Raw genomic sequence first — 72,089 nt, 5'->3', positions numbered from 1 at the left:
TGTCCCCTTCAAAATCCACGTGGGGAACCTTAGGGACCAGTGTACTGGTATTAAGAGGTGGCCTGTTAATAAGTAAATAATGAAGTCATAAGGGACTCATCCTCGTGACCTTATAAAAAGCTGGATGGAGCCTTCCATTCTTTCCACCTAGGAAGGATGCCAGGTCTGTCCCCCTGCAGGACCTAGCAACACAGTGCCTTCTTAGAAGGAGACACCAGACCCCTCACCAGACCCGGAAACTGAAGGCACCTTGATCTTGGATTTCTATCCTCTATAATTGTGAGCCAGAAATTTCTGTTGTTATATACACCCAGTGGGAGGCTTTCTGATCAGCCTCAGTAATGGACCAAGACAATTGTCTAACAGTGTCCTTCTCTGTTTGATAGTGTTCAGTTATTTATGTGAACTGTGTAGAAAGTACACTATGTGTCTAGCTATGGAAAATAGTATGGTAAAAATCCCTCCTTGGGCAGGCTGCACAAAAATAAGTCAACGACCTTCTTTTGAAAAGTATGATACGCTATTGATTGTCTTCTTTCATCTTTATGTCAAGTGAAAAACCTACCTTTTAAAAGTGAATTTGTATTGTAGTTTGATTTCACTCTGTTTGAAACTAAGGATGAGAATATATACTCTTTCATATTAAAAAGTCTTCATTTTCAGTGTGTCTAGTAAATTTTGAATAGGATCCTATTGGTGTAGTTACTGCTGGTGATGTCATCCTTTGAGTCACTGTACATTGTTGGATAAGAACACTCCAGTCACTGAGGAACATGGGAAGATTATCATTTTTCCTTGTAGTCTTCTCCAAAACAATAGTTGCTTATTACATTTTGCATATAATGACTAATTTAGAAGTTGTACAAACAGAAACTAGCAAAAAATGTACTAGAGAAGTATGAGATATTTACTGAGTGTACAAAATTTATAAAATATTTTAGCAGAAGAGGCAAAACATACAGTTTTACCTATCTCATTTTCCAAATAAAAACTCCAACCATTCCCGTGAGCTTTTATTCTTAGAATATAAAAATAATCATATAGGGGAATCCAAATAATATAAAATGGGAAGTTTCACTGCAATGAGAATCTTGGAAGCAGTTTTCAGAACTATTCATTTTTACCTGAACTGTATGTAATTTCCTTAAATACACACATAAAATGATTTATTTCTATTTGTTTTCAATATATCAACCAAAAAAAATAAGATAACAAATTTTTAAAACAAAAATTTACATGGCTTCCATGCATATCTACTTTTATAAATGATAGATATATCTATAGCTAATCAATTAGAAAATGATTATTTCTGGGTTGTAAAGTAAAACATTTTTTATAATTTCATTTGAATAATATACATTTTTATCTGTTTTCTATAATGATAATGGATTGCTTGGGTTTTAAGGTAATTCTCAAGATATTTCAAATAAATATTCCAATCTGAACTTTTCAGCTATTTGTTTTTTCCTTTATTAATATTATTGAAACTGAACTTTAAAAAACCAAGAATAGTAATTTAGGATTTTTTTCCTCAATGGAACTACTTATAGATTAAAAAAGAAATGTGAGATAATAAGTGTTTTAATAATTCAATACATTACAAATAATAAATGCAGGCTAATTATTTTGTTGTAATAATTGATTTTATTTTTCATTGTTTATTTAGTTTGATATCCTTACACCTATGAAATGAAATCTGTGTTTATTTTTTCCCATAAGGGGTAGAAATAGTCTAACATTTAGAATAAGTTACCATGAATTTGCTATAAAAAGAATGAATGGCATCTATGACTGTTAGTCATTTCCAAAAGTTTTGCAATCTTTTATTTCTCTATTTTATACATCGTTCTATTCTAGTGATCCATAGCTACAAGTGGTTTGAAAAAGAAAACGTGGCATATTTACACAATGAAGTTTTACTCAGCCATAAGGAAGAATAAAATTATAGCATTTGCTGGTAAATGAATGGAAGTGGAGAATATCATGCTACTGAAATAAGCCAGACCCAGAAAGTCACGGGTCAAATGCTTTCTCCCATATGTGGAAGCTAGACCAAAATAATGGGGGGGGGAAATGAGGGGTCGGAGAACCCATAAAAATAAAAGGGAGATCAGAAGAGTAGAGAAAGGGAAACAGGGGAGGGAGAACAGGAGGGAGAGAGAAGTACCTGACACTGAAGTCAAGCTAAGAATATTTTCTGTGTGTACAATTATGTCAAAATGAACCCCACGATTAAGTACAACTAGAACACACTAAGGAAAACATTTTACAAAAGAAACCCAGTAATCACCTGAGAGTACATGCAAAACAAAGAGAAAAGATCTCAAAACCAGGTGCTTTCTTTGCTAGGCCAACAGAGGAAATCTATAAAATTCTACTGAGTAAGATAAGGTTTAACACGTAAGTAGAGGGTAGTCTTACCAAGTTCCTTTCAGACACATTACAGTGGTCAAGCTACATTATCTCTATGACATAACAGGCAGGGAAAGGAACAGGTCTTCATTCCTAGGAGTTACCGTATGCCATTTTTTTCTTGGTCAAATCCTTGGATATATAAATCAAGATGAAATTCTAATTCATATAAACAAAAATCAAACACCAAATAATATTTTATGTAGTCATAACATGTATTAGGTAAAACCTGTGCTACTTTTTAAAACAATTTTAGGCAATGTTGTACTGTGCTTGAGACTGAAGAAAAAAATCTATATTTTGAATCATGAACCAACTTCATGCTATTAGAAATAAAAGTGTACTCCAAAACCAATGGAACCTGGCATTCTTGTCTGAACAGAAACAGTCTGGAAAAAAAATTCTCATTTTTAAATCATTTCCCTACATGCCTGATGACATTTGGAAACATCTGGTTTTAATGATGTCCAGAGGACATTCCAGAATGGTGGGGTCTAGATGTACAGATATGTAAAAAGGCACTTCTTGTTAATTTTCATAAATGGAATGCAGAAAGTGGATAAATTCATGCTAAAGAAAGATGGGAACTGCTATTTTGGGGGATTCTTTGAAAAACAATCACAAAGTGAATTAAAATACCTGGATTACACACTGTCTGTTGAGTAATTGCTCGACTTGTTGATCTGAAATCAAAGTCACAATTGATTTTCATCCAAGATTCTTGACAGGATGAAATCAATGGCACCCATTCAAGCCACTCTGGCGCAGCCTAATTGAGAATCTGTCTCCAGAACAACAGCAAGCTAATCTACTATCAAATGGGGGGAAAAGTAAACTTGGCTTTGACTCCATGACTTTAGGATTTTTATACTTCAAATTTTAATTTAAATTAGCACAGCATCCAAAACTTTTAGTGGTTTGCATAGAAGAATGTTTAAGTGATATAACAATTACTATGTAGGAATTGTGAAGTGAATTCATAGCTAACTTATACTAGATTATCAGCCAAGGAATGGAATTGATTTTGTCTAGGTTGGTAATGAATGTTCATGTGTGAAAGTAAGTTATGAGCAAGAATTGTTTCAGAATGTAGAACCTGTGGAAAGATTTACCCTCAAGCATATGCAATTCTATCTTAGCTTTTCACTTTCCAAAAAAAGAAAATAAATCTAAAGTTGATTTTATGGGTAATTAAAAATGGTTCATATCCTCAAAGTTGCTTTGCTTTTCAAGATTTTTATTTAAGACCCACATAATCTTAGCTATAGAAGGTGTCATCATCTTTTTTTTGCCTTACTTTGGAAAATTTTTTGTCTCCTTTAAAAATTATCTACTTAAGTAAGTGAACAAAAATTGGAACAAATATTGGAAGTTCTTTTCCTGAAAACAAAACAAAACCTTTATTATGTATATTTCTTAAGTAATTTAATATACACTTCTTGTCTCCATTGGGTTAATACAGATTAAATTGTTTCTTGAAAAAGAAAATAGATCTCTTTTTAATGCGATGGGTTTTAGTGGAGTTGTTGGTTGAACTGGTTCAGGAAAAACTTTTGAAGAATCAGATTCCTCAGATGTTGAATGAAGCAGTTTTTTGAATAGAAGTCATAAAACAACAAAAAGTATTTTGGAGGAAATTTCCCAAAGATTAGCATATATATATAAAATTTATTATGTACCAAGTGCTATTCTACATGATTTGAAAACACTGACTTTCCTTATTTTTGGAACAACTCTGAGGCAAGTGTTATTATTCCACTTTAAAGGGAAGGAATTGAGGCAAAAGCATTTAGATAAATTGTATAAGTTTACAAAGCTAATAAACAGGAGAGTGAAAGTACTGCTTTTCATTTGATATTAATGAATACTTTGAAAACTAAAATGTATTCAACTTTTTCAAAGACACATTGAGAAAGTCCAGGATTTATGACATAGTTACTTTGGTCACCACCAAATTGTTAGAATGAATTTAGTAACTAATTCTAAAATTTATTCTAGAGAGTTACGGGAAGTGTGATTGTGCTAGAAGACTAAGATAAAAATTGACTGTTTTAATTATTATTGGATCTCGATAGAAGAGTGACAGTAGAAAAATAGAAATGGTGTTTATGAACCTTTTTTAGAGAGAAAGAGAGAGAGAGAGATTTTGAATATTTATTTTTTAGTTTTCGGTGGACACAACATCTTTTTTTTTTATTTTTTATTCTTATGTGGTGCTGAGAATCGAACCTAGCGCCCTGCGCATGCCAGGAGAGTGCGCTACCGCTTGAGCCACATCCCCAGCCCTATGAACCTTTTCAATAATTCATAATTGAATACGGAAATTTTAAGATGTTTCTTAGCTTGAATAAATGCAAATACACTTTTCAATTCCTAATCCTGTATAATATTCTGAGCCTCTAAAACACAATAACATCTCAAAGTAGATTCTAAAAGAGCACACCTCGATTTTTTTCAACTATGTTAGAAGTTCCAAGCTCATATCTAGTGTACAGTGGTACACACCTGTAATCCCAGCTACTTGGGAGGCTAAGGTAGGAGGATCACATGTTCAAGGCCAGCTTGAGCAAGTTAAGGAGACTCCGTCTCACAATAAAAACATAAAAAGTGTGAAGATTCAGCTCAGTTGTAGAGCACCCCTCGGTTCAATCCCCAGCACAGCAAGTACAAAACCAACCAGACATGGAGTTGTTGAAAGTCTGACTATAATGAGACGATTAGGTTGACCATATAATTTATCACCAAGTTAGGATACCATTGAAAGTGAAATGTGATATTCAAAAGAAATAGCAGCATTTAATTGATCCATTTGGAACATTAGCCAGCGGTTTGCCAGGTAGATGCATGTTCATTCGACTTCAGAGTTGTACTAATCAGAGCAGGCTGTCCAGTGAGGACCATGGGCATTGTTAGAGCCTTCTTCCATGGAGAGAGGAGGATGATTAATGCTAGAGATAACTACTTCAACCAAGACCTCTCTCTTATCAGCCTTCCTTTTTCCAGTACCACCTATTTTGATGAAGGTGTTGGGACCTGTATAGGTCAGCCTTCTAGTGTGCACTTAGAGAAGGGCAAAGAATAGATCCCATGGGTAGGAGAGGTCTTGGAGAATCAACTAACACATATTTTCTCCTATTAGAAAACTGTCAGTACTTTGTCAATACTCACACATCGTCCACTTTCTACTTATTCAACAGGTACAGCAGCTATCCAGTGGCACCAATTTTTTTTTCCCCAGAAACTTTTAGTGCATAATACTCATACAGAACAGTAGCTTAAATTGCGTCAGATTTATACATGAAAAATAACAAGGTTTGGTCAACTTCATTCCCCGTAGCTCCCCACACCTTCCTCTCCTCTCTTTCTCTGATTCCTTTTCTCTACCTTACTGGTCCACTTGTGAATCCCTATTTTTCCTTTTTTCTCTAGCTTTCACATATGAGAGAAAATATTCCACCTGTTTGGTTTGGATCTGGAATGTCCCTGAAAGCATGGTCCCAAAGCAGCAAGACTCAGGGCAGGGACTCCTAGACAATGACTGTAACATGAAGGTGCATGAACTACTGGGAGGTGGGACCTGGTTGGAGGAAGGAGGTCCCTGAGCACGTGCCCAGGAAGGAACTTGTCCCTGGCTCCTTCCTCTGTCTCTCCCCATGTGCTCATGTTCACTGTCTCTTCTCTCTGCCTTCCTCATTACCATGATCCGAGGTTTCCTCTGCCTCCCCGTTCCTCCATGACATTCTGCTCCGCCACAGGGACACAGCATGGAGTTTCACCAGGCCCCAAACAGACATCTGAAACCTCGAGTCAAAATAAACTTTTCCTTCTCTAAGATGTTCCTGTCACGTATCTTGGTCACAGTAACACAAAGTTGATTTACACAAGACCCTTAACTGTCTAAATTTGATATTTTTCACTCAACATGATGTTCTCCAGTTCTAGAAGGTTTTTTTTCCCTGCAAATAACATATTTTGTTCTTCTTTATGACTGAGTAAAACTGCATTGTGTATATATAGTTTATTTTCTTTATCCATTCATCTGTTGGAAGCTGGTTCCAGTTGGCTAACGTGAAGTGTGCCGCTATCCACATGGGTGGTGTGTGTGTGTGTGTTACCATAGGATGATGACTTTAATTCTTTCAGTTATGTATCCAAGAGTGATAAGCCTGGATCAAATGGTGGTTCCATCCCTAGTCTTTTAAGGAATGTCCAAACTGTTTTCCACAGTGACTGTCCTAATTCCATTCCCACCAACAATGTGTAAGAGTTCCTTTTCCCCACATCCTCACCAGCATTTACTGTTTTTGTATTCTTGGTGGTTGCCATTCTAATCCTAGTGCTACAAACACTCTAGTTATGGTGGTCTCCAGACAGGCCTCTTCCTTTCTTTAGTTACCTGCCTGAAAGTCACTATCTGTACCCATGGGCACCAGATACAGTGACACAGATATTGAAGGAAAGAAAGAATCAGCAGAAGAAAGTGATGGACCCAGAAGCAGAGAGAGCATGGTTATTGGGATAAAATCTGGCAGTGTATATTCAGCATTCCTAGAAAGAGTCACCTAACCAGCAAGCTTACACCCTTGGTCAATATGTCAAGCATGTCCCTAGTACAGGAAGAGACACATTCAATTAACCTGAACCTAGTTAATATTTGAATTATGTAACTCTCATTTGCCAAGAAAAACCATTAAAAATCTTAGCTTCTATAAGAAGGATCTCTACCAGTCACATAAAGAATTGTCTAGTACAGCACTGTTAATAGAAATATTAGGTAAATTAAATGTGTGATTTAAAATTCTCTAGACACCATATGGAATAGAAGGGAAAAGAGAAAAATTAATCATAATTACTTCATCTTAATTTGTGTAATTCAATATAAAATCAATTGCAAATAATTGAAAACATTTTCATTCTTTGAAATTCAGTGTAAAATTTTCACAGTAGCACATCTCAATTTGTACTAGCCACATTCCAAAAGCTTGGTAGGCACATGTAGCTAATGACTACAACTGGACAGGGTAGTTTCCTATCTACATAAACTTGAGTTTTTCAGTGTAAGTTCTTTGTTTGCTACTGGGGATTGAACCACGGCACTGTGCTTTACCACTGCACTATGTTCCTTGCCCTTTTTTAAATTTTGAGACAGGGTCTTGCTAAGATGCTAAGGGCCCTGCTAAATTGCTAAGGTTGGCCTCAAACTGGCAATTCTCCTGCCCTAGCTTCCCTGTTTGCTGGAACCATAGGATTTTGGCACCCTGCTCAGTTGTCATTGTAAGTTTGAACCTTGGTCCTCATCAGGGTCTTGGATATTAAGTCATTGATGGTGTCTCTGAGTTTAATGTAACATGGATTACAGATAATATGGCAGTTTTGGTTTTGCAAATTTAACAAGCAAATTGTATTACTCGCTACTTCTGTAGATCTGCCTGAACTGCCAGCTCCTTATCTCCTCTGAGCAATTGCTATCTCGTCAGCTCAATTATGAGGATGATTGTGGCACATTTTTCTTTAAATTTCCTCAGATCTTTTATTTGTCCTTTATTTTGTTTATTTGAGATTATTAATTCAAATAATATAAAAATGCTGGCCATTTTCTCTAAATTCTATGAAAAATAGCCTGGCTTCTTCTTTAAACAGTCTTTCTTTGCCACAATTCTTACAAGGGTTGTGGAGCTCTTCCAGCTGTGTCTTGGACCATCACAGTTGGTTGGAATACTTCAAGGCAGATGTCTAACTCTGTCGGTCATTGGCGAAAAGGACTGCCCACAGGTATTCTCACACTTTTCTTATTTAGCATTGCCGTGAAAGGGAAGAGGTGCCTCCCCCCGCCAGCCTCCTGCTCCCTGTCTCCAGTATTTGCTTTATGTCAGGGATCCTCAACAAAATCCAGCCTGTTTAAATTAGAGCACATGGCGTTGTCTAAATTCTTCTGCTGCATAGCTGCGTTTTGCATGCTGAAATGTCATTCATCTTGCATTATTTACTGCTTGTTTAAATGGACTATTTTCCAAGATGCTCTTGAAATGAAAATAGTAACAGAAAAGTCCTATTAGGAAAAAGAGACCACTAGCAATTCTTGCTTCACAGTCCACTGCATCCCATCATCAGCTGTGGATCTCGCGGAAGGTAATTTACACTAATGGTCTTTTAAAAGGCAATCCAAATGAGGTGCCATTATGAAATAACGCAAACTGCTTATTTCCTGATCAGTCAGTCACTGGAAGAAATCTTGCAGAGACCTTGGAAAAAAAGAAAAAGAAAAAGAAAACAAACCACCACCACCCTGTGAGCACTTCTCCTAGGCCTTCCTCCAACGGGCGCCCATTGTGCAGTCTGAGGAGACTGGGCTTCTGCACCACCAGAGATGCCTGTGACATCCAGAAGATTGGCCACCTCTGGAGATGCAAAGGCTGTTAGGGATTCTACCATGGGATTTGGTAAGCAATTCAAGATAATCAATTAATCTAGCATGTAAATATATAGAAACCTAGACCAAATCCATGAGAGGGAGCATTGTACTAAATATGAGTCGTCTATACCTGAAATTATAAAAATTAATAAATGCAGATATCATGATATAAACAAGATATATCCAAAGTATTCTGGATAGATGTGAAATTCCCGAGGAGATAGAGGCTATAAACAATAAATCATACAAGTAGGATTATTTACTGCATGCTAAGGAATTTAGCCAGGCAGAGTAAAGTTTTACCCTACAGTGGAAGGCCAGCTGCCTTCTAGACAGCAAATGATCAGCTGTTCATGAAAACACCAAACCCTTCAATAAAACCTGTGCCTCTTAACAGAGACATTGCTCAGAGTGGTCCCATCCACCCCCCACAAAATGTCCTGAATTAAATTCAGTGTCAGAAATGATATACACTTTATTAGAGGATATTCCATTATTTCTTGCATAAAAATACAGGTAATATTTTGCTATCATGCCAATATCATGCCAACATGTTATTCTAAGAATTAAACCTGATTCCCTACTATCCATCCTCCTTGGCCTAATAATTAATTGGTTTACCTCTCAGGTGTATATGCATTCTTTTTTTGATTTTTAGCCTTATTGAAGTACACTTGGCAAACAAAAATTATATACAAAGTATAAAACGAAATGCATTAATCTACATATACACTGAGAACGATTGTCGCAGTCAAGCTAAGTTACATATAGCAAGTTGTATTTTTGTGTGTGCAATATGTATACTTAATACTTTCTCTCAGCAAATTTCAAGAATACATTATAATTAACTATGTAGTAGTCACTATGCTGCATGAAAAGTCTATTGCAGTCACTATGCTGCACAGAAGGTCTCCACACTTATTCACACTGCACGTGTAAGTTTGTACTCTGATCACCATATCCCCTTTTCCCCTGATCCTCCTGACCAGACCCTGGTAAGGACCCTTCTACTCTTTTTTAAGTTAAACTTTTTAAAATTTCCCATATAAGTCAGATCATTGCCTAGGAGCCCCTCCCCCGAGTCTTGCTACTTTGGGACTGTGCCTTCAGTTCATGAGCCTTCCAGGACCTTCCAGATCCAGATCATAACTGACTGTACAATTTCTCTCACATGTGGAAGCTCACACCAGGTGCCACAGCACACGTCTGTGATCTCAGAGACTTGAAAGACTGATGCAAGAGAATCACAAGTTCAAGGCCAGCCTTAGCAATGTAACAACCTCCTGTCTCAAAAAATAAAAGGGACTAGGGATGTAATTTAATGATAGAGGGTCCATGGATGGAATGGGTGGAAGGATGAATGCATGAATGAATAAGACTTAACAATATACTTTTCACACTTATTCTCAACACTTATTAGACTTGTCAGATGGTCATATTTACCATGGTGGGTATGGGTAAGTCACTGAGCCAATGAGAAGACCTTAGTTGGGAGCAACATGACCCTTACAATAAAATTAGGTAAATGATTAACTGCTTTCAGAGTTGGAATGAACAATATGCCATGGAGGGTTTCATATTAGCCAGCATATCAGGTGGGAAGACTTTGGGCTAAAAATGATTGATCTCTATAATCAAATACTCATAATCAGACCACACTGTGCCTGCCTCAGATATGATTAAAATTGACTATCTGAAAATACACCCATTGCAAGAGAATCACAAATTAAGACAGTTGCCTTACTGTCTGCACCAGCAAGAGCATCATATTACTTGCATCGGCACCATATTGACATCCTCACACAACCTTGTCTTGGTTGTCTTTTTTTGAAACCCGGTTTCGTTTCTGCATTCCCACTTCCAGAACTGCTGCTGATTCCTACAAACTCTCTCATCCTCTGGCACAATTATCATCATTTTAATGATTTCAAAACCCTCTGTGCACAAATCATTTAATATTGACAAATGCTACTGACCATAATCAACTGTTTAACAAAAGTATCTGAGCTCTATAAAATTACATTATCCAACTCAAGTGCACATAGTAAAAAAATCAAGTAAAATTTCATGCCTCTCATATGCCTAAAACATTCATAATGTTACTTTTGCATTTCCCCAAGAATATTTTATGAATATTCTAGAATATAACTGCTTCCATTTCCCAAAAATAGAGTCATAATTTTTTCATTATCATTGTTCTGTTCAGTGCTTTATTTTTCCTTTATAATATCACTTACAGATATTACCACATTAGGCTTGGGTCATTTTCTAACTGTAATGTGTTTAGATATAAGATATTTAACATATTTCCTATTGATGGAAAATTAAGTTATTCTAAGACTGGGCTATTGTAAACAGTGCTATGATAGATGTCTTTGCCTATCTTTAGAAATCTGTGTAATATTTTTCTAGTGTCAACTTCTAAAAGTGGGATTTCTGGGTGAAAGAGCTTATAGAAGTTTATGTTTAACACATCCTGACAAATTTCCTGCCAAAGTCTACGCAACCATTCACACTCTGTCAACCAGTGACGGTGTCTGTGGCTCCTGCTGTGGTCCAAAAGAGGCAGCAGCACACTTTCTATCTTTACTCAACAGGGAGGGAAAATACAGCCTCCAATTGGATTTAATTTGTGATTCTCTACTTTTAAGTGAGATTGAGCATTTCTCTGTTTCTATACATTTTAGGTACTCCTAAATGAATTGTTTGTAACTTTTGACGATGTGACTGAGTTGTTAGTCTTTTTCCTCATTGATTAATAAGATAAAATTATATAATTATAGTATTAGTAGTTTGTCATGTTTTGATAGTTCACTTTTGAAAAATTAGACAGATAATATATAAGATAATTTTTTCTTAATTGAAGTAGCAATTCTTCAAGCCATGCATGACAAATCTTATTATTTAATAATCCTTCATTGTTTCCTCTAGACATCTATATTTTCCTCCAACATCTACACACTTCATCCGACTACATTTTATTTCTGGTTAATTGGTGAAGTAGAGTTTTTTAGCATTCTACCTTGAAAACTTTCAAATATACAAAAAGTTGTAAAACTTTTACATTCAATTCCCACTATACACCAACCTGATACAATTAGCATTTTAACTATTTCACATTTATCACACATCTTTCCACCTATAAATTTTGAGAAATGTAAAGTTTTCTTTTAAAAAGTAATATTATATATAGCATTATTTCTAATTTATGTTGCATTTCATGTTTTATTATTGATAGTTATTTGCTTTCTGTCTACAAGGGCTGTTTATCTAAATTTTTTAGCATTTGGCTTTAGAAGGCATACAGAATACATTTCCTATTCTTCAAAATTATAAATAACATGCTTAAAATTTATATTTCCAAATTTATTCATGTTAGGTAATAAATAATAACTTTTCACTGTGCAAAAGAAGGAAATCTGAAGGCTATACTTCAACCTACTTCAATTCTTGGTCTGTCTTCTAAATTTACCTTGTTGGGTTTGTAACATGTCCAGGTTCTTTTTATAATTCCTCCATTGTTTATTCTTGGTTTAATTAGTGGGATTCAGTGCTCACCACTTTATTTTAAAATCCACTTCTCCATTCCTGAGGTCTTCCCTTTAATTCATCTCTCCATTGGCTGAGTATTTCTGCCTAAAACTTTGCTTATTTAATAGTTTTTTCAAGACTAACTTGTCTCTGGGTTTGTTTCATGAGAACTTGGGATCCTTAGATCACCTTTCTTTTCCTGTAACTTTACGAGCATAGTCCCACTGTTTTCTGTCTGGGAAAGATGCTGGGGGCAGTGTGAAGTCAGCCCATTTCCCGCTCTAGACTCCTCTTTGGATTGCCTGGAGGTCTTGCTGTTGTCCTGAGGTTCACAGTGTCTACCAGCTGCAGGAGTGGCCCCGAAACAACAGTGAGTTTTCCGAGTCCATTGTACACTGTCCCCCATTCTTTAAGGAAATCATGCTTTCAAGAATTTTCCTTAACTCTGATCTTTGATGAAGAAATTCCAATTATGTAGACTGAAACTCCCCTGACACTTACTTCCCTCATCTTGGGCATTTCTTTTTATTTCCTATTATATTTAACGTGGTTTCTCTCCCCCAAGTACCTGGTTCACATTTCAGCAGAATCTACTCTATTTTTCTCCTCTATTGTGGCATTAATTTCTGAAATGATTTAATTTTACCACACATTGTCCCCAACCTCTGTTCACTCACTTTCTATTCCCCTTTGGTAAGAGTAATTATCCCTTCTTTTATTAATCATGTGTCATTTTTGAATTCTTTTTTTAAATGATGCATGTACACCTCTGTCATTATGCTTCTACTGAAAACTTCCAAGCACAATTTTTCCAGTTGCAATGTGTCACCTGCTGTGTTGCTTTTGTTTGTTGTGTTTTATCCCACCTCCTTTTGCTCTTCACACCTCATGAAATCTTTATTTTTTTTTTCATTTTTGGTTATTACTCTTCTCTGAATGGAGGTGATTTTAATAGAGCTACAAATGCTGAAGAGGAGAGTGGGAATGAGCAATGAGTTGGGGAGGAAAGTTGAGGCAGCAAAGTGCACGTTTTGTCCTCCCCTCGTCCTAGGGACCTGCTCCGCATCGCCTTTGAAAGTCCAGCTCACCCTAGTGCATGATGGGAAGGCAGCGTCCATTCCCTTTGGCTTCTGCATTCCCAAGATGTGACTACTCGAAATAAAGGTTCAGATGGATAACCTGGTTCCCAAATCCCCTTTCTGATTCCAAATACACTTACCCATGGGTTCCCAGCCTGCTTTCCTTCCAACCTGGCCCCCATCCATCTGTGTGGTTCACTTGTCCTTTCTATCTCATGGTGACCAAGTCAAGAAAGAGTGAGATCATTATAAATGTCCCTAAGTGAACACGGATTAAAAAGACTCAGGTGTAGAATAATGAATTTATTAAAAGGAAAAAGCTTGGCAAAAAATATATCAATATGATACCAAGAGACATCTCTAATTTTAGGGATTATTGACAAATATTAAATTTTCTTATTTCATTTTATAATTTTCTACATATTATAATTTTACTACTTTATCAGCAAAAATTAAAAAATTAATTTAAAAAGTACCTTTCTATTAACTGTTTTCACCTTCTTGTTTATGTGTCCGAAAATTATTCCATATGGAGTTCTATATCAGAGTTATGGGAATTATATAAGACTTTCATATTTTTCATATGTTATTGGTAAAATTCAATTTAGTTTAAAATATCAGGCATTTTGTTCACTTGGCAGTTATGTGCTCATGTTAAGAATTTCCCAGGTTTTCCTGCATCCTTAATCTGTTTAGACAAAGTTACTATAACTGTATTGGAAATAAATAGTGCCTTCTTTATTTTTATGCCATTTTCAAGCATATTTCAAGGCAAGGTCTAGCATGAGTTATACAATATTGTTTTGAAAATAAGCAATAGTAACAAAAACAGCATGGTATTGGCACCAAAACAGACTGGTAGATCAATGGTACAGAATAGAGGACACAGAGACAAACCCACAAAACTACAATTATCTTATATTAGACAAAGGTACCAAAAACATGCACTGGAGAAAAGATAGCATCTTCAACAAATGGTGCTGGAAAAACTGGAAATCCATATGCAACAAAATGAAATTAAACTCCTGTCTTTCACTATGCACAAAACTCACCTCAACATGGATCAAGGACCAAGGAATTAAACCAGAGACCCTGTGTCTAATAGAAGGAAAAGTAGGCCCTAATCTCCATCATGTGGGATTAGGCCCGAACTTCTTTTATAAGACTCCTATAGCGCAAGAAATAAAACCAAGAATCAATAAATGGGATGGATTCATACTAAAAGTTTCTTTTCAGCAAAAGAAACTATCTGGGAGGTGAATAGAGAGCCTGCATCTTGGGAGCAAATTTTTACCCCTCACACATCAGATAGAGCACTTATCTCTAGGGTAAGTAAAGAACTCAAAAAGTTAAGCACCAAATAATAATAATAATAATAGTAATAGTAACCCAATCAATAAATGAGCCAGGGACCTGAACAGACACTTCTCAGAAGAAGATATTCAATCAATTAACAAATATATGAAAAGATGTTCATCATCTCTAGCAACTAGAAAAATGCAAATCAAAACTACTCTAAGATTTCATCTCACTCCAGTCAGAATGGCAGCTATTATGAAGACAAATAACAAGTGTTGGCGAGGATGTGGGGAAAAAGGCACATTCATACATTGCTGGTGGGACTGCAAATTGGTACAGCCATTATGGAAAGCAGTATGGGGATTCCTTGGAAATCTGGGAATGGAACCACTATTTGACCCAGCTGTCCCTCTCCCAGGTCTATACCCAAAGGACTTAAAAACAGCATACTACAGGGACACAGCCACATCAATGTTTATAGCAGCACAATTCACAATAGCTAAACAGTGGAGCCAACCTAGATGCGCTTCAGTAGATGAATGGATAAAAAAATGTGACATATATACACAATGGAATTTTACTCAGCAATAAAAGAGAATAAAATCATGGCATTTGCAGGTAAATGGATGGCATTGGAGAAGCTAATGTTAAATGAAAATAGCCAATCCCCCCAAAACAAATGCCAAATGTTTTCTCTGATATAAGGAGGCTGACTCATAGTGGGGTAGGGAGGAGGAGCACAAATAGACAAACTTTAGATATGGCAGAGGGGTGGGAAGGAAAAGTAGGGTGCAGGGGTTTAGCAAGGCTGGTGAATTGTGAGAGACATCATTATCCAAAGTACATCTATGAAGACACAAATTGGTGTCAACATACTTTATATACAACCAGAAATATGAAAATTTGAGCTGTATATGTGTAATAAGAATTGTAATGCATTCTGCTGTCATTTATTTTTTTAAAAATCAATAAGAACAAAAAGAGGGGCAAAAGACAAAAAAAGATGTTCAAGATTGTGTTTTATGTTTAAAACATTCTAGATAAACTATGAGTACAAGTTAAATATTTTATTAAAAGACGTGGTTATTTGTGCATTTATGTGATTAATATCTAAGACATATCATTTGAATATTTGAAAACATTAAACACAGAGATCTCTCTAGTTTTCCAAGTGAATTGTAAGACAGCTTGTCATGATGTGTCATGTGATAGGTGAGATCATAAACCAATGTTTTTGCTGTGGACCATGTTGAAAACTTTGGGTGTGGATGTATTGCCTACTATGGTTGACTATTCAGTCTCCAATTATGATTTTTCAACAAACTCTTAGTGGAAAAGAAAAGTTCATAAATTTCAGGTCTTTTAGTTTTATAAATATTTGCACATGGAAATGATTATATGAAGAGCTACATATCCCAAGAAGCAACTGTAAGTGGTAATTTTCAAAGGAAGTTTAAAATATAAGGCAAAATAAGAACGTTATACTCAACATAGCAAAAAAAAAACAAAAAAAAAAGATATCTACTCGCTGTCTTAAAAGGATTGTTCATTGAATTGGTGCCAAGTACTGTTCTTTGTGAGTTTTTATAGATATCTGTTGTACAGGTGACAATGCTAGTAGTTACTTAGAAGTTGTTCAGGAGTACTTCTTACATCTTTCATTTTTTTTTTTCTCAGTTACTGATTCTGAATCTGTTGCTCCTCTTCTTAGCATTTCATAATACAAGCACATTGTTGGAGAACTGTGTGATGGAATGGAAATAACAATGAATCCAGAGATAGGTCTGCTTGTGTTAGAAACCAACCCGTCCTCCAGACCTGTAAACCTTCCAGGTACAGGTGAGGAAAAGAGGAATGAGAAGAGGGTATGTGTCTATTTGCATTCTATATAAATGCAGGGGCGTCTGATGCAAATCTTACATCACTGGCCATGGTTGTAAGTTGCCCAATATCATGTTACAGCTTCTGCATTCTCAGACAGTTCGATAGGCTTCAAACAACTTTAAAACTTTTCATAGTAGTAGGAGGAAGAATAACTTTTGTTTTATGTTAATGTTTTCTATTCAAGAGAAAAAAATATCTTTCAAATAAATTTTCTGTGTGAGTTCTTAACTGATTTTTGAAGTGACCAGAGTATAATCACCAAATCATGATTTGCAAATTCTAGATGTTCTTTATATTTTTATCTAATTGGCAATTTTTAAAACAACCATGGCTTATAAAATATTGCAATCTTTAAAAGGAGGTTTAAGCATGATGACAAAGCCAGGTTTCCTAACTTAAGAGTTCATAGAAGCAGAAATTTTATAGTATTCTTTGTAGTTAGTTGTTGTTGTTGTTAATTTCAGTTGATTTTTCCCTAAGACAAATTTATTACCTAGATTTATTACCTAGTGTCAACCAATTAATTGATCTTGTTCATTTATCTATCTAGTCTTAAAAACTATGCATAAGAAGATAATAAATTATAAGATACATTTGCATTGATCTTGTGTCAATCTTTTAGAAATTCTCATATCAAAATATTCTATATTAAAATAAATTGAGATATTTTACTTTTACTAAATAAATAAATCATGACATAGCAAAAACGTGACTGCATGTGGGCTCATAAGGATTCTAACCATCTCTTACTATCTCTGTTGCTGAGCCTAGGTTGACCTTCAGTCCAAAGTAATAATTTTTAATAAACCACCATAATATTCAGAAAGCGGCTTGCACCGAGTCAAGACTCAATAAATACAAATTAACTAAGGGCATTGTATTTAGATAGGTGGAAGATTTAGATCTGCTGCAATTATGCAGTTAACAGAGAAAACACACCAAGATAATTTCTTGTAAAAATTCTTTACTGTTTTTGGTGGAATTTAGTTGTGTTATTATTGTTGCTTAATAATTATTATTATTAACTTTTTATTTTTCTCAGATTTGTTGATCATTGCATAAAGAATTTTCAGAGAAATTGTCATTTATCAGAAAAGGGCCAAACATGATTTTAATTGTGTTCTCACTGTGATTCCATAGTGTTTTTCACAAGAAACAAGTTTTGCTATTTGCTGAATGTCATCACATAGTGGTTTTTATTGCAGAGTGTTAATGAGATCCCATAGTGAGGGCCTGAGTTATTTCTAAGTATCCTAAGAGGAGATAACATAAAGGGAACGTAGACATGAACCCCAGTTTCACTCGTCCGAGGAAGGCACTGTCTCCTCTGCTGCCCTTTCCACCACTGAACGTCTTCCTCCTTCACTGATCTCCAGTGATTTTGCTAACTACACAGTGGCACCCTGCATACTTTATGGAGATCTGAGCTCCTAACCCATGTGCGGAAACATGAGGGATGACTAGTGACACCTAAAGGGAAGCTGCGTACTCATATCTTCTTCTTTTGGGTCTAATTCCTGTCCTTAGCTTTTTTACAACATACTGATCAAGTGAGACATGCAACACAAGCAATCAGGTAGAAATAAATGCATATGATCTTCAGAAGCCTTTCTTTGCTGTGCAGAGAAGATGCGGCCCGTTTAAATGGATCTCAAAGAATTTGTGTGCTTTGGGCTCTAGTTTCTCCTTGGTTTTCAGATTTGTGTTGGTCGTTCCATCGTGACAGTCTTGTTTAGGTCCTCATTATTCTGGTCAGCACTAATTAGGACGTGTTACTTCATATTCCATAGATCCTAAATGAAAGTACTGAATTAGAAATGAAATCTGACTTTGAAATGAATCATTAATGTAATTTAATGGTGTGAAGCAGTGTTTTATCAGTAGTGATATACAATGCTTTGTTCCTTTAAAGAAGGTTTACATTCATTAATAAAGACTAGAAAGGATACCAATAAAAGAAAAAAGAAAAAAAGCTTAGTGAGAAAGAGATAAACAGGATCTTTAAGTAAATTTATTTCCCTGTAATGGTAGGAATTACTTGGGTCTCTGAGTGCAGTTGACTTTGCCCAGCTTTCATGCCTTTGGTCTGGGTGAGGTATGGCTTATGGCTGTCACATCTCCAACTGTGGCTTTAAAAATGATTTGAAAAGGCTGTTATTTCAGACTCTCAGGCAGATGTTACTTTTACCACCACAGTCGAGCATGGCTCCCGTGTGTTTGACTTTCAAAATCCCTGCTAAGTTCCTTGCTGAGATCAGAAATGGTTTGTTTATTAAATCTGTATCTTTACATAGTGTGGGGGGTCTAGAAAGAAATACCAGCTTTGTGACAAGATCCCAAGGGAATATATACCTACTTAATCTTTCATCCAACACCACTTTCCAGTAACAAAGATGTATGTCTGCAGTTATGAAGTGAAGTCATATTTTGGTTTTCATCAGTATCGAGTTGGTTTATACACTGCAAAGAATTTCCACAGTCTTAAATATCTCAAATTCCCTTTTTTTTTGTTGTTGTTGTTGATGTTGTTGTTGAATAAGTTTTTGAAACCCATTTCCTATTGAATTTTCATCTCAAATAGTTTTTGGATCTCAATCAATGCAACCTTAAGACAGGAAATGGTCTGTAATTAACTTATGATTTTGGACACATAATTCCAACCATGATTTCAATATAATAATGGCATAGGTATTTATGTTATTAAATTATTGATTTACTTGCTCTGATCACAGAAGATTATTCAATTACTTGTACATGAATATATGGACAGTAAAACCCAAGTTATATGATATGATCACAAAGTTAGTTGTGAAATATATTGTGACCAATGAAATCTATGTGTGGAAAAACTTAATTACACTCAGAATTTACAGTCTCTAATCTGCTGATACTAGAAATGTCAATTCTTATTTTACATTTTCTTTAAAAACATACATAAGACATTTTCATTTTAAGAAATATTAGGAGAGAGAATTCAATATTTTGAAACGAAAACTGAATCACTCAGAATTTCATTCCTTGGAGATAACCAAACTTTGGACTCATAATTTTTCTTCCTTTAAAAGACATTTGTTGACTAGCAAAATAAGATAAAATTGATGGAAGTCTTATTTTAACTTATTTACCTAATCAAATTAATTATTGAATTTATAATTTGCATGACTAATTAATGCAAATAACAGCAAACGCTTTCACTGCTTAAACTGCAAGGAGAATATCTGAGTCATAAGTTGCTGGACTAAATTTTAGCAAGATTATCCACATTACTGATTTTTAATTCCCTCATCTGTAAAATGACTATGGTAGCATCACTGTCTAAGTTTCCTTATTGTGATGTCTGAATGTCAGAAACCACTATTCAAAAAACAGTGAGTGTCCCTAGTGCAATCAATAGTGCCACATTTTGTTTATAAATTCCAAACTGAAATCAGTTATCTCTCTGTGAGTACTACATTACTTTCTATTCCCGCCCTCCCCAGGGTGGGAGGGGGGGGCACATCATTTTAAACATTTCTTCTTTAATTATCAAATATTTACTCCTACAAAATGAAAATTTGCTCTTCTTAAAGAGCTGCTTAGCCTCCCAGGTGAAGGGTGGCCTGTAATTTGGTGTGAGTGGAGCCCTTACAGGAAATGCAGAGAGGCACAGGGAGAAGTAGCCTGAGAAGGCAGAGGCGGTGATGGGAAGTAGAAGGTGGACAGGCCTGAAGGATCCAGAGTCAGGGAAGGGATCCCATGGGAGCTGCCAGGACCTGCAGAGGGACTTGCAGCCTCGGGAACTGTGTGGCCATGTTGTTCTGCTGCTGCAGCCACCTGTCTACAGGACGCTGTCCTGGTGGGCCGAGGAAGCCAGTACAAACTTTTAGAAAAGAAAATAGTTTAAAGTCATAATTTCTAAGATTTCTGTTTAGGAAACAAGAAAAAAAATATGTTTTCAACATAATGTAATTGAGAAGAAAGAAAACAACGAAGAAATGAAGAGATGTCAATGAAATAAAAACGAACAATAGAGAAAAATTGACAAGGTCAAGGATTGGTTCCTCAAAAATTTTTTCAAAATAGAAATCATTGTCAGGAATAATAGTGAGTAAGAGAATGAATACAAATTGAATTATAAGAAAAACACAAAGGGTTACCACCATGGATACAGCAGACATTGAGACAATGAGGAAACTTCATGAAGAATTTTATGCCAATGAATTTGACAACTTAAGTGAAATATGGGAAATTCTGTGGTAAACATAATTCAACTCATTAAACAGACGCAAGGTAAAATAAAAAATCTATACAGCCCAGTATCCATGGAAGAATTTACAAATGATAAAAAAAGAAAAACAACTTTTTCAAAGAGAAATTTTGACCTATATGATCTACTAGTGAATTTTATCAAGCATATAAATAATAACACTTTGTAACACATACTTATGGGTTGAATAAAATTCTAATGTCAAATCCTGATAAACCCTTAAAAATGAAAATCATGGAATAGAAAAATAGCTCTAATGAGCATATACACAAAGTATTCTCAACCAAACATTTTAATAAATCAAATTCAGCAAGACATAAAATGGAATAAATCTATGCCACAGTCCGGCTGCAGCAGAATAACGGGGGTGGGGGGGGTGGGGGGGTGACGAATAACTTGTGTACGTTGATACTGCAGGAGTGGAAGCCGTTTATTGTAGGACAGAGGGGTATTTATACATTTCACACAGCTTATCTAATTAGCATAAACTAGATACATCAGTCAACCAATAAGAAATCTCCACACTTAATGGCTCACTGGTGTTACTTCACAAGCCACTCCCTCTGGCAAAATGCCAGGCGCCATCCTGACTTGTTTACAGACTCTAACAAATCTATCATGTGGAAATGGGGTTTATCACAGCAATACAAAACTGCTTTAACATTTGAAAATGTATCATGTGTTCCATCACCTTAACAAAATAAAGATCAAAACCCAGGTATTTTTTCATTTCAATAGGTGCAATTTGACCTGCATACAGATAAAACTGTCAGTACATTATGAATATAGTAGGCATTCCTCCCGATGCTTAAGGATAGCTTTAATCCCATAGGGGATATCAAACAAAATTAATTATTCTCCCTTTAATTTGAGAGAAAACCATGATTAGCTGCACTGCCTGCTTTTACTTAACAGTGCTTAGAAGTCTTAGTCAAAAAATAAAATAAATGAAACAGAGTAATATTAAAAGAAAACTAAAGGAGTACAGGAAATAAAATTAAAGGATAAGGATTAGTAAGATAAGCGTACATTTACTCTATGCACAGACATGCTCATCTACAAAAGAGCTCCAAGGTATCTACAAAATAACTACAGAACTCATGGTCAAAATTAGCAAAGGTGGGCTGAGGATGTAGCTCAGTGGTAGAGCACTTCCCTGGCATGAGTGACACTGAGTTCAATGCCCAGTACTGCTAGTGATAATAATAATAATAGCAGCAAAGTCAATTAATATTTTATATTTTAAAATAGCAGGTGTCAGTTGGTATCAATTTTGTTTTGGGTGCTCTGCACTTTGGTAATCAATCAATGCTATAATAAATATTCTCACATTCACATGTATGTATAATTGTGCACACAAGTACTTTTATAAAATACATTCTGCAATTCATATGTCTTGGCCAAATGTATATATTTTTATAGGTTTGATATTTTCAAAATACCTTCTAAGAAAAACACACTATTGATGTGTCCAAAAATTATGTCTAACAATGTTTGTTTACCCACCTCCAAAACACAGTATTAAGTTTGTTTTGAAAAATTGATATGGTGAATTTTCTCACCATGGTATTAATTCACCATTTTTAAAAATTTCATGAGGACAGCTCTATTCATTAATTCCAAAGCCAGTATTTCCTTTTCCTTTTCTCGGGGGAGGTTTAGTCAAGCTTTTGCTCATTTTATATTAAGTTCATGGTATCTAGTCCGATTTTCAAACTTTATATTTCGGCATTTTGATGAATTAGTTTTCCTCAATCTTGGGTTTAAATTTTTTTCAGGTTTTTTTCTTTTCTTTCTTTTTTTAATAAGCTTAGGATCATGCATGAAAAAAATTTAAAATATTTATTTAATCACTTATCAATCTTTTCTATTTTTTTAAATTTCTGGGAATCAACCTTAGCAAGGTCCTCCTTTCTGTGGTGATAAAAGGATGTAAATTTACACTATTTCCTGCTATATGGTCTTTACTTACACTTAAAATTTCAATATTTAAAAAATTCTTATGTCAGAAATCAGTTGACTGGCCAAGTTCATTTATTTCCTATGGTTTTCATAGTTATTCTTATACCATGTCATTACTGTACCTCTTTTAGCACATATTATTTTATTTATTTTACTCTTTTATTTGGACCAACTTCTGGTTTCTGTTCCATCATTCTTTCTATTTTTATACCATAACCAAATAATTTTAATTGTTTTAGCCTTGTAACATTTAATATCTCATACAATCTATTATTTTATCTCCCCCTTTTAAGCTTTTTCCCTTTAACTATTGTTTTAGAATTCTCCTAGTCATTCTTGTACATTTCCAAATTAGTGTTAGAATTTTCTTTAATTCCAAAGGAGACTAAAATATTCTGAAAAGAGACCAAGTTCTGAGCCTTGGTATTTACAGACATCAATTGCTGCCAACTAGACATTGGTCATGGGTCTCCTTGGATGGTGTAGCACAGAAATATGAACAATTTCAGAATTATAGTTTTTGTCCGCCCAACAAATTACTTTCTAAAAAGGTTATATTAAATTTTCTCCCTCAAAGACTAAAAGAGCCCTCCAGAATAAAAGAGATTAGAGAAGGAGTTAGTAAAAACTACCAACCAATTCATTTCCCCGTCATGTGCCATGTTAGCTTTAAGTGGGACAGGCTGGCCCCCATGGTCCCTGAACCGAGCTATGGAATGCTAGAGAGACAGGCAGGGCCAGTACACAATAGCCCCCAGGCACTGGGTTTCCCACTGACCATTCTGTCCAAGGAACTGCAGATACCTCGAAAACATTCAAATTTGCCCTAGTAGTTTCCACCACAAGAACTTTTAAAAGAGATCCGAAGACAAACTTGAAGATGGTTTTGTTCTATGTACAATGAAGATTCCTATTTAATGGACTATAGTTCTAGTATCCAGACTGAAAGACCAATTTGAGTAAAAATGTTTAAAAAATACTTATGTGTGTATCTAAACTTAAAATATGATTCCCATTGAACATGTGTTTATAACTTACCAAAATAAATGTCCCCACATGAATAAAGGGCTTAGTATGTGATACCTTTATTTTCAGCCTTCTGTGGAATTCAGCTGTCTTCCTAACACCCAATACTTCATGAACAAAGCCATGTGCATAGTGCCATCTCCTTGTGAGACTCCAGCAGTAATAATAGAAGACAATGTCAACAATATTATAAACAAAGGACACAATTCACTCATTTAGTACTTCTTCAATGTATAGAATGGGTATTCTAGAGTCTTGAGATGCAGCATTATAAACAGCATCTTTGCTCCCATGGAGACTGCATTCTTGGGGCAAAGATATTTTTAATAAGATAATTAAATGCATGTTACTATGGAGATAAGGGTGGTCAAAGAAGAACTTGGTGAGAAGTTGAAATTTTAATAAAATAGGAAGAAGGGAGGGGGCAGCCTGCAATAAGTGAGCATGCACAGCATGAAGCTTCTAGAATTTGCTCCAGTAGTTTTTCAATGTGCTTCTGTTCTGATTGATTGGCACCCACAAATTGCCAGCTGTTAAATATTTCAGGTATCACTCTTAATCAGGCATCTGTATCTTTCTCAGCAAATATCATCCCTCCTTCTTCTTTTACCTGAAAATAGCAACCCCCCCTATGAATTCAAAAATCTAAGTTTCTGAGTTAAAAAATCATGGACCGAACCATAAAGGTTCAGCCTAAGGCAGGCCAATCACCGGCCTTCCCAAGGTTTTCAACTATGGATCTGAGAAGAGGCTTTCTGCAGCTCTGCTAGATTTCATTTCTTTCTCTTTTTTTTTTCAGAGATGAATAAACTTAAAGGAAAAAGGGTTTATGCAGCACATCATGGCAGACTAGCATGGGGCTTCCCTCATGCTAGCCTGAAAGCAAGGGAGGCCAGGGTTTCTACTGTCCTCTCCAGGGGAAGGGCATGCCCCTAGCTTCTTCCCACTAGGCCTCACCCCCTAAAGGAGCCTAGCAGCAGCACAAGCTTGGGACAAAGGCTTTGGCATGTGATTTTTGGGGGGACTTTCATGATTCAATCCATGACAGCCACCTTCTATCAGCAAAACAGTGATACACCAAGCACAGTGACTGCGGGAAGCTATGCATGTAAATGTGCATCAGTGTCCATACAGATGTGTGCATGTTTGTTCCATGTGCTCTGGCTAAAGATGGACTTATGTTACTTGTCAAAAACTTATCCTTCAATAACACAATAAATTATGGAACTGACACGAGCTATGATGTAGACACTGATACTCCAGAGAAGTGTGACCTGAAGACTTAGGATTACAGGTGGAAAGAACTCCACATATTGCATGTATATTTTCTGAATTACATAAAAAGTCATTTAATCCTCAGAAAACACACACATGGCTTTCTTTGAACCAGTGACCTTCCAGCTCCATTCAGACATTCAAGTTGCAGAATTATGATTTAATCTGAGACTCTTAAAGATAAACAATCAGAGTTACAATATTTATCAATTCTAGATTGCTAGAGTTGCACAAAGAAGATATTGTTTTTCTTTTCCCAAATTCTACCAATATTTTTGGAGGAGTCAAAGATGAGAAAGTAATAATGTAGTTTCATCATCCTTCACATGCTCCAACAGGTTAGAGAAAGTCAACACTGGCATTTGGGCTACCCTGTAGGTGAAAAGGAGACGGGGTCACATTCTACACCAGTCTTATCTTACTATACTCTGGATGACTTTGACCTTCTGTTCGATCAGGCTTCCATTTTTTAACTTTGGTACAAATGTGATAGTTTGAGAATTTTTCCCTAAGTTTAACCTTCAGTCACATATAAAATTTGACTCTACTGTTAGCAATTACATATTAGCTCTAGAACATGACATGCAATTCAAAACAGTGTCGATTTTATTTTACAATTGGTTCCCATATCTTAGTAACATGAACTAAAATTTTCTTCATTTTATAGAAGAGGTTAGCATTTGTGTTTTTGTTTTTATATAATTGAAAGCTATTAGATGACAAGAGACAGAACCAGGACTAGAACCGAAATATTCTAACCCTTTGCTTTATATTCTGTCTACCTAATGTTATTTACATACATGCAAAAGTCTTGGGAACCTACTCTCATTCTGTCTGACTTTATCTTAACTTGTTCTTGAGTTGCTTACTTCTTCAGGAATTGGCTTTGAGCAACAGGAGCAGAAGATATTAGTTAAGTGTTTGTTGTTTCTAAACAAAACCCAAGGTCACCCAAACACAGCATGTTCAAGGAGACAGGGAGAACTTCACGGCAAGGTGTGTGCCGTGGGTGACATGGAACTAGGATTCGACGTTTAGGATGCCGGGCACCTGCTCTGCATGTGCTCCCTTGCCTTGGTCTTAGGGGAGCACCGTGTCCCTCTCCTTCCTGAGTCTCCACTGGGGCACTGGATGCCTCACACTGTCTGTTTCTCCCGACTTTATTAGGCTTATCCTGGGGCAGTCTCAGCCCTTGACTCTAAATGAAACTTCAGCTCCAGAGCTTTCAGGGTAAGCTGAGCTGAGTTTCTTTAAAGATCTGCCTACTCCTTAGCCAGCTGACTTGTTGAGTGCTGACTTGTTATTCACCTTCTGGTAATCAGACATGGCCAGAGGATGGGTCCAGTAATGTTCACCTGGCGTCCCAGCATTTTGTTACAAACCACTTGACTTCAGAGGAAGTTCTTTGAAGTATTATTAAATTTTGTTAAAATTGAAGAAAGCTTTGTTTCCTGTGACATCCTTGAGAGGACACATTATTCACAAACACAGCAGAAATCCTGTCTTCATTTCTGCTCAGTTGGCACAGTACACATTTTGAGACTCCAGATGAAGGGGCTCAGAAGATGTTTGGTAAGTGTGCTCTTCTGGATGAGGCCAAACTATTTGCGCCTAAGGAGTTTCTAAGAAAACCAATAACGGGAATGAAATCTTGTAGAAACAAAAGCATGTGTCACTGACAAAATGATGTGAGGTATGACTGACGCAACTACTACGATTTGTTGGGAGCAAATCAGCCACTCAGGGCAGGTTGCCATGGCTGTAAGGGATCTGGAGTATGCAGCTCTCAGAATTCACTGAAATCCTCAGACTAGCAAAGGTTTCTTGAGACTTTGATTTTATTTTCTTAACATAGTTTGAAATAATTATACACCAGAGAAACACTAGGAAAAGTACTTTACACATTTCTCCTCCCAGATTTGCCAAATATAAGATTGCCATATAGAAAAATGTGTACATATATACAAACAAAATTTGTGTGTGTGTGTGTGTATATATATATATATATTTATTTACTTATTTATTTATTTATAAATGGTACAGAACATTGTATGTGTATATGTATACATACACACATACGTATCTCCTTTTGTATACATGTATATGTGCATATATATGAAATTTTCTGAATCATTTGAAAATAAGTTTGCAACATGATGGCCTTCTCTCTCGTCAATAATTTTTCTTAAAAACAAGAATTCTCTTGCATAACCACAGTACAGTAGTAGATGTCAGAAAATCACCACAGAATCCAAAAAAGTCACCCAACCTGTAGCTCTTCTTTGAATTGTGACAGCGTGTCCATAGATGCCCCTTGCCTCGTCCAGTATCCCACCTGGTCTAGTATTAGGCGCTATATTTCACTGTTGGTTCTCTTTAGTTTGAACAAGTCTTTGGTCTTTGTCTCTTATGCCCTTGACATTTACAAAGGATACAGAATGCTTCTGTGTTCTGCTGTTTCCTCATGGAGGTATTCAGATGGTGCATTCTGATGGAAAATCATAGAATTGGTTGTGATTTCCCCTGAAGCATACCTCAGGGGTATATGATGCTCACGTGTGTCCTTACTAGTGATATTACATTAATCTCCTGGTGATGAGGTACCTGCGATGTGCCTGTCCTTCTTCATAGTCAGTAGGTGTACCATGCGGAACTTCCTTGGGACCCTATAAATGTCCTGTTTCTCATCAAACTTTCATCTTCTATTACAAGTGTCTCTCTCTGCTGTTCCAGTTATGGCCATGATAGTCACTGAGAGTAGTGACACTCCTTTTATTAGGCAAGATGTTTTAAAAGTTCTTGACCAGTCCTAAATAAGAAGAGAATGAGTATTTTTTAATATATAATCATCAGCTCAGCTGCCGTCTGCCACTAGTTGCTCAGTGGTGTCTACACGGCTTTGGTAATGGCAAGCGAGTTCTCAGGGAGGGAATTTAAATGACTGGAGATAGGACAGTTTTCTCGATGGTGCTTTTGCTTTCTCTCTAGCCCATTCCAGTATCTAAAGATCGTTGCATTTGGCGATTTCTAAAACTCTATTTCATAATTGTTTCTTTGGGTTTCGTTTTAGATTTTCTGCTTGTTTGTTTAGTGCTTTCCTTTCCCCCTTACAGACCTTTTTCTCCCCAAGGGACAGCTCTGGGGTTAGCTCTTTTTCCCTAGACCATCAACTCTGAGTGCAGCGCAGACTTATTTGACTGGTCACTTTATGACCACTTGTTTGACTGGTCACTTTAAACTATTATGGCTTTTACCTGTCTGGGCCCCACCTGGCTTTGGTTCAAGACTGTCTTCCCAAAAGGTCCTTTCTCTCGTTTACATCTGTAGATGAGCAAGGATTTCAACAGGCTCCTGAGTTATTATTTGAAGTTTACCTGACAGTTTGATTCTCTAGTGCATAACTCCTCTAGGTTGAATCACAATTTCTCTGATTCAATAGCGGTAAACGCCTCTTGAGTACATTATGCCTTTGAGTTTTTTTCTTTCTTTCATCAGTAATATGGCTCTCTCCTTAAAGAAACACATAAATAACATTTCAAAACAAATATATGGCAACATTTATTTTGCAGAAAAAAATAATGACCTAATATGAGAATAAAGGTGATGTTTTAGGAAGACGTAAGCAATTTTATACTATGGGTGCAAGTCCCCTTAGCACACTGGGTCAGGTACAAGGAATTCAGAACATTGGCTGGCCTGCTTAGGTGAGCACCTCCTCACTCACCTGGGCATGATCTACATCTGGCAGGGAGCCTCTCAATCTTACTGAAGCTCTGAAGGGGACCAGGAGTGGTGACATACAGAACAATCAAAATGGGTTAAGCAGGCACAGATTACAGATTGATGTGGTAGGCATTTAAAACAGTCTTGTTCCTAAGTTTTACTGGAAAGATAAGGAGTGACTTGTCATACATGATGTGAATAAAGTGTGATTTGTTTAGGGAATAAAGCATAAGCAAAGACCACTGACCTCCCTTAGTGCTTTTCATATTGTATATAGAGAACTGAAGCCAAATCAAACAAACAAGCAAAGACAATGTATTGATTCAAGAATATAAAAGGTTTATAGATTTACTGGTGGTGTTATTTGGTACAACAAAAACCTGTTACCCTTTGACGAGATTCTCAATGTATCTTTTAAGTCTAACTGGTCTACTAAGTCGATGATGATTAGCCTAAGTCACAAAGTCACCCAAACTCAATAAGCTTCCTGAAAATTGACTATGAGCTAAATATAGGGGTGTCATGAATTTTAACCTTCAGAGTGTAATGAGGAAATGTATCTTGGAAAAAACACCTGGAAATATACCAGTGTTCTAACACCGCAAAATCAAACAAGTGTTTATTGCTTGGGGTTTTGTTGGTTTGCCAATAAATAGACCCTCACTATTCTAGGAAGTTACATTTTTAAAAAGCTGAAACTTCAAAATTTTCTTTTAAATTTCTTGAACTGATATAAAAAAATGTGGAAAATTTAATTTCTAGCCATCAAATAGAACCATAGATGCTCAGCCCTGACAGGCACAGCCTGCCCTCTGGGGAGATTCAGCTCAGTGCTAGGTGCCCACGTAGACTGTTCTCTCATGACTCTGTGTCCCGTTTTGTCAGCATGAGATCCCACATGTAAACCAAAATGGTATTTTAAAGTATCGAGACAGATCTTTGAGGCAAAAAAGAATTTCTTATACATGTTTTTAGTTTCCCAGAAAGTCAGTAGTGTATTTCCCTTTTCCTGGTGTTTTGGGGAGATATGTACAATTTTATAATATGGCTACTAATCCCTGATGAATAAGCCAGTGTGATCATCTTCTCTCCCTAACTGCTTTTCTTCTTCCCTTTATGAACCTGCATGTGCAGCCCCGTGAAAACAGAAGAATCAGTTCTTAGAGCCTCAGTCTTCCAACTAACAGCACAATCCCACTTCAATGTTCAGGAGGCACAGATTGACATTGCTTGGAAATATGGTGCAGAAAATCAGAGAATAAAGCCCAAACCGGGACTGTAAGAGTTTGACCTGGTCCTGGACACTCAGTAAACTACACCTTCATGCAGGAATCCTGTGCATTCTCAAAACTCCAGACTCTGAGATGAGCTTAGTTATGAAGTTCCCTTTTAAATCTGAAGGAGACTAATGATGGCAAATGGGCGATGATAACTTTGTAGCCGTAATATCTAAAGAAAACTTCTAACAGCTGTGATCGGCTTCCGGTCTTTTTCAACGTTTCTCAAAGCCTCCGACTCTGACAAGGCAGGGCCCTGCTGACCACGCTGGGTAAGTCACCCACAGCATGGAACGCATCACTGGAGTTCCTACCCTTGATGAAATCATCCTGGTTTTTACAGCCTGGCTCGCTTTTACAAGCACAAGGCTGCGAGGGTCAAAGCCCTGTTTCTTGTCATGTGGCAACTGAAGGAAGTTGAACACCCACCAGGAGACCCCGAGGTGGCCAGCTGGCACAGCAGCGGCCTCAAGTATTATGTTGCCCACCCACACAGTGTGTTTCAAACCAGTAAATAAAGATCACACAGTAGTTTTATAAAATTACCAACTATAAACACTTGGCTCATTAGACAAAATACTGATAATTATTTTTTTTAAGCAGAGGGTGATATTACATGAATCTTAAATGCACTGGAAGAATAAGCCCTTTCCAAATGCAATGACCATTCTGGGGGAGGGGGGAGAAAAACGAAAAGAAAAAACCCTTAAATGCTCTCTGAGACAATGCAGTCTGCTACTTTTCATGTTTCAGCCAAGAAACTACAGATCAGAACTAGATTTAACTACCAATTTTGGCCATAATATTAACATTTAATACGCTGTAGGATAGAGTCAGTACTCTTGGCGTTCTGAGAAGCTAGGCTGCTATGAAGTACATAGAGCAGGCTATATATTAAGTGGTCTGACACAGAACACTTATGTCAGGCTCCAATTTCAGAACCTAACACAAAACCCTGATGTCCTGATAACGCAAGCTAGTGGGCTGGCTGGCAGGACTTCAACAGGGCCACTTGAATAGATGGCCTTCCTCAACAGTCTTAGTCCCACTGCACATGATCTTTAACTCATAAAATGATTAAAGCTGCATTAGGGATTATTTTTTTTTCTTTGAATAATAAATTGAATTTTTAAAATAATTTTAACCCAAATAATGAACACAGATTGGAAGAAAACTCTCATTGGATTAGATCAGGGCCAATCTTTCCAAGGACCATATATTTTCTCTCAATATGATTTCTAAACAATTTCAAAGCTAAGAGAGAATAATTTTTTTAAAAAAATAAAGAATGCTATTCCTCTACAACTTTGAGTTTCACTTAGTCTATTGCTTTCTTAGTAGTCTTAGTTAACTTTTGTGGGGTATATTGTCTAGATCTCTGCCTAAGATTTCTGTTGGTTTGCTTTGTAAACTATTCTCAAGTTTTTGCAAATAAGCTAGAAACTGCATTTCCTACTGGTTGCATGGGATCACCCAGGAAAATAGGTTTGGAACGATTATTCGACATCGCTGGGACGGTAGTATTTAAAATATTATTTTTAAGTGGGCCAGATTCCGTTACAAGATCAAATTGTTATTGACCCTCTGACTCCTCTGCTTTGAGCTTTGGTGGATAGTCCTAAGAACCAAGGAAATGCAAGAGTTTTCCAGGATGCACTTGACTATTTGACTTTCATAGCCCTCTTCAGTCCAGACCTTTTCCCCTCCAACATGCATGTATGGAAGGAAGGTCAAAGAGGACAAAGCAAATTTGTCCTCCCTGAGCACATCTCCACTGCACTCACCATGGGGCAGGACTTCCTTTTGTTAATCAAATTCTCCTGTGAACACATTGAAAATGCCCCACCTGCCAGAGCCTGGCCTCTCAGGGGGGGACACAGTGCTGGTGTTTGTTTTCAATGTGGGAGGAGAAGTGAAGTGGAATGTAGGTGATGTGTCTGCAGGAAGCAGAGACTAGGTGGAAACAGCCAGTGTTGGGGGCAGAGGACCCCGTGTGCCGAGGAGGCTCCCAACTTCCTGTCCTCACAAGCAAGAAGACAAGAGAAAAGGTTCAGAGGGCCCAAGAGAGCTTATGGCATGCTACTAAGGGCTAAAAGGGATGATTCTTAAATATACACAATTGGACCCATTACCAAAGACAACCAGAAATACAGAGATATTGACCACATCTGGAAGAAAGGGGAAGGCGACTGCCACAGGCCAAGGGGGCAGGTGGGCAATGTGCATAAGAGAAATTCCTGACCCAGGGGGCACGGGCTCCTCCGGGCCTGGCGTCTAAGAGGGAGGCCTGTAGGAAGGCTGCCCTTGGTCAGGGTGGACCCTGCATGGCCACACTGAAGGAGAGCTAGGAGAAGACCAGAACTGAATCTTGATCCAGTCTCTTAAATTAACTAGAAAATAGGTTTGGAAAGATTATTCGACACCACTGAGACGAGGCACAGCATCTGAAAGATCACGTGGAAGGGTATTAAATACCAAGACGTCTTCCACCCTTCGCTCAGTGCCAGGAAAACCAAGTGCCCTGGAAGCGGGCAGAGCCCTGGAGGATGACCCCGCAGCTCGGCAGGGGCCCACTGTGCATTGTCCCAGTCTCTGCCTTAGGAGGGGCTGTCAGAAGACAATCATCCTTGCACTGGACTTAATCAGAAGTGTTTCTAAACTCTCCTAGCCCACCACCCCAGTGCAAGCCAAGAGCACATTTTTTAACTGTACAACATTTGAAACTGGGCATTTTTTTCTTCTTTCTGTGATACATTTCCTTAAGTGGTTTAAAACAATCATTAGTTCTGATTTATGCCTTGTATATATAAAGAGTAAACCATTCTCTCCCTGCAGTAGTTTCCAAGATACCATTTTATAAATGACAAAGTATCTAGTTAACAAAAGAAACTGAAGTCATTAATAAGGAAAACTGCTTTTCTAGAAACCCAAACATCTGAATTGCCCAACTCGGAATGGAAATAAGCAATTTGAAATTTTATGATAAGACAAATATGTCACTGGGACACTGCTGGAGGTACATATGTTGAACTTAATTTTTCTCCTGGGAGGGGGAACTGCCTACGGAGGGAATCCATCAGTCTGGGGTGTAGACGGGGAAGGAAGGACAACAGAAAGAATGTTCTTCCTTGGTTGGGAAGTAAGATTGGGGAGTAACCCCTGGGTCCTAGGGAAGCTTCTATCCCTAAATTAAAATCCTGATTTTCTGGAACCCATGTTTTCTGAATCCTGCAGTTGTGTCTTCTCTTTAGGGTATACTTGCTAAAATTTTTACCCACAAAGAAAGAATAGCCTTGAAGTATATAGATAGCTCAAAGGAGTCTTTACGTAATTATAAATGAGTTAATCAAAATCTTGGCAGTACAAAAAAAGGAAGTCCAGAGAGATAAACTTAAGAAACTCATCTTCTTCTTCACTCTCTCTCTGCCAGGCTCCACCAATGATATTAAACTCAAGAATAAAAATACTAAGTATACTTAGGAACCATTTACAGAAAAAAATAAAATGCTACGTGTCACTGACAAAGCAATACATTGTATAGCAGATAACTGGAAAACATTGACTGTAAAAGTGTTTTGATACTATAATTGCAATGTACATTGTTCATATCATCAACTGGGGAAAACAATAAAGTAAATTCTTCATTTATTTAACAAATACTTCATTTGCCTTTTCTAAATGATTTATTACTTCACAATTACAGGAGGAAAGTAAGGATAAAAGCATGCACGTAAGGAGATTTCCAAGGAATATTTTTTAAAAACTCACACAAGTGATTATGATTCTGTTTTTGTCTCTATCTGGACATTTTAACACTTGAAATTCAAATTTAGAAAATGCTTAACGCTCAAACAAATTTTTTATAGTGTTCTCCCATTTTAGATGGAGTTGGGTTTTTCTCCTGGAATGACATTGTAGCTGGGCAGGCATGTCTGCTGTCAGAGGAAACAGCAGAGGAAACAAGTTAGACTTCCATACAAGACGAAAATGTCCAGCTGCTCTGTTGAGAGTTCATTCTCAGAAGTCTTAAGTCCATCGGGTTTTTGTTACAATGATTTTTGCAAAAATAAAACTTACAGAACAAACAACAGACAACCCACACACTGTATAATTTTAGGCTAAACTTCAAAGTAGTGATGCAAATGAAGGCACTTGAGTAACTCTGCAAAGGAGTGACCCTTTTACAGAACAGTCACATGACCGATTTCTGTGTTTTTGTACTGCTTTCCCTTATGGAATTTCCACAGATTGGTGGTGGCCCTGGCATTTCTACCAGTGGTGAAAATGAGCTGAATTTTCCCAATAGCAGAATGCAGCGGGGCCTGCCCCACAGTCAGCATCCTGCCACGCCGCACTGGTGGGCCAGGCTCTGAGGAATCCTTAAATACCCACAGCCTTAGCAATTAAACTTTGGATAATTCAGAGAAGATTTAAAGGGGCGCTCTGTGTCCCATCATTCATTATTCTATATAAGAACCCCCGCCATGCGTATGTCAGAGCTCCCCACAGGGAGAGGAGAGGCCCTGTCCCCAGTCTATCTCCCCACTGGATCAATCAGGACCTGCCTGGGGAGGGTCTCACTGTCCCTGAGGCAGATCCTGGAGGCTCCTGCCATCGCCCTCTCTGCCACAGGAAGCAAGCTTCCTCCTCCTGATTCCTGGCAGTGGCTCTACCTATCTATCACTAATGTTGGGAGGGCAGAAAGAGGTCAGGTTCTAGAGACATATTAAAGGTAGAACTGAGCGTTTTCTGATGGATCGAATGTGTGCAGTGAGAAAAACCTGTCAGGAAGATGCCTGTCATGGTTTGGGTGTGAGGTGTCCTCCAAACTCTCCTGTGTGAGGCAGTGAAAGAAGGTCCAGAGGAGAAATGACCGGGTGGTCCTAACTCAATCCGGGAATGAATCCCCTGATAGGGATTGACTGAGTGGTAACTGGGTGGTGGGGTGTGGCTGAGGAGGTGGGTCCCTGGGGGTGAGCCTTTGGAGTATGTACTTAGCATTTGGCTACTGGAATCTCTCTCTGCTTCCTGATCATCCTGTGAGCCACCTCCCTGCACCACACTCTTCTGCCCTGATGTTCCACTTCACCTTGAGCCCCAAGGAGTGGAGCCAGCTGTCGGGGGACTGGGGCCTCTGAAACTTTAATGCCCAATGAACTTGGATCTTTTAGTTGCAGCAGTGAACAAGATGATTAAAACAACACCCTCCTCCCTCTTTTTTATAACCAGAGTAAGTGCACGAATGCTGTGAGGGTTTCTGGTGTGTTTTTCTGAAATGAGAGCAGTGAATCTGGAAGATGGCAAATGGAAACATGTCAGGTAGATGTCGATCACAGAATTAGATGTAAGAGCACAGGAAAGGAGTTACCACTCAGAGCACGGGAGAGGGGTGAGAGTTGGGGGATGCGGGAAAGGCAAGGGTGTGACAACATTTAGAGTTAACTGAGCAATTAGTGTTGGACTAAAGAGAAGGATCCAGAAAGCAGACCAAAAGATGTGTGGAAGACCAAGAGGCTCGATTCAAGATGTCTCCGATTTGAGAGAGAACTCATGATGTTTTTTAAGTCACTGAATCTTATTGGAAAGGAATACAACTCTTTAAAAAAAAAAAAAAAACTGCAATGCTGCTGAAGCAAGACATTTTCTATGGAAAAATAAATGACTAAACAATAGCCATGAACTTCCATAAAGTTATATTCAACTATAAAGATGTTTTTTGAAGAGAAATATAAATTAACTTCCACAAGAAAGAGGGCTTTGATGTGCTTACCTGTAATGATTGCCCAGAAAAACATTCCAAATCCAGTCAAAATGTATTCCCCTAAATACATCAAAGCTGTGCCCTCTGTTGAAGTTTCTGCTTAGTCAGTAGCTAATTTTACACAGGTCCCTTGCTTATGAAGGAATCTTTTGGATTGGCATAAACAGAACATACTCCTAGGTTAGGTTTTTCTGTTGTGCTTTACTTTTATTGCATATATAAAATGAAATCTCAAACAAAACTTGTCAATTTATTTAAAAGATTTTTTAAGTAGTGAATTATTTCAAAATCATATTACATAAAATAAAGAAAATAAGCATGAAATCCATATGACATCTTAAGAGAAGTTATGTTGCAAACCTATAGAATACATTACCCATCCAATACTTGGATAATGTCATAATGTTGTTCTAGCACACCAATTAGTGTTATCTTAGATATACTAGAAGTCTGAGTGTAGTCAAGACTTGGAACACGCTAGTCACTTTGCGTGTATTTGGTTTTTAGTCTTTGATGGGATATGTAAAACTGTATACGTTACTAAAACTACATTTTGCCAAAAGCAAATGTTACTTTTAAATGTGGGCTAATGTGTGATAAATGAGTAAAGGAAAGCTTTTTGTTAATTTAGGGGGGAAAAATCCAGGTGAATAATTCTTAGGTGCCAGTTAGTGTGTTATCCGTTAAAATATCTTCAGGGATAGAATTAAGAGTAAGGATTTCGGTCTTCAGTGCTGATACGTGGATTTAATACCCCTGAAATTTATTTTTAAAAGTTCTCAAATTATGTTTTCTGATTTTTTTCTCTTTTAGTAATATAATATCTATTGGAAAAAAGTCTTTGTTATGAAAGAGATGTCATATGTTAATTTCTATATTACCACATACACTCTGAAAAATATTTTTTAATTAAAGTATTTGTTTCAGTAAATCAAAATTATATTTGGGTACACTCGAGCGGACCAACACTTGTTTCTGGTGGAAATACTTGTTTAATTTTCAACTTATTAAAGGTTATTTCAATCATAGCATGGTTTACTTTTAAGACATTGAAGATGATATGAAATTTTTGTAATTTACAAAGACAGAATTGCAAATGAAAATGTAGTTTACCATGAAATAAGCATGGCATGCTTGGAATTTATTTTAGATCATATAAACCATGAAACTTTTCCATAACCTCATAAGTAAGGTCCAAAAATTCAACTATACAAAATATAGGGTAGTGGTATTTCAAGGTTAACAAAAACCAACATTTTTTTTTAGTGGATTTTCCAGTTCCTATGTGGTAAAACAAGAAGGAAAAAAGGAATTGCTATTTATTTTTTTACATGTTAGGCCCAGTAGGACAGGGACTGGTCACTGTGAGGAAAGCACGCTCCCTGTACTGAACTGACAAAGACGTGGATGGGTGTGAGGCAGCACTGCTGAGCACCTTCTCCCATTTCCCTACCACCCAGAGGAAGGAGCCTCACCTTTCCCACCCCATGGAGAACCTAGCTGGCCAGAACTTGGATGCCATTCGCCCATCCCAAGAGATCTGCTGGATGCTGTGGGCCTGAGCTGTGGGGGTCTCCGCGTGATGGGCAAGTATTTACTTGTTGGTCCATTCCCCATCTTGTTTACTGCCAAGGTTTCTGAAGTTTATCTGATTGTGGAGTTGATTGTAACATTGCTGTCCTCATAGCCTTCCAACAAGTGTTTTTGTAATTAACAAGAACAGTCTTTCCAACTAAGGAACAGCTTCTCCAGCAAGAATGTAAATGGAACAGTTGAACTTCTCTAAGGAAAACGCTAGTCACTTTGCGTGTATTTGGTTTTTAGTCTTTGATGGGATATGTAAAACTGTATACGTTACTAAAACTACATTTTGCCAAAAGCAAATGTTATTTACAATATTTTTTTTTTAAATGAGAGCTGTATCTCCAACCACAACTTATTTCTACACTTATTTTTCCTTCCATGTCTACAGGGGCTTGGGATAGCTCCTGAAGACACAAACAGGAGTAGCTCACAGCCGTGGTGTTTAAGTTATTCCAGTGGCCGTGAAAAACAAGTCAAGAAAAAAACACTCGCGTGGTGAAGGCTGTAAAGCAAAGCTCACGTGGCTCAGCAGTACCACAAAGAAGCACAGAAATGTGAAGGCAAAACATCCCTAAATAGAATGTTTGGAAAGAGTATCCAAAATTTAAATTTGGGTAGTCATAAAATAGATGAACAATTTGATGTTCTTTTTAAAGTTACTACTCACATTAGAGCAGAAATTCCTTTCAATGAATGGCAAAAGGGAATCGTTACTAAAACTACATTTGAACTACATTGAAAGGAAGTCAAGAAGACAGGGGAAGGTATCATGAATCAGAAGATTTCAGTTAGCTCTCTTGGATACAGACTCTAGAATATTATACTAGGGATTCCTAAGACATAAAACCTGCAACCTCAAAATGAAAAGATGATTACATTTCATATATGCCTCCCTTAGGGAAGAAAAACTATTATTTAAAATGAGGTTAGCCAGCAAATACAATTGTTTAATTTCAGCATGGGGTTGGATCCCAGGCACAGCTTTATAGCCATATTAGCAAGCATTAGTTTTAATGTGTTTTTCTACCAAATCTGTTTAACATTTCTTTAGGGAGATAAAAATCAGAGTTCTCTTAATGCTTTTATCCACCGTCTCTATAACCAATTCCAAGATGAAAACACAAGAGAATTTTGCAATCACCCAGGATTGCAGTGCTCTGGGATAGTGCAGGACAGACATTGTGAGCACCACCCTCAGTGTGGGTCCCTGTATCTGTCCTCCTAATACTTCCAGATTCCAGCAGTTCAGACAGTGAGCAGAGGGGACGGGAACAGTCTGCAAGGGACCGAGACCACTGTAACTGCATTCTGTTCAGGACTGCCCTGGGTCTCAATCTTCAGTGGAGGGTGTGTTTGCTCTAAGGGAAAATCGTAAGGCAGACACTCAATATGCTCCTTTAGGTCATTCGGAACACAATGTTCTTGCATTATCTACACATGTTTTTTTTTGTTTGAGATCTATTTTCATTTTCTAAAAGTGTTTAATTCTCAATTCTCTTAACTTGTTCTGTTTATTTAATTGTATCACATACTGTACAACTTCTCACATGATTTCAGCAAAGGATGCTGAGAAAGCTTTAAATTATTAAATAAATAACTCTGGACTTTCTTGGAAATCTGCCTGTTTGTCCCTTAACTCTCTTACCAGTTAGCATCGTCTGTCTCCTCCCACCTCCGTCAGTGTCCCTGCCCATCATCTCTCATTGACTTCCCAGGTCACCTTGCAGACGCTGGTGTTCCCTGAGGTCTTGTGCTCCACATCATACTCATCTCCATTCTTCTCCAGCCGCCATTTCTCCTGCTCCTACAGCGTCAGTAATTCCAGTGTGGCCTATTGTATGTACAATCCTAACCAACGCCTCCTCTGATAACTTCAATCGCTGTAACCTTGGTGGGATGTTTAAATAGAATATGTTACAACATGAATTCAGAAGATTCCCTTGTTTTCCAATATGTTTTACAAATTCTGTTTTTTATCTTATTTCTACTCTATTAATTGAAATATGTCCTAAATAAATAAAATTAGGGAATATAACATGGAAGGAAGAAAACTCTGGTCCAAAGATTGTGTACTTCATCCCCACTTGACTCCATCACAGTGAAAACTCACTTGTTCTAACCATCATCCAGTAAATGAACTGACAAAGCCATTTGTTTGCTTCTTATCCTTAAGGAATCATGTTTCCCATTGATTTCTTTGCTGTGTATTTTAGATACTGGGTCAATGCAAACTACATATGTTTATTTCCTGGAAATTAAATAAAAAGTTTTTAAAAGGTGGACATATTTTTATTTTTCCTAATTGGTGCTTATTGAACTGTCACTTAGAAAAATACAGTTAATTCACAGAGTAATTCAATTTATAGCTTTTTATTGGGGTAAGTTTTCCTAAACACAAGTATGTTTCCACCAGAATTGGTGGAGAGGAATCATAAATAAATTGGTGAAAAGCAATCATTTCATAAATGAAAACATTTTGCAATTATATAATTTTTTAACATATTAGACATCTTCTTTATAAGCAGATAAACTATCATCGCTACCTGGAGGTCATCCTGTAAGCATAAGTGGCTACTTACTGGAAATAACTAGTGCATTAACCCAAAGAAGTAGTACTGAAATTGAGTTGCTACTTTTGAAACAACAGAAGACTGAGCACTTGTGGAAAAAAGCTGGGGACATTTTGAACTTCACTCTTTTGTGCCGTAGTCTTATTTTGGCTGGCCCAGAGTAAGCTTTCAGATTCCTTTAAAGATGTTAATCACTTGATTACAGAATGTTGTGTCAAAAAAAATTTTTCTTTGTTTGTGTGTTTCTGACTTTAATTAAGCCCTTTGGGTCAACACTGGAAAATGTATTCTAATGAAGTTTGATCTAAAACAAAGCATAACCTAATTTCAGAACTTATTTCTTTATTAAAACCAGTTTGTTCCAAAGGCAATTTATCTGGGACACTCACACACACACACACACACACACACACACACACACACCCCACATAATTTTCTTTCTATCTTCTTCCTCCAGAGTGGATATTCACAAATGAGATACTAGTTCTAATTTGACATAGTTGTAGAAGAAGAAAACCATGGGGAAATGTTTCTATTGTAAAATAGAACAAAATAATAAATTCTAATATCTACTATGAAAATATATGGATTTCATTATTTATAATTATTATCAATTTAGAACAAACTCAATAAATGGTAAAGGAGATAGTTATAAGAGCCTATAATTTTTAAATAAATATAACCTCTCTAGACTAAAACCCAATGAAGTTCACATATAATCCCATTGAGTAGAAAATGAAACAATAATTTTCTTCTGTTTTTTAATCTGTCCATGTCTTTAAAAATTCTTGATATTTGCTATAATTCAAAGAGATATTAAAAAACTCCTAAAGGAGGTGGAAGGGGAGACACAAAACTGCCCTTGTATCTTTCATAGTCTGGTTAAGAGATACAAACCACATAAAAAACATAACCTCTTTAAAAAACATAACTTAACGTAAGAAATGGGGAACTGGTCATTGGAATATTAGAAGGTAATGAAAGAGAAACTAAGCTATCACGTTGAAAGCCACTGTGGGAAGCAGATACCATCCCTAGAGTTTGAAGAATAAAGGGAGGATGCTGAGAGTAATAACTCCTCTTTTTTTGTTTTGGTATCAGGAATTGAACCCAGCAGCACTTAACCACCAAGCCGCATCCCCAAACCTCTTTATTTGTTTATTCTGAGGCTGGGTCTCACTAAGTAGCTGAGAGCCTCACTAAATTGCTGTGGCTGGCTTTGAACCTCAGATCCTTGTGCCTCAGCCTCCAGAGCCTTTTGGATTATATGCATGCACCACCTCGACCCACCAGAAATGCTAACTCTTGAAGCAGGTCCTTGGTCCTGCTGAGCTAAATACCTTCCAGGGACGCTGTTTGGTGGCTGGTCTGCATCAGAGCTTGGAAGAGGGGCTTCAAGAGCTGGAACTCTGATTTCCAAGGAATGGATGCTGCATGGCTGTTGCCACTGTCATTGAGGTCACAGGGAAAGTCCTGGGAAAACTCCAGGTCACAGCAACTAAACTGAACTCCCATTGCTACCTGGGAGAAGCAAAGCCCTGCCATCCCATGGGACATGAAGCCAAAGGGTGCCCTGAGAAGGGGACACTGCCTTTTCTCCTCCAAGCCACTCTTTGCTTATACTTTCAGTGCAGCCTGATAGGAATCTCAGTGACAGCAGGTTGCAGCTTACAAACTTCCAGCCCCAGTAAATCCTTTTGTAGAAGGATGGTTGAAAGCGAAGAAAAAAGCTTAGCAATTAATGAGCACAACCAACCAAACTGAACTCTAGAGATGGCAGCGTCCTTAGGTGACTTTTAAAACTGGGAAATCAAATTGGAACCTGTTCCAAATCTTCAAGGTGACAAAACATAGCGGAATTTGGATACTCTTTAAAGGAGCTTCTGACTGCTACTTTGAATAAGCTCTCATGAAAGATACAACAAGACTAAACCTTAGAAAGATAAAATATGAGCAAAACTATAGAAAAAGAGAAAAATACTCATACAAATCTGACCCCAATGCATACACAAGCAGAATCTAAAAATCATATCTGCATAGAAGACAGATGATGAGTAAAGAAAAGGGAGGCTTGGCCACCCCCATCGGGCACAGGCAACAGGCCAAGGCTTAGGCTACCTGCAGGTATGTGGTGATGGCAAAGTGCCTTGAACTGCATGTGTCTGTAAAGAGAACAGTTCTGTTGGATAGAGAGAAACCAACAATATATTTATCCTCAGGTTCCCCCAAATCACTAAACTACATTTATCCAAAAAATAATTGGCCTTAATTTTAAACTTGTTATAATAAGAAAATGTGTCTTCTAGAAACACAGTCATATTTGCTTATTAGCTATTACACTTCTCACTTCATATTTGTTTTTTTTTGTGTGTTTTTTTTTTTTTTTTTTTTTGCAGAAGTATCCTAGAATTTTTCCCAAAAAATTATGGTTCTTATTTTGGGGTGAAATAAAACTAACTAAGAGGAAGACAGGAATTCCTGCAGAAGAAATTTATTTTTTCAGTACTCACCTGTGTGCTTAAAGGGACATAATTATACTATATCATCTAATGGAAAGTAAAACTAAAACCAAGCAATTATTTCTAGAATGAACCATAGCTACACATAAAGATATACTTGGAAAAAATAAAAACCTAGGTGCAACACGAACTTCGATTTATCTCTTCTTGACATTTATCATTATAAATAGTCTCATTAAAGTTTCAAAAACATTCATTTATACCAAATTTATTGCACATTAGCATGAATATAAAAAAATTGTATAAATAAATATTTTTGATGCTATTGAAAAGTGGCTATCATTTATTGAGTGTCTCTTATGTACTCTGAACCATTCTGTGTGTTGCAAATGTGGGGGGGAGGAAATGGCACCCATGCCTTAGTGTGGCATCTGCTGAGGGAGGCCGTGTGTGCTCCACGGTAATGAACCACAGACTAAGGAAACAAGGAGCACAGCAGGGCAGGGTGGTGGGTGGTCGATGGTCACCTAAGTGACAAAGGGAGGAAGCTTCCCTGAGAGAGGGCCTTAGAATGCACACAGGAAGTAGAAAGACACAAAGAACAGTTATGTTACAGAAGAGAAGGTGCCAAAGACCCTAAAGCAGGTAGCTTGGATGTCCAGAGAGCTGCAGGGGACAGATGTAACAAAGGAGCACAAATACAAGAGGCACACCAAGGGTAAAGAAGGTCAGGTGAGGGCACCTTGCAGGCTGGCCTGGCTGCTGCAGAGTACCTGAGTCTTAGTAAGGGCCACCTTAGCCCTGGCCACAAACTGCCTGCCGCAAGCTCAACTTCACATTTCATTCCACAACTTACATCCTTAACTGAGTATATAAACAATGCTTTCTGTGTTCACACAGCAAATATGGGAGAAGAAATGGATCCTAGACCAAACCAAAGCTGTCCCAGTCAGCACATAAGACTGGAGACGCTCAGGCTGGTGCTTTAATATTGAACAGAGGTGAAAGCCCCAGGCACGCACAGGTGGCTCCCAAGGTATTCATCTGTGGCTCAAAGGAAACTATCTGTCAACAGGGATCTTTGCATGAAATAAATCCCCGTCCTCTCCACCCTTGATCACTTCCCATAAAATCACCTTCCTTCTAGAAAAGTTACTTCTAAAATAATAAGCAAGTATTATCCATTTTAGGTTATACTAAATGTAAAAGAAATCATTGATGGTCTTAAAGGTTGGATTAATAACCCTCATAAGAAAACAATCAACATTTGCTTACTTGCATTTTTAAAATATGCTAAACAAATTAATTATTTATTAATAAATAAATATGAGAAAAGAGATAAATCTTGATTACAGGAGATTTTTTTCAGATAATTTTAAAACTTTCTGAAAGGAAACTGAAGATTTGAATAATCAGAAACACACAAAACACTAATGAATGGGGCAATATTATAAATATTTCAATTATTACAAAGTTAAACTATCTATTAAATACAGAACCAACAAAATTTTCATTTGAGAATTTCAGAAAGATATGAAATTTCAAATTTAAATAAAAGAATAACTGTCAATATTTACTTAAAACACAGTTCAAAAAGGGCATAGAGGCCAGGCGAGGGAGCCCACCCCTGTAATCCCAGCTGCTCCAGAGGCTGAGGCAGGAGGATCAGGAATTCAAAACCAGCCTCAGCAACTTAGTGAGGCTCTATGCAACTCAGCAAGACCCTTTCTCTCTCTCTCTCTCTCTTCTCTCTCCCTCCCTCCTCTCTCTCTCTCTCTCTCTCTCTCTCTCTCTATATATATATATATATATATATATATATATATATATATATGTCAATATATATATATATGAATATATATATATATGAATATATATCAATATATATATATGAAGGCTGGGATGTGGCTCAGTGGTTAAGGGCCTCTGGGTTCAATTCTTGATATCAAAAGAAAAAAAAAGGCAGAGGGGGAATTGGCCTATTATTTATGAAGAAGAAAATGTATTTTACAGAACTTAACTATATAAATAGAAAGCTAGATCAATTAACAGATCCAGATTTATGTGGGGACATAACAATTCCAATATGGAAAGACACATTATTGATGAAGGGATAGAACACTTAAGAGGAATTGGGTAAACTGCCTCACTCTGAAGAAAACATAGAAGTAAAATGTTTTCTAATACAACACACAGACTAGGAATGATAGTGTGTTAAAAGCCTAAATGTTAAAATAAAGCTTTTAAGAATCTCCTTTTGAAACACCCATTTGAAAAAGACTTCTGAAATAAAATCTGTAAAAGTGTATAAGAAGAATAAAAAGATGGAAAAGAAAAGATGGAATCGATTAAAATTTTTTTAAAAAATTGGCATAGTCAAATATTTAAAAAGAGAATTAAAAACAATTTTATAAAATCTCTTCCAGAAAATCAGAAGAGGGAGTACTCCCCAACTCAGTTTTTGAGGTCAGATACAAAAGCCATACAAAATAGAATCAAGAAAAAAACAAACAACTACAGACCAATGCAGCTAATGAACCTAGTAACAAAGCACATGACAGCACATAAGCAAGAAATCTTAGTATTGAGTAAAAATAGCTACAGGCTATAATTCAGTGGGTTTTTTCCCAAGTCTGCAAATCTTTGAAAAAATAATAAAAGTAATCAATAGGCTAATGAACAAAACTGATCTCATTATATTACTTGAATGAATATTTGACATAATCCAATACTTATCAATGTTGGAAACTTACCCCACTGAGAATAAGAGTCACCAGCTAAACTTGACAGAGTGTAAAAGTCCTGGTAGCCAGAGTTATATGGTGAGAGATCAAGATCTTGAATAAGGGAAGGACAGCTGCTTTCACCCCTCTTAACCAATATAGCATTAGAAGTTCTAGCTGCTGCAAAAAGGTAGGGAAAAAATAAAGAAAACAAACTGGAAACATGATATGAAATAGTCCACAATTATAGAGGGTTCTGTATGCACAAAACACCCAAGAATATATAGAAATATCTCCTGTAACCAATCGAGCAGTTTAACAATTTTGTAGGATACCAAAACATATAACCCACATTTCTACATGCAAACAACAATAATGTGGAAACCCAAAATAAAAATGTCTTCCATAATCACTCCAAAGAATGTTACATATTTTGTTATACATTTAACATCTACAGAGTATATGTGATAAAATCATAAAGCATGTTGATAAAATAAATCAAGGAAAAACTAACCAGAGAAAGATACTGAAAGAGTCAACCAGTTCAGGAGTCTCTTATCCTAAATTGGTTTAATAAAGGCTGACTGTGATTCCTTCCAAATTCCAGCAGGCTTTTTTGTTGATGTAGGCAAGGTTACTCTAAAATTTGTATGGAAATGTGGAAATCATAGAATACTTCAAACTCTTAAAAAATAAAATGGAGAGATTCACCCTACCTGATAGCAAGGCCAGCTACCTCTGCACAGCCAACGAGATGCAGAGGTCGAAGGATGGACATCAAGGTCATCAAAGCAGAATAGGGAATCCAAGAGCAGACGCACGGGAATGAGCCTGCTGGTGTTTGGTAAAGGAAAAAGAGCAGTCCAAAGGAGGAAGGAGAGCCTTTTCTACGTCAGCTTAAGGAGTGCTGGGAAAGTTGGGCATCCATGGGGGAAAAAGAAATCCTGGCTGAAATCATTGCCTTTATGTAAAAGTAACTTAAGTGGATCCAGATCTAAATGTAAGATGCTAAAATGAAAACTAGTAAAAACTAGTGATCTTTTGCTCTATTGCCAGGCAAAGAACATAATTTTTCTTAAGAAAAAGAAAAAAATAATTTTGCTTTGTCAAGGACCTTGTTAAAGAGCATGACAAGACAAGCTATTGATGGTAAGAAAGTATTGCAAACCTCATATTGGGCAATTGACAAATATCTAGAATATACAAAATGCTCTCAAATTCCAAGAGTAAATATAGCAACTAATGCATTTACAAAATGGGCAAAAGGTTCATATATTTCACCAAGTAGGATATACAAGTGTTAAAAAGTACATGAAAAAATCTTCCACATAATTAGCCATTTGGGAAATGCAGAAGGCATGGTGAGATATTGCTGCTCACCTACAAAAATAGCTAAAATTAAAAGTAAGAAACAATGTCAATACCATACAATGTCAGGAATGTAGACAAGATGTATCTACATTGAAGACAGAATGTAAAATGAAAGTCACCCTGGAAAGCATTTAGCTAGTTTCTTACAAAACTAAACCTGAATCTACTGTATGTAACTCAACAATTACATTCTAGATCATTTGTCCTAAAGAAATAAAAATTAAAGTTCATACAAAAACTTGTGCATGAATGCTCATCACAACTTATAATTACCCAAACAGGAATGACTTTGGTTGTCCTTCAGTGGGTAAAGGCAAAATAAATCACCGTACTCTATACCATGGAATACAACTCAGCAATAAATGGAAGCAAACTATTGATACTTGCAAAAACTTGCATGAATTTCCTGATCATTACATAGAACGAAAAAATATAGTGTAATGGTAGAGTAAGGTTCAATCTCCTGTACTGAAATTAAAAAAAAAAGAATAGACAAATCAAATGTTGTGAATATACAGTAAAAAATTTGATACAACCATTAGTAGAATAAATCTAGATGCAGACACAATAATGTGAGCAAATCTTAATATAGAAATAGGATTTCCTACTTAAAAATTCATGAGTTAATATAGATATTAATATAGATATTACCCATTTAATGATAAGGATTCATATCTAGTACATTAAATGTATAGGGAGAATGTTTAGACCAGGGTCAAAATGAATGAAGAATAAAGTAATATTCTTGAAAAGTCAAATATTTAATTGATAACATATTACATCGCTGTACAAGTAATTTTCCTCTTGTCCCAGAAACGATAACCAGAGTACAAAACCCAAATCCAAGCTGCTAATTATCTGGTATTCAACGAGGCTGATCATGGTGATCTGTAATAGCCAGGGGCAGGCAGTTCCCTCAGGACTTGAAAATGTTGAGAGATGGTTGAACAGGGTACTACCTCAGATTATCACCCTAGCAACAACTTACCCTTCGATTCACACGTGCTAAAGTATCCAAGAAGGACAGAGAGGGAGTAAGCCTCTCCAGATCTCTGATCCCACTACTCTGTGAAGAAGCATGTTTACTCCATAAGCTAAGTAAATGATAAAACCAGGAGAATCTCTCATAGACCTTGAGAGCCAAGATGTCCATACCTCTAGACCCAAAGGACGCTGTGGGGCTGAGGCAGAGACAGAGCAGAGCCCAGAGTCAAGGACATCTTGGGGGCCAGTCATTTTGAATCTGCCAGGTGACCTTGGAGAAATTACTCTGTGTGTTGTTGAATAGCTTGTCGACTCAGTAGCCCTCAGGACTGACCACACATTTGATTTTATGAAGGCGAAACCTCTGAAATGCTAGGTCTTGCGAAAGCGGGTTGCTTGAACGTGACTTGCATTTCATGCCAAAGACTTAGAAAAGTCTTATTATGACAAATTCATCTGGAAGACCGTAAGGATATTAAGTTGTCTGGCCATTAAGTTCCTAAAAAGACACACGCCTGATCCGAAGCTGACAGTAGAACCGGGGGAACCACCTGGGATATCACCCCTATCGCACAGTCAGTGTTTCAAAAGTGACACTGTTAAGTGACTTATACTGTGGGAGGGGGGAGAGCCTCCCAGAAAAACAGGATTATGTATATTAGAAATCAAGGACCAATTTTGGGTGGTCTATTTTTGCTTATCTGTCCTGTTGGATCTATGCTATTTATCTTAATGGCCACTTCATGCTTTGAACCTCTCTATTTCTTACAATATCAACTGCAGTCCCCCTAAACCAAGACAGTATCATCCCTAAATCCTACCAATCTGTTTGCCTCTGGATTTCCAGAATTCATGCTAGTTCCTTCTAGAATGGACATTTTAAATACTTTCTAATTGTATGTACCCCACAGAACACGGGAGTTCTCCATTGAGTGTAAGTTAGAATGGGGGGGGGTCTATAAATCCCTTAACCTGACCAGAAGTCCCAGCTCACTACTTTCTGCCAAGACAGACCAATACAAGAACCTGCTGGTGACCCCAAGCGGAGTGCGAGGCCGACTGTGATAACAAAGATGCCACCTTGGAGTCCTCGTGGTGCTCGGGAGGCGATGGCCAGGGAGACTGTTCACCACTGCTTGAGATCTGAACTCACACAGCACAAGGAAAGTCTTTGAAAAGTCAGGGAACTTATTAGGCATGGGAGGCCACGTTTTTTGCCATAATAGGAGTTCAGTGTTCAGAGAAGCACTTTAGAAGTGAATGCTGGAAGGTGAACTATCTTGATGAATGAGTTGCTTTTCCAAGAGAGCCACGCCACGTATTCTAATCCAGGAGCTCCATCCCCAGACCAGCACCCGATGATTCAGGCTGATGGATTCGTAGAATTCCCAAAGGAACCAGAAACACCATCCATGGGTGACAGTCTCGGGGCATGACTCTCACAGAGTCCCTGCCCCAGATGGCCTGGGTGTTGTGCACAGTGCAACTGTGTGGAGAAGGAAGGACTGGGTTCCCATTCTCCAGCTTGACCTTGGGCCGAGTCGTCTCCACCTCCTGCAGCCGTGTCTCACAATGATCAGGGATTCTTATACTCATGGTTCTCCTTTCAACTGCATTTTGCAGTCTGTTTACCCTGTGCAAAATGTTTCTCTTTCCTCCTTTTCACCTGGTTAACTTCTTCTTCTTTTTTTTAATAGCCAGCCATTATTTCTTGGGAAAAATCTTTCCTGACACCTCTCTCCTACACTTTCATAGTACCATGGATCTTCCTTTTGTGGCAACTATTATAATAATATTGTATTTAGCTTGTTGGATTATTTGACTGAAGAGTAACTGTTTCACCAGACTAAACTTTAAAAAGTCATGGTGCACTTAGCCCAGCTCACTCTTGGACTCCTGTCATCTATTATTTATCAATTACATGTTAATCACCCAAATACTGGGATGGGTGGGTGAATGGAAAACAACCTTGCAACAAAAAATACTTCTGATTTTACCTTCCATGAAAAAAAATTACATATAGAATAATTTCCCAATGAGCAGGATGGGGACACAGCATCATGATATTTAAATGTGTAAAGAAGATGATTGTTTAAAAAAAAATTTAATACCAAGTTGCTGAATTAGACATTATAAGCATGGAAGATGTTAGCCAAAGTGATTCATGGCAAATGATTATTCAAAACACTTATTATAAAAGAAAAGACTATTCAAAATAGAAAAAAAATTTCTCACTTTTCATTTTACAGTATTTTCTCAGAAGATGTTGTGCAACCAAACGCAAATATGGAAATCTGAGTTTAGCATCTGTGAACAATAAGAAAATGCTTTATTCATTATAAACAGAGATGCTAAGAAAATTAAACTTAAAATCGATATTTAAAAAGCATGTATTTTTCTGAAGAGTTTAGTTTTATGTCATGGGGAAATGATCAACTTTATGCACACACAAAGATAAATGAGAAAAACAATAAAATTTTAAAGTATTCTTAAAATAAGCCATTTGCTTCTTCCTTCCGTCAGAAGACCATAAGCTGAACTGGAGTGAGTTGAAATTAAATAATATTTATCAAGCGTGTCCTGAGGGCCTCGCCCTGAATCAAGCGGCGTAGGATAGAAATGGAGCATGCAAGACACAGTGTCTTTCCTGTTTCTGATCCGGAGGAGGCAGATAAATATGAATCTGAATTAAATACATGAGGCCAATTGGAAAATAAAATACAATGAAATTTATTCGTAAAGTCAAAGAACTGACATGCTGGTAAAGAGTTGGGTATCAATGGAAGATTTTTAAAAAGAAAAAAATAATAGGAGATTTTATAAGAATAAAGCCTGAAGAGATACTTCAACTCATGTGGTTACATCTACTTCAAGTAGTTTCTTCCTAGGTCAACTTGTATGGGGGTCGCCTCCTGAGGGGCGAGGAGTTCCTTGTCTAGTTTGTGAGGACTGAATTCATGCAGTTAAGGGGCACAAGCAGGATGGCCGGATTATTGTCCTGATCCTGGACCCATGCTGGGAACCTCTGTTCTCAGGGAAGGGTGCTCCCATCTCTGCACATCTTGTGACAAGAGGCAGAGCAGTACTTTGCTCTGGCTTACCTTTTCAGGGATATCTATAAAAGGAACAACCTTGGATAATGTGTCCTCCAGAACAAAGGACAGGCATGAATGGGGCACTTTGGCTCCAGGTTCTTTCCCTTCGGTGCAATTCCCTGCATGAGTGAACTGGAAGACCAAAGAGGAGTCTCCTGCCCTTTGCCCCCAGTCAGTGTAACAGGACCTGAGGGTGCTGCTTCTACCTGAAAGTGTGCACACATGACATGAGGCCCGGAGCAGTCACTCAGTGCTTGATGTTGTCAGTCATCTTCTGAATATTCTTGGCAAGTCAGAAGCCACAGTCATAAATGGTTGGTTACAAGATGCTGCAACAACCCTGACAGAAAAGATGACAGACAAACACTGATAAACTCGAGGTGTCTGTTCACTAAGAAAGTTTCTGGGGGGTTATGTAAGCAGATACTCAGGCTTTTATATAAAATTCAGTCATTTTGTTGGGCAACTATCTGGCCAAAAATCATTAGCACCCTTTGGAGCCTTTGGGCATTGGAGAGGGGCGTGGATCATTATTGCGTTCCTCTTGCTCATCCATAGTGGCTGACCAATGAACGAAGGAGGATCCATTCAGTGAGGAGTAAACTTTTAACACCTTGGAGTCAGAGTCTCTATCACTGACAGTCTTCCTGACTGCAGTCTGGAGAAAAGGGTGACAGTCTCCCCACCTAGAGGGATTCCTAAGGGTTTGAGCATACCATCTTCCTGCCAGGACTCCCACCTCTACTCCTTTTGAAAGTTCCTTTTGACTGCACCTAGGTTCCAGTCAATGCTGAGAGCAGAAGAGCCTTGTTCTCTGCTGTCTGATATTCCCATCATGGAGTAGAACTATGTGCACTCAGAACCTAGCAAAGCCTGAGAAGCTTGGGAAACAAAAGATTCAAAAATATAACCCGTCTAAGCCCAGGAGCACCTTGCCATTACACGAAAACATGGCAATAATCTTCTTCTTTGCCAACTAGAGCAAAGTTTCTGGCTCTCTGGGACCCTTGATTCATCAGTGCTGAGTTTGGGTCACTGATGGACCCGTGAGGCTATCCTGCCTTGGAATCACCTCAGACGTGGTCACTTTGTCAATGCACAGAATTCAAGGCCATTCTCAAAGTTCCCTTCAAAACTCAGGTGGTTGATTCCCTTGACAACCCTTGTTATACCTCGGTGACTCTGGGTTTGCTGCCAATGACATAGGTGTTTCATTGTCACTTTGAAAACTGTAGACTGACAGGCTGAACAGACTTCCTTTTGGAATCATTAACTATAGAAACAAACGTTGGCTGCTTTTGAAACCATCCAGTCCACTTACGTAAACACTCAGAGCAAGGGCCAGTTCTGGGACAGTTGAAAGGAAACAACTGTTGCTCAAAGGTACATCGCCCAGATTGTCACCGTTTCTACCTATGCCTGACATCGTAGCAGACATTTCACAGGTTCAGTATTGAACCCTGTAACAGTGCATTTCTTTTGTCTCCACCCGGGAGTCTTATGGAGGTTTCTACCAGCATCCATGAAACTAATTCACTTGTAATTAGCATGAGATCTCTGGCGTCTCAGGATTCTTGACATCTAATAATAACTTTTAAATCTGGAACTTGACTTGTACAATAGTTTTCATGTGTGGTATTTTGAGTGTGGAAATGTGTATATGTCTCAGTATTTCAGTTAATAAAATCTATTTATAAAATTTCCATATGATTATGCATGAAAATGGAAAGTTTTAGACTATTCATTAGAGCAGTTTCCCAGATATGCTTTGTACAGACAAATGCTAATTGAAGTGCTATATTAAATAGATCTCCAAGTAAAACTCTGGCACAGTGAGACACAGCATCTTCAAGACTGCTATAATTTTAGAACCAAAATATTTCAATTAATTAATATTCATATCAGCAACAAGCAGTAGGTTAAAAGTTGTACCATTATAATGTAGATAGCTCTATTTTGTTGCTATTTAATGAATAGCATATCAGATACTTGTGGCTAGGAATGATCAGTGTAGTAGTTACATGTGTACTACATTATCATTTTAAAAAAATAAATAAGTCTCCCTGAGATATTCTAAGTAAAATACTGAATTCAGAGGATGTGTGGTAGAATTTTTAAAGCTGTGATTTAAATTATTGTTAAGAACATGAAGTTTTTCCCAAAGTTGGGTTTATTTTTCCATGAGAAAATAGACTCATTAGATCTGCTGCCATGCAAGCTAATGCTGTGCTTTCCACCAGAACAAATGACAACTCGGCTGGTATTCATTGCCCCAGAAAGAAGATGAAAATTTCAAAGTCAGCTCTTTTGGATTGTTTCCTACATATACAGTACCAACTGAAAAAGCACATTAAACATTCCCTGAACACTTAGAAGAGTGTCTTTATCAGTGAGAACAGTCATGAAGGAGGGGATCAACATTTTACAGAACTCAGTACAGTTTTCTCCCTGAAAGAGAATAAAAGTTGCCCTGTATAATCATTCCTTCTAAGATGCAATGTCAGACCAAGAATTTGCCAAAAAAGCTTCATCCAACTGAGTTTTATAAGAAGAAACTATCCTTCCATTTTTTTTTCTTTAAATGTTTGGAAATCATTTTATATTTTGGCCTCTGTGGTCTCTTAGGAGTTGGTTACATGGAAAAGTCTTTTCACACTTACAGTGACTCTAGCATTGTTAATTGGAAAGTGTTTTGCCATTATTTGTTGCCTTGTTATTGAGTTTTAGCAACCACCATGTAAAATTGTGCAATGTAATGAAAATCCTTCTTGAGAAAAGGAAAATACGGTATACTAAAACTCCATTTCAGTTTCAGATAAAGGAGTAGCAAACTAATAATTCAATGCAGAATTCCATGAAATCTTGATTCCATTATTTTATTGTCTCTGGTAGCCATTACACCAAGTAGAATAGCAAATGTATCACTTTAGTTTGGCCTACTATTTTTTCATTTATTTGTTAGAATTTTTTTTTTTCATATTGGAGAGTTCACTGATACAGATGGCATATATTCAGTAAAACTATAAGCTTATTATACCAAATTCATGCAGTTATTCCAAACTTATGGCCTACTCCACCTACTCTTAATCAAGATGGGCATGACATCTTAAGTAAGCTATCATTTTCAGATGTGCTCTTCTAGTGTGACTGAATGTGCTGTGTTTCTGGGGGAGGTGATTTAAAAGTCTGCCCACCTGAATTCTGCCTGGAAGTCCTTCAGGCTTGGTCTGGAGTGCACAGCTTTCCAAAGTAACTAAACCTCCCTGTGGAAGCAAGCCTTTGTAGACATGTGAGTATGCACATGCTACACTTTGAAGTTCCCAAAGTATTAATTAAAATTATAACTTGCTTTTCCCATTACTATTTCCCATTTTACCTATCCAAGTTCAAATAAATGTTGATAACATATGTGCCTAGAACTAATTAATGGCAATCCCCAAAAGGAGATAAACCCCAAACTCCTGAAACACATTCTCCATCTCTGGAAAAAAATTAGAAATTAAGACATGGACAAACAGGCGGACATTCTTACATACATGTAAACTGTGTCCAATTTTTGTTTGTGGAAACCTGACACCTTTGGGAAACACTCGCCATGTTTGGATAATGCATTTGTATAATTTGGATAACTGATGCCAAGAACCCTAGATGATGGCGTTGGCAGAATTATTTCATTCTGAGGATTGTGAGAAAGAAGCTGTCCCTGCCTCCTCCCCAGATGAAGGTGGTTTCTGGCAGCCTTCAGTCTCCTTGACTTGCAGATGCACACCCCAATCTGCATACATTTCCACAAGGCACAGTCTTTGTGTGCTTCCCTGTTTCTAAATTACGCATTTTTTTTTTTTGGTACCAGGATTGGACTCAAGTGCACTTCACTACTAAGCCACATTCCCAGCCTTTTTAAAACATTTTTACTTTGAGACAGGGTCTCACTAAGTTGTTGAGGCTGGTTTTGAACTTGTGATCCCACAGCCTCAGCTTCCTGAGCTGCTAGGATTACAGGCATGCACCACCACACCCAGCTAAATTGTGCTTTTTAATAATGAGAGCAGTCATATCTTATTAAAGGTCTTCTCTGGTCTGAATGTTGGTGTTCTGTTAAAATCCATATGTGAGAACTTAATCCCCAATATGATAGCATTAGGAGGCTGGACCTGTAGGAGCTGATTATACCATGAAGTTGGAATCCTCATGAATGGGATTAGTCCCCTTTTATGAGAGGCTTCTGTCATATGAAGACCTCTATAAAGAACCCAAATCAGAAATCAAGTCAGCTGGTGCATTGATAATAGACTTTTCAGCCTCTGGTGTTGTGAGAAATCTATGTTGGTAGTTGTAAGTTACCTTGTCTAGAATGCGTTGCTGTAGCAGCCCAAATCATCTAAGACACACACCGCCCTTCTCCAGTATGAATTCATATTAACCTTCATATCAGCAGCATCTGTTTCCAAATGAGGACTTTTGGAAAAGTTAGGACTTTTACATATAAATTTTAGGACACAATTCTATCCATAATAGTAGAAGATTGATGTATTGTCCTATGTCATTGTGGAAGCAAAACTGACATGTTTTCTGGAATATTCTCTGCAGTAAAGGCAAGATATTATTATTGTCAGCGTAGCTTCTGAGCCTGATTGTTGGCCTTTTTCAACATCTCAGGGTTGTTTATGGTCTAGTTTTCTTCCTACACTAGAATTTAATGTACGTATTTTTATGTATGCAAGGAAACATTCTCAGAGATGGTCACAACCACGCCGACACACCTCTGTGCACCAATTAAACCATAACATCTTCAAAGCAGATACCCAATTCCTATCTATCTTTCTCACTGTAGCAGGTAGAAAACCATATATTTTGTAGAATTTCAATGAATGTTTGCTAAATGAATTAATATTTAGAATTTTATGTTGGAATTAGTTAATGCATGAATAATCCCAACATTTCCATTTATTACCTAAGATCTGTGATTCAAGGACCAGGCCAATTTCTTTGACACACTTTCCTTTTAGATCCTCTTCATTTATGCAACTGGACCATGAACTTTCCTTGTGTAGGAAATTAAGACATTTGCACATAATGCCATTTGGTGTGCAGTTCCTGATGTTCCTCCCAGTAGTCTTCACAGCAGGGGAATGAATATTTCCAGGTACAATTACTACTTAAGTGTTCCTTGGGATTTTATTTGAAATTCTTCTTTTGATTTATTTGAATTTAAATAAAATTTTGGCTAATGTATCTGGTTTTAAACTTAGTCAACTCCTTCTCATGTATATAAGAAGAATGGGTTTGTAGTACATGTCCAAGAAATATTGTTCATGCATATTAAACCATAAATTATGATAAAACAAATAAAGCATTTAAAGTAAAGAATGGAGGTTTACAGAAAACATAAGACACTAAGTCCCGGTGGCACATGCTTATAGTCCCAGCAATTCAGAAGGCTGAGGCAAGAGGATCTCAAGTTCAAGGTCAGTCTGAACTATTTAGGGAGACCCTGTCTCAAAGTAAGAAATAAAAAGGGCTGGGGATGTGTCTCAGTGGGAAAACACCCCTAGGTTCATCCCCTAGTGGCAAAAGGCATGAGTAAGCCACATGGCCTGGGGAGCCTGGACATTCGCCGAAAACACATCAATCGAATTGAAAAAGCAGTTGTGACCTAAATATATATTAGGTTCTGTAGGTCCATGTCCCTAGGATATTAATTAGCATGAGTAAAATTAATTTAACTAGAACATTTGACATTATGTAAATAGTATCACTATCTAGGAGAAATATGCTAGTTGTCTTTTAAAAATCTACTTAATATCATCTGAAAAAGTCTCCTGTACTACAGCAGTTTTAAATGTGGACCCATACGCACTGGGAAAGTAAAGAAACAAAATAATGCTACAAGATAATGCCACATTTTTGAGCAATTTTTTTTTTAATTAAAAAAAGTCAGTGAGGGAAATGGTTACAGTTGGGATAGTGAACAGATGGTAAGGGTGAATTATTTCTTACCTGATATCATATATGAAGCTCAAAAGGGGCTTCTTCCCCTTGTTTAAAATAGACGCAAATACTGGATATTAGTGATTGGAAACAAAACATGCTTTTATCGTTTTGGTTTTTATGCTAATTATGCAACTGAGCCGACCTGAGGCACATTTCAGACTTGACATTTCAGTTTCCTAGAAGTTCCACCAAGGGCACTGGTTTCAAAACTATAAGAAACCTGGTGCCGTGTGGCCCTGGTGCAGGAACCAGCTCAGGAGGGTACAAGGACACCTCTCCTCTGCAGCTACATGGCTAGAACTGAGGCAGGGTTGGTTTGGTTCCAATACATAATACCACATAAGTGTTCTGTTGGAGAACCTACTTCAGACTTCGGTGGCAGAATAATGGCTGTCTTAGACTATTTGTACTATTATAACAAACTTATTTTCACCTGGGGAACTTAGAACATCAGAACTGTATTGTTTGCTGCTCTGGAGACTGGGACACCCCGATCCATATGGCCCAGGGGTGCCTGGTGAAGTCCTTCTGTGATTCAAAGGTGGCTGCACCCACTCATGGCACAAGGGGCCAGGGTCCCTTCAATGTCCTTTATATGGACAACAGCCCCATTTATGAAGATGGAGCCTTCATGACACAATTGCTTCCCCCAAAATACTATGACACTCATTATTAGCTTCCAGTGTGGGAATCTGTGGGACATGGACATTCAGACCAAAGCAATGATCCAGTGGAAAATCTAGCAAAAAGTAAAATGCATATTTGTATAAAATGCACCATGACTGACTTAGGGTAGAGCAGAGTGACTTAAATTTGCGCATGTATGAGGCTCCTTGGAGGTCGCTGTTCATATCAGGCTGCTGAGGATACTCTCTGAGTTTATGATCAGATCCCAGGCAGGGCCAAGGATTTGCATTTCTAACAAGTTTCCGGGAAATAATGCTACTACTTCTGGTGTGTTTGAGAGCCACTGAAACCAGGCAATTATTTGCCTCTGACCCCAGAACCTCCTCACATATTCCTGGTAATTGTTTTGTTCTTACTTAAAGAAAGGAAACAGGATAAAGACAAATTACTGGGGATTGAGAGTCATTATTCTAAAAGAGATTCCTTCAATGACAACAGGGACAGCATCTGGGAAGTTATTGCAAGTGAGTCTGAAGTGAGAGGAGTGGCTTCCTAGTAGGGGACACTGTGTCTTTACTTTCCCCACAGCAGATCAAGGCCTGCTTTGCCCCAGGGAGCAACCAAGAGCTATAGGAGACAAGGCAGCATGCTGTGGAGACTCCTGGGAATGTGGCCTGGAGGTGGCCTCGCTGTCTCAACACCACCCAACAGGCTGGGGGAGGAAGTCGCAGCCTGGGAGCCCACAGAAGCCAGAGAGACAAGTCGGTCTGTGGCTAAGACCTCAGCTCCCTTCAGATAGGGAGTCCCTGGGTAAACTTATCTGCACCCAGGTTCTGTATTTATTTCCCCCCTTTAGTAAACTCCCTTTGGATTGTTGTGCACCCTAAGCCGACATATCTGAGGGAGGAGAGTGCTCCATGGAGGAGCCATGGTGCCAGCCTTACAATCCATCTGCAGGCCGGAAAGAGGAGGGAGGGTGTGTCATGTCACTCTGATCATCACCGGAGCTGAACAGTCAAAACCGCCCAGGGTAGCTCTTCTCCTCACACCTGGCAATTCATGTCAAAGGAAACTGGAACATGAGTAAACATCTTATTTTTCAGAAATACATTCACAATAAAGGTCAGATATTAATGTTACCACATAGAATCTTAGATAACATTGCCAAGTGTAATGTGTCCCTTCTCCATAACGAATAATGTGAAGAAAACAGAATTAATTGTCACTTAGGGCCTTGGGTAGTAGATACAAGAAGGAATGAGCACTCCAACAACATTTTGTAGACTCAGATAGAAAGGAAAAAAAACCTTTAACAAAGAATTGTTACAATTATATCATGACATTTTTAAGACTAGATAATAAGAAGAAGTAAATGATTCTTTAGAAATAATTGAAATCGTCATCTTTGGTACCGGTGTTTTTCTACAAAAACAAGACTTACAGTGAAAGGGCTAAAAAGAAAATCATGAAAGATGGCTTTGTGAAATATCAGTGGCATGTGTCTGTTATTCTGCCTTGCAGGCTAATAAAGTGCAAGCCAGTTGCTTTAGAGACAGAGTTTTTGTGAGCTTTACACAGAAATTAGTGCACTGCAGGGAATTTCTCCTGCAGGAAAGTTCTCTGAAGGATTTGGAGTCATCTGAACCACCCAGAGTGTTTTCTGGCACCTGAGGTGTTATGATTGCTACGGTCCTGTCACATGATGCTATTTTCTCAAGCAAATGTAGTTTTTAAAATGCCATAAAGAACCTTGCCCAAATGCTTCAGTTACAAGCCAGGGATTTTTCCCCCTGACTTGAGGGAAAGAGCATCTGCCGTTAAAAAAAAAAAAAAAAAAAAGATACAATAAAATCTCCCCACGACCTCAAAGTCGATTTTTAAACAGTCATTTGTAGTCACACAATAATATTAAGGGCTATAAAAATGTCACGACTAGCAAAGACAGGTAGTAACATTTTCCGACAGTGTGTATTTGTGATTAGATTGCTACCTGGTGAATGGGCGGGGGGGTTCCCCAGACTCTACCTGCTGAGGAGGTAGTAAAATGAAAAGGGAAAAGAGGAGCTGGGGTGAGTTTTTAATTCACTAGTTGGTGAAATCAAAAACTTTCAGAGAATAATGTTTCCTAGTTATCTAACTGAAATCAGCCAAAGCAGGAGGGGTGCAGCACTGGGGTTATGGAACAGTGGCACTGTAAAAATGGAGATAGACACAGATTATAATATATATGTGTCTATATATGGTATATGTTTATAATATGTGAACATGATATATGAATACTTACATACACATATTTTTAAATATGTATACACAGTGATTTTTTTTTCAAATGGGAGTATACATTGTTTAGAATGCTAAAGATAGGAGGATTTGAGAAATAATAGAGGGGGGAAATGAAAAATAATATTTGTTAAAATGTATACCTTCTTTGAGCACTAAAAGACCAGAGAAATGTCCTTAACAGAATCTTCTTTAAGCTGGGCATGATGATGTACACCTGTAATACCAGCAGCTTTGGAGTCTAAAGCAGGCAGATGGCAAGTTCAAAGCTAACCTCAGCAATTTACTGAGGCCATAGTGAGACCCTGTGTCAAAAAAATGAACAAGGCTGTGAAGCGCTCCGTGGATAAGCCCCTCTGGGTCCCATGCGTGGTTCCTCCCCAGCAAGAATCTTATTTGTACAACCCCATGATTTCTAGTTAGAACAATGTATGGTTTAAACCAATGTTTAATGGATCTTGATAAAATACAGCTCTGTTAGAATATAATGCTCTTAATAACTTCTAAGTACTCATGGTTTTCTTTATGGCCCTGGCAATTGTATATGAGGTCACCTAGCATTCTGAATTTCACATCTTGATGGAGAGGAGCCCTGGGTGCCCTGACTTGAGATTTAGTGCTGGACTCTTCCCAGGAAGGTGTACCCTTTGTACCCAGCTGCCCAGCCCATGGCGAAGCCTGGGATCAGCCCCGCTCCATTCATCTGTCTTGGTGGAAGGCTTTTGATAAGTCCTCAGAGATGAAGTCCTTCCTGATACGGAACACAGGGCTTGTTATTCCTCTTAGACTGGAGAAGCAATTCCTGTGGCTTCTCAGAAGGCCGATCTTTCAAGCTTTAACTTGGAAAAATTGGATGCTTCTGACCGCTGTGCATTTCAGGGAGGGAGGCTGCTCAGATATGAAGACGCAGCTGTGCTGATGTTGGAAGGCCCACAGGCAGAAGCAAGTGTGTGCTCAGATTCAACGCCTGGCTGGGCTCTGAGTGCACAGTGGACCATGGGCAGCGCTGGCTGGCTTAAAAGCAAATGGCATCTTAAAATGGAATAGTGGAAGAGACTTAAATGAGAATCTATTCCTAGGATTCAACAGTTATTATATCACTCCAGGATTTGGGTTCCAATTGCTATCATCCTTCATTGAATTAAAGGCAAAATTCTTTCTTCTCATTTTTTTTCCTTTATCCTTTCTGTTGATATATAGAAAACAAACTGGAAGAAAACTGATTTTTTTTTAAAAAAAAAAGACTTTTTGGCCAGATGTTGATCAAAATTTTTTTATCAGAAAATATTATTTTGTTGCATGCAAAATTATGATTAAAATTGATGCTTATAGTTAAAAGTCCAGAAATATTAAAAGAACAACTATTTACTCCATGTGCTACATAGTAAAAGGCCTCAGAATTTTCGTAACTGTAAGGATGGCCTCAGGCCTGAGCCTAGGCAACTCCATTTTAAAACTCCAGTTTGAAACCTGCAGTATCCCCAGGCACACCTACGGAGCCCTCCAGGGTGGCCCTCAGGCACAAACAGGTCACTTGTCCCCACCCTGACAAGCTCAGAGTGAAGTCTCTGTCCTGTTGCCCTCACCGCAATAAGGGGGAAAGGTAAGACAATCAGGGTGGGGACCACCAGACCAGATGCTTTAACCCCAGGGCAAATGACATCACTGAGATACCCTGTGGCAGCTGATAGGGATTGAAAGGGTGGTCCGAAGCCCCAAAATTTAGTATAAATGATGGAGCCAACGAACAGACATTCAGCCAGCCCACACTGATGCACACAAGCCTGAGAGCCTGGTTAGGACCTGGACTGACACCCCAACTCTTCCCGTCTGCCTTGTCCTCTGTGTTGTTCTCACAGCTCTCACACTCCACGGCCACATCTTGACCCTGGTGAGAGCCGCAACTTCTCCCTATGACCCTCTCCTCAGCCGGCCGTCAGCTCCACCCCAGGAGAAGCCTGCCTTGGTTCCTGACCAGATCATCACGGTCTGAGTGAGTGGGCATCTGCTGGACTCAGAGCCCAAGACTGAGACTTCTGATCTGACACTTGAGCTCAACATGCAGAGGGAATGTCTGTCACTAGCCTGTCATGATTGCGTCTGCAGTGCTTAAAATTAATCTAGAATTGTTTGCTGTGGGTTGATTATGTCTATTGCAGTACCTAGCATTAGGATTGTCATTTTATTGATTAAGAACCTATAGAGTGGAATTGCACTGAGTGATTTGAGTGAATAAAGCATTGAAAAGGGCAGAAGCGTGTGGACATTCTTTGTTCCTCCCCCTGGACTGCATAAGTTGTACCTTTTGCCCACTGGGACAGTATCACTTTGTGTTGAATTCAAAAGGCTACGGTTATGTTAATCCTACTACAGGTAGTTTTACATTATTATCCAAGGAAGTGTTAATGGCATAGACAATTTTTGAGAAAAGGATGGCTTTTCTGCTGCTCTGTTCCCTGTCAGTAATCTGTCGTATTTGGGAGCAGATGAGTAGCCTGGCCTTCCATTCCCCAAGCAGGGTGAGTCCCTGTGAGCACCTGAAGAAACAGACAGTGTGTGCACTGTTCCCTAAGGCCATTCTCCAATGCTCCAGTCAGTCCCGAGCTGTGAAAAGTATACAGGGAGTAATTCAAACCCAGTTCCTACCCAATAAAAACAAAGAACAAAACAAATCAAGATTTTCGAAAGCAGAAAAAAAAAAAAAAATACAAATGCAGCTTCCAACAATATTTTTAGCAAGATAGGAAATACAAGCCAGGAACTGTACTTTTAAGAGCTTTCTAAAAGCATACAATACTTTCATATTACTTATTTTTGATGACCCAGGTGGTTTTAGCCTGATGATTAATGATATAATGCTTAAGATAAAACTGCTTGGGGCTACTTTCCAGGTGTGTCCACTCCACAGTCTATGTGTGTGTGTATGTGTGTGTGTGTGTGTGTGTGTGTGTGTGTTAGAGAGAAAGAGAGAGAGAGAAACTCCAAGATAGGTAATCCTTGGGACTGGAAGAAGGGAGGGAGGGATTGAAGCACAGATTCGCTTCCTTTAGAAAGTAAAGCACAGGACAGACTTGTTCTGGAGAATGCTGAAAGATGCACAGAATAAGGGCCCTGATTTTCCACATTCAACAGAAACTAAAACATATTTTGCTGAATACTGCTCTCTTGATTTAAAACAAAACAATATTGGAAAAACAGGGAAATAAAGTGTGCCTGTTTCTGTTTATTTTGCATTTAAATTCATTAAAATATTGCTTCCCTAGTCTCTATTTGTTATGCAAAATCATTTTCCATAATTTCAATAACCATTTCAGCTGCATTACTCTTAAACATGGATTTATTTTTCAAGTATAACTAAATTTGAACAAAAGATTTGATTTTTGTTAGAAATTTCTCCAGATGGGAATTTTGAAATAAAACTCGTGTTATTATTCTGTTTTGGAATAAAATACGGTTGAAGACAGAAAAAAGAAGGAAAATGCTTGGTAAATAAATAGATAATTAAAGTTTGTTTACCATTCCATTCACAGATTTTAATGCCTGCCAGAATATAATATTGGCTTGAGAGATGGGGTGTTGGTTAAATTGAAGCCAAAGAATTCAAAATTAAGGAAAATAATAACTGAATTTAGTTGAAAAACAAGTCACTGCAGGCCCTGTGTAAGTCATGGTGCCACCAATTTTTACTTGCGCTTGTCTATACTGCAGAAAACAACAAGGGCAGGATGATCCACATTATTTCAACCTATGCCTGTCCTTGGAGGAGTCTTCAGTCACAAGTATTCAATATGACCGAACATGTCCACCAAGCAATTCAAATTAAAATATGTGAATAGTTCAGACTTAAATACTCTTTTAATTGTTTTCTCATTTTATCATTACTTCAAATCATCTGATAGTCACCAAACTTTTATGCTATGCTTGAAAACGTCTAGTTTTACTAATATTTGTTGCTAGAATAGAATCAATATCTAACTATACAGACTGTTTATATATGTACATATATAAATAAATTTGGGTGATTAAAATTAAATATCATGTGGATTATTATTATTTTATTATGATGATGATATCATTGACATACTTCTTTTCCAGGATTATAGAATTTCAAATTCATATATCACACTGATATCATTTTCATCCATCAGTCAGGAAAGTCATTTAAAAATTTCCAACATTATTTGAGGAGGAGGGGAGGAGCAGCCACTCATGCTACTGATGAAAACAAAATTCAGCAACAGCTTTTCTGGGGAATATTTGTCCATGCTTTAATTGTGCACAGGATGTTATTTTGCAGAAACTACCTCATGGTACAGATGTGTACAGCAGGGTTGCTGGGAAGCAAACAGCAGTGGGCATCCCTCACTTTTCCATCTCTTAGTGAATAGCTAAAGCATGGCAAAGCCATAGAAGTGAACACAGTGACAGCCATGAAGAAGTAAGAGGGGAATACCCTGGGTGTTGTGAAGTGACCCCAGCCACATGGACGTTTATAGCAGTACAAGTCACAATAGCTAAGCTATGGAACCAATGTAGCTGCCCATCAACAGATGAACGGATAAAGAAATTGTGGTACGTATACACAATGGAATACTGCTCAGCCATAAAGAAGAATAACTTTATGACATTTGCTGGTAAACGGATGGATCTGGAGACTATCATGCTAAGTGAAATAAACCTGTTCTGATATGTGAATATTAACCCCCAAAAGGGGAAGGAGGAAAAAGTAGAAATTCAGTGGGTTAGACAAAGGAGAGTGAAGGGAATGGAGTCAGGATAGGAATAGAAAAGACAGTGGAATGAACCTAGCATAACTTTCCTAAGTACATATATGAATACGCCACAGTGGATCTCAACATCATGTATATATTCCGAGATTACATGATATTTATATTTGATTTTTTCCATATTTGTATATCAATATCAATTCTAATGTCATGTATGACTAAAAAGAACAAATTAAAATAAAAAAGATAAGATTAAGAATATGTAGATGTCTATCCTACTTTCTTCTAAATAATAACAGGGAACGTAGGTACACATATCAATAAGAAAGGTACCTGGAAGTATGAGCACCAAACTAAGGTAGAAACTGAACGTTCCAGAGTTTAATATTTTCTTTTTAATTTTATTCCTATATATTTAGGAATAAAATCAGTTTACTTTATAGGTTTTTTTTCCTTTCTATCATTTAAATAAAACCCTAAAACAAAGAAAAGAGTCTGAGTTAATACTTCACAATAAAGATGGGCTGGACGATGCTGCAAACACCCAGTTCCCCTCTCGGTCAGCCTTTTTATCTTTTCCTGAACACACTCTCCATCCAAAATAAATACTTCCACTGTGCCACAAAACAAATTAGCCCACTTTAAAATTGCACAACTTTTGCCGTATAGTAAATTCCACTAAGCCGCGACAAAACCCCATGTCCAATTCAGAGAATGTTTATGTTTGACCAGAGGGAACCATGATAAATTGTTTATGCTCCTCTGTCTACTGGGGAGACGTTTTCATTAAGGCTGAAGGCCATCTAATGATTAAGACAGGCTGGCTCGAGGGCAGCTGCTGCCCGGATTTAATCACCAAGTGCAGAACACATTAAGATAACGTCATGCCACCGAGTGGACACGGTGACTCCAGAGCTCCAGCGCTGCCATGCTCCTGGGGCACCCAGGGCCAGGGACCATCTTTGTCAGCTTCTTTTCCTTGCAGGAAAATCTGCTTTGTTCTGTCTTTGTGTGTGTGCGTGTGTGTGTGTGTGTGTGTGTGTGTGTAACTGCAAGAACTAAATAGGTATCTGTTTTTTTTTAAATAGATATCTTTTGAGAAAGATCTATTTTATGCCTTCCCTAATATTTCACTATATCAAATATTAAAATAATTCAGTTGCTAAAAACAAATCTGTAAGTCCCATCCCTTTTATAACTTCTGGATAGCTTCATCATTTTAAGGTGTTCTATCAGTTTAAAATGTTAAAAAGTGGGACTCTTCATCACATTCTCTGCTTTTTGATTAACATGTTTCTTGGTAAAACCAGTTGGACAATATTAAATCAAGGAAACCTGTTGGTATATCTTCAAGCATAACCAACACTCCAACATTTGGTGGAATTTAGTTTTGAAATTTTAACAATGCTGTGATGAATGTATTATATATGTGGATTTTCCCCATTGTGATTGCTGGCTTTTTAGACAGTCCAGGAAATAAAATTGCTAAGTTGAAAAATATGACCTCAAATGTAGATTTTTTTTCGAATTTATCCTTATACTGTTAACAAAATATTAACAATATTTTATCCATCAGATTTGGTTAATTTTCAGTTAACCAAAGTTTTGAGTGGGTACAGAAAGACTACAATAATAACATCAAGTAAACTATGTTAATTGAATTTTTTTAAACTTCAGATAAGGTTCAATATTCTTTTACAACAGCTTTGAGTTCCTAACTTCCTGTCTGATGAAAAACTCAATTTAGTTTAGTTTTTATATATTTTCCAGATATATGTAGAAGAAAAAAGTATTTTTTAATCAGATCATACTTCCAGAGATCCAATATATATCCAGTTATCGGAGCTGTTTTAAAAGGTTGTGGTATAAGGGTAATTTACTACAAAACAATAGCTAGCACAAGAGTTAGATTTATACATACAATTTGTTTATTTTATGGAAATCATTGAATATGAGTATCCCAGGCTTCTCTTTGGGCAGTTAGTTTCTGCTACATAGACTGAAGTTCAGGTTGCTCAGAAAGCTTTGGAGAAGATAAACAACATTAAAACACTCGGGTACAATTGTGAGTTATCTGGATTCTTAGGCAGGGCTTTTTTGGCTTTTTTATTTAAGTATGTCATAAAGCATTGATATTTATATTTTACCTCAAATCAATGAAAATACATCTGGGTACATATGTTCTATAATACAATAATTTCAACTGATAAAATACATAATGGCCAAATATGATATAAATCAAAATTAAGCACACATCATTTTATTCATTTCTTTATGGCCGTCCCATATATGGGTACTTGAGCACATTGTTCATCATGTGAGTGCCTGCTTAATCACTGTGAAACTTTAAAAAAGAAATCATACATTCCTATATATTGAGACTAAATCCAAGGGATACAAGATTATTCCACATATGTACATCAATAAACATGATATGCCACATCAACAGCATGAAGGACAAAATCCTACATCATCATCTCAACAGTTGCAGAAGGTACATTGGATAAAATTCACAATTACTTCATGACAAAAACAGTGAACAAATTAGGTATAGAAGGAAGGTATCTTTACATACAAACATCTGAATAAGCCAACAAGAACATCACACTACATCAGGAGAGGGTGTCAGCTTTCTAAAATCTTGAAAAAGGTAACCACACCCACCTGGACCACTTTCTGCCGTGGCAAGGTGAAGCAGGCTGGCTCACTGGAGTTTGTTCCTTTTCTCATAAAACCATTATTGTCAGGAGCCCCACCTTCATGAGCTCATCTGACTCTAATCATCTCCTGCTTCTCTCCAAAGCCCTGTCCCCAAATACCACTCATGGAGTGCTTTGGGGATTAAGTCTCACACAATTTTCAGAGAGGACAGACACCTGGACTGTGGCAGTTGTTTCATGTATTTTTCTCGAGATGATCTATGCATAGATCTATTTGTGTCAGGTACAGGTAGATCTTATATAAGTTCCTTGCTTAGCATCTGGGTGGCCATCTTAAGTGACAGCTGCCATTTTAAGGAAAAAGTTTCCTTTTCCCTCTCAAGGGCCTTTCTGAGAAAGACTCACCACTCCCTCACACCAACCCAACCCCTAACCACCTGCATTAGGACCTCCCCTCTGATTCCTGAGCCTGTCCCATAGAACTTCCGGAACCCAGGCCTGCTTAGCCTCTCTCTCCTATAGAGAGAGGACCTTTGTCAGCTCTGACAGTCAACTCTCCTGTGGATCTCTGCCTGGGCTCCGTCTTTCATTTCTCACTTACTGGTCTCTCATTCTTGGCTTTCTTCTTGTTCCCTTGTATCTATAATTTTACACAAATGTTAGTAAACTTCACAAACGACTCTATATCGTACTTGTTTTCTCTTGAATATATGAGCTGGAAATCATGCAGAGAAACATTATTTTAGTGGTTACATGAAATTCTACTTAAGAATGCACCAATTATACTGGCTCCAATCAAAGAGGATTTACGTAGCTTTCTATATTTTGTCCTTTATACAAATGGTTTTGCACATGTGCCAGTCCATACATAAGATAAGTTCATAGATGTAAAACTGCCGGGTCCAAAAGTATTTGCATTTATTTTTGATAGTGTATAAAATTATCTTTCATAGAGCCTTTAATATATTATGTCAATAATTTATTACATCAACAATGTATGGTAACATCTATTTTTTTCTAAAACTTAAACCAAACCCATATTATCTTTTCAGAACTTATTATCAGAAAACAGAATGCTATTATAGTTTTATAAACAAATAATAAATTTATATGGCCAAATATCAAAAAAATAAAATCACATTTAATACTAACACGTCTTGTTCTCATTCATAACCTATCTTCCCATTTCCCAAGGATAAACTGTATTTCTGAGTTTTTGCATGCTAATAAAGTAATTTTTAGATAAATGCAAGGAAATTTATACATGTATAGTTTTGTCTTATTTATTATACAAACGACATTCATAAGTCTACCTGGTTCAGCACTTTACTGTTCTTCATTTAACAACATAACCTGTATATATTTTCGTATAAAAACTTAGAAACTTCTTACTCTTACATGTTACCAAGCTCCTCCATAGTGCCTGTGTAACACTGCCTTCCCATCTGTAGTGTATTTAGATGTCTATTTTCCAACAGCTCCTAAAAGAACCTATTAGGAAGCTTTTGAGTTGTTTGCCCATCTGATAGTGGAGGAATTACAATTCTCCATAGATCTAATTTGTATTAATCTTATTAATGGTAAGATGGAACACATTTTTCCATATACTTAAAAGGTATTTAGTTTATTCTACTGTGAACTTATGTGCATTACTTTAACCTATTTTCCTTCTTGTTCCTTTCTGTATTTCAAGCATCTCTTGTTGTATTAGTATGATATGGATCGCAGCTATGTTCCTGGGTCTAGGTTTGTATTTTAATTTTGATTATGGCCTATTTAACCATTTTTAAAATGGTCTATAATCCAATGCTTTAGTCTTTCCTGGAGTAGATTCTAGAAATCTTGGTCATACTGTCCAAGACCCTCCTTTCTCTAACATAGTAATATTGTAAATGAAAAAAAGTATCAAAAATCTTATGTTTTAATTTTATCCTTTCTTAATTATTTCCAATATTTAGTCCTTCATAGGTCTAGTAAGTTGTCACAACAACAAAAATTTCAAAATACGGACTTCCTACTGATTTAAAATTGTCATATGTTAGTATGTATTTAAAAATCTTATTGCTAATATCACTGATACATGTAAATGCAAGGAAATTTATACATATATAGTTTTGTCTTCTTTATTATACTAATGACATTCATAAGTCTACCTGGTTCAGCACTTTACTGCTCTTCATTTAACAACATAACCTGTATATATTTTCGTATATAAATTTCGTAAAAAAATTTACATGGGAAGGACACAGGCACAACTCCCAAATCTGGGTCAAGAAAACTGCAAACTCACTCTTACATCATTTCACCTTTGATGGTAATTTTTTTGAAAGTTGAACACCTAAAAAATTTTAGGAAAAGGAGGTCTTCAAATTCACAAGTTTTAAATTAATAAAAATGAGAAAACATATAAATGACTTAACATAGAAGTCATTAAGATTTTGGGTTTTCTCTATTAAAGTAGCCAATGCTATCATGACCTATACACAGTAACAACTTCCTTACCAGTAGCCTGAACATATTGGACAGAATAATAAATCAGGAGAATTTTAGAACATGGGGTGGTTGAGATGATGCATCCAATTTTTAAAAGTACCTTATTGACTATCATCTGAACAACATAAATGGGTTTAAGAGAGAGATGTGCTGTTTTAAAAGTGGATTATCCAGACTTCCATAAAGGAGGACTAAATGTGAACTATGAAAAATCATACCTAAACACATCTGCAACCCAACATTTTCTGACATTGGCTTTACATTGGTTTCTTGTGGGGAGTTTTTAAGAAATACTTGTAAAAGCTGTTCATTTTATGAGTACTAGTTATTCGGGGACACTTTAGGATTAAAAGATAAGCATATAGAACCATGTCCAGAAGGCAGGCATGAGGAAATCCACAAACTAACTACTCAATAAAATGACAAAACTGGTAAAAAAAAAAATTAAAGAAAACATAAATTCTATGAATAATGCACTAAGGACATTTAGAAACCAAGGAGATATTTATTAAAGAAAATCAACTACATTTTGGATAGAGCAATGACAGTTGTCCACACTTGAGCCACGATCTGCTTTCTCTTAAGCAGCTCTCCAGATAGGTCTGACAGCATCTCCACTGGGGCGTAAGCAAGAATATGGGGCGGCTTCTGCCTATAGCAACTGGCCAAGTGCTGGAGTGGGCCACCAGCACTTGTTCATTCCCTAAGCTCCAAGCAGAGTCCAGATTACTAGGTGATTGCAACTGAACGGTAAGGAGTTTCCTTCTCCTGTCTGTCCTTCTATCGACTCAGCCCACACCCACAAGGTTTATCCCAGGAGAAGAAGGTGGAGGATACTGGACCTTGGCCATTCCTGCCCAGTAGTTGTAGGGCACATGTTCTCAGCAGGGAGTGGCAAGGTGGGAAAAGCAAAGGCAACTGCCTACAGAGTAGGGGTCTCTCTGAGAGAATCAGATGGCTGTCCTTGCTCCCAGATCAAGAAGAGTGACTTGGACTTCTCCCAAAGGCTAAGAACAGACCATAAGAACAAAGAGTGCTAACTCTCTCCCCAAAGGAAATGAATGTGTTTAGAACAGATTATGGAGAAACTAAAGCCTAAGGTGATTCCCAAAACAATGGAGATGGGGTGGCAAGCAATGGACAGGAGGCTGATAGCATTACGAAAGCAACAGACTAAATCTCACGCCCGCCAGTCCAGCAGAGAGAACCAAGAAAGAGAGAATTAAGAAGCGCCTTCCTGGAGTCAGAGCGAACCTTGAAGACTGACCTCAAATCTACTCCTCAAAGGGTCCCAGACTTAGTTGGATTAGAGAGGAGCAATTTTATGTTGTAGCAGAATCAAAAATATTAGATCAATCAGCTCGCAATTTGCATAGCCTAACTGTTAAATTGATACGAGTGAAAGCAGAAATCCCAAGAGAAGTAAGCGACCTAAGGATACTGAAGAGTGACATCAGAGATACCACACAACAGTGAAATGGATGTTACTAAAGTGTGTTAGCAGAGTCTGTAGAGAAATAAGCAAGCAAACAAACAAATGAACAATAATGATGAGCCCTGGAGAAGGAAGATAAAACTTGCTTATTATTAATAATTTTCAAAAATCATAAAATATGAAGAAAAAACCCACAAAGTCTGAGACATAGGGTGAAGAATGTAAGCAACAAAAATTTCCTTTTAGAGGGCCAAAATTTTGGAATTCACAGGAGAACTAGTAAATCAAGCTTTATAAATATATGTTCAAAGAAATAAAAGAAACCATGTCGAAAGAAGTAAAAGGAAGGTATGATGTCAATGTCACAGCAAATATTACAAAATTGATATTTAATTCATATAAAAAGGGACATGGATTATTAAAAAATAATGAAATAGAAATTCTGAAATTGAATATTATAATAATTGTAATAAAACTTTCAATAGAGGGATGCATGATAGGCTTGAACTGGCAAAGAAATAACTAATGAGCTTAAAGTTAGGTCCATAAAGACTGTGAAATATGAAGAATAAAGAGAAAAATGAACAAAGCTTCAAATGACTGTGGACCATCAACACACACATTGGAGTACCAGAGTAGAGACAGAAAGGGACAGAGAACTAGGTGGACAACAATGGCTGGAAAACATCTCAAATGTTATTAAGACACCGACTAAGGAACCCCAACAGTATTAAGGCCAGAGCATCTCAGAACATCATAGTAAAATGGTGAAAGAAAGAACAAAGAGAAAATCTAATTGAATGGCAAGAGGAAAATGGCTCATCACAGACTAGAAATCACTACAGAATTAACAACTGATTTGTCACCGGAGTTCCTGGAAGCCACGCGAGAGTGGGATAGTATATTTAAAAAAATTAAGAAAGCTGTAAACCAAGAACCATATGTCCAACAGAGCTATCACTAAAAATGAAAAACTAGACATTCCCAGATAAAAACTGTAAGACTTTGTTGCCAGCCAACCTATAAGAAATATTAAAATCTTTTCATGGCCAAAAGCCATAGAAAATAATTTGTATTTACACAAGAATTGAAAGAGTGCCAATTGAGAGAATGATATGGTTATACATTATAAATGCACACTTACTCTCTTTTGTTATTTTAATTTATTTACAGACCAACATGTATATAATTAGATTGTTA

This window comes from Marmota flaviventris, chromosome 7 (genome assembly GCF_047511675.1).
Source record: "Marmota flaviventris isolate mMarFla1 chromosome 7, mMarFla1.hap1, whole genome shotgun sequence".
Lineage (NCBI taxonomy): Eukaryota > Metazoa > Chordata > Mammalia > Rodentia > Sciuridae > Marmota > Marmota flaviventris.
Note: the sequence above shows the minus strand (reverse complement) of the source record.